Source organism: Haliotis rubra, unplaced genomic scaffold, assembly GCF_003918875.1.
Source record: "Haliotis rubra isolate DU_JTF1 unplaced genomic scaffold, ASM391887v1 Scf125, whole genome shotgun sequence".
Classification (NCBI taxonomy): domain Eukaryota; kingdom Metazoa; phylum Mollusca; class Gastropoda; order Lepetellida; family Haliotidae; genus Haliotis; species Haliotis rubra.
In genome coordinates, this window is record NW_025765170.1 from 1,863,526 (window position 1) to 1,935,614 (window position 72,089).

Consider the following 72,089-nt stretch of genomic DNA (forward strand, 5'->3'; position numbering starts at 1 on the left):
CAAAGGCCTTTTGAAATGAGATTGACCAGGAAGATAAATGCAAATGCATGTGTCTGTAAATTTGTTACAGGTGACTAGGTTTTAGATAACAAAGCCGGTCTTTGATGTATATATTTAGCACCAGCACAGAAAGTCTATCGGTCCAGTGAATCCAGTAAATGTATAATGGGGAGTATGAAGTTCAGTCCACACATTCACAAACTGCACGTACACACATACAGATACACACACACACACACACACGCACGCACGCACACGCACGCACACACTCTCACATATAACCCATGAAGATCCGGGTTAGAACTAATCTTCAGTAACCCATGCTTGTAGCAAGAGGCGACTAACGGGATCGGGGGGTCAGGCTGGCTGACTTGGTTGACACACGTCACCGTATCCCAATTGCGCAGATCGATGCTCATGCTGTTGATCACTGGATTGTCTGGTCCAGACTCAATTATTTACAGACCGCAGCCATATAGCTGGAATACTGCTGAGTGCGGCGTAAAACTAAACTCACTCACTCCCACACACGCACTCGCGTCATGAAGTAGTATTTAACCAGTAAATATTACTAAACAAATGTCCGACGAAGAATATTAGTATTTTCAGACCTGACATGTAAATGTTTAACGTGTTCTGTTGAGCTGGTTCGTTGAAAACAAATCTGTTTAATGATCAGTTTTTGCTAAATACCATTAAGAGGTATGAAAGAGTTTAAACAACATCTGAAACAGCAGTTTTTAGCCTTTTAAAACCTTGATGACTTACCAGTTGTTGTACAAGAATCCAGCCACACCGCTCTTGGCTGTCATGATATTTCCGGTTTGAACAAACTAAACCACAGGTTTTATATTTGGTTTGTTGTTTGATGCAGTATTCCAGTTCCATGACGGTGGTAGTCGAGTCTGGACTCTGGACCTTTATCCTGACCAAACAGAGCTCAGACTGAACACACTGTATGTAAGTAAGTTAGTGATGGTTTTACCGCTCCGAGTAGAAGTTCGTTTTTTATTTATCACAGGATTTCAGCTTCATGCAGGAGGAATTCCTGAAGAGACGCATGTAACAGACGTTTACCATTTTGGTGGAACCAACGAGTATGGTGCCGACAAACCTGGAAATAATTAGGGCAAGTTGTTGGAAGCCACGATTATTGGTTTCTGTCACGCCAAAGGTAGACAACTCTGTCTGGGGAAACTGACTGTTTCAGAGAACGAGTTTGGTTTAACGCCACTTGAACAGAATATCCGTTATATCAAGCAGCTTTATGTGGGAGTAATACAGGTGTTTTACGAAGGTGTTTGATATTTGACGCTGAAACCCACGACCAAGGGTACGGAGCCGACAAACCTAGGTCCGAACTGTACAGCTACCTACGGCCTTAGGTGACTGGCCCGAGATATTGTTAAGTTGCTATTGTTTAACCTCGCACTCAGATATGGTCCAGCTGTATGGCGGCGGTGTGTAAATAATCCAGTCTTGACCAGCAAATTCAGTGGTCAACAGCATGAGCATCTATCTACTTAATTGGGATACGAAGACAGTTAACCAAGTCAGCGATCCTGACCACCCGATCCCGTTTGTCGTCTCTTACGACAAGCATGGATTGTTTAAGACCAATTCTGACCCGAATCTTCACGGGTGACTGACTGACTGACTGACTGACTTTTGGTTTTACGCCGCTTTTAGCAATATTCCAGCAACATCACGGCTGGGGACAATAGAAATGGACCTCACACATTGTACCCATTTGGGGATTCGAACCCGGGTCTTCGGCGTGACGAGCCAACGCTTTAACCACTAGGCTACCCCACCGCCCCCTCACGGGTGACACTGTAAAGACATGCATCCATACATACGCTGAGTAAACAGACCAAAATAGTCCCTGGAGTGGGAGGGGGGAGTCTGCGAGGCGGGAAGGGGGAGCGATATCATCCGTGCTGGATAAGGAAAGTTGACACACACCCGGAAAACTACAACAGATGCTTCATAGGGGCAAAGTGCCTATTCCTAACCGTCTCGTGATGTTATCGTGTCAAAACACACAATCACGACATGATCTCGGGGTGAGGTGCCGCACAACTCACAATGGGGTCTGGTGACTCGACGCGTGCTGGTTTTCCCCCGTCTCAGTTTGAGTCACACACAAAGCACCCACCAACCCTTCTTGACCTCGAGTCTTCTGGCACGTGAGTTCACAGTGCAGAATTTTTCAGACACAATGCAGCCATTTATATTTCTTCTTTAACAACAAAAACGTTATTTTGATGCAATACAAATATACCCTTTATTCATCATTAAAAGTATATTCTTCAATGTGAAATAACGAAATTTGTTCTCGACCTTTGTGGGTATCAGTTGCTGTTGTAACACTTGGGGTAGGGGTTTATTCCTGTTTCAGCAACACACCAGTTACATCAGGTCGTGTGAGCTTAATATGGGAATGATGCAGGTCAACGTACGTTCGTCCGTCCATGCATCCATCCACCCATGCATGCATCCATCCATCCACACACACACACACACACACACACCATCCATACATACACACATCCATCCATCCATCCATCCATACAGACATCCATCCATCCATCCATCCATACACACACACACATCCATCCATACACACACACATCCATCCATCCACACACACACATCCATCCATCCATAAAGACATTCATCCATCCATCCATACACACACACACACACACACATCCATCCATACATCAACATCCATCCATCCATACACACACATCCATCCATCCATACATTCACAAATCCATCCACACACACACCACACACAGAAATCCATCCATCCATACACACAAACACACACACACACATCCATATACACAAAGAACTTAATTAAGCACCCTCTGTATTATTGCAATGGTAGGTTTTCAACACGTACATTTAACTTCTCGTGGTGACCACGGTGGAAAACATGAGTTTTTCTGACCCGTATGATAATAAAATCGACCAAATGATTGGAATCCATGTTGATTGTATTATGATAATTGCCCAATTTACATAAAAAACAACTGATTTTAATACAAAACCATGTCTGTACAAGTATGGTCCTGGAATGTTTAATGTTTATTGGTGAATGTGAACATTCAAAATGTCATTTTGCGTGTCAAGGTCAATACAGAGTGTAACCTCCATGTGACTGTATGACAGCCAGCACTCTCCTCCTCATACCCCCTGTCAGCCTCCTGATGCTCTGAAGGGACAGTCTACGCCATTCCTCGTGTAAAGCAGCTTCCATCTGGGCCAGGTTCTGTACAGGAGGATCCCTTTGTTGCACACGACGACCAATCATATTCCAGATATGCTCCAAATGGTTAAGATCGGGGCTCATTCAATTGTGAGATACGTCAGGGTGTGCTTAACTAAGTTATTTGTGTATACATATATACATACTAGAATCGATCTTCAGTACTCGTCGTAAGAAGCGACTAATGGGATCGGTGGTCAGACTCGTTGACTTTGTTGACACATGTGATCACATCCCAAATGCGTAGATCGATGCTCATGGTGTTGATCACGTTCCAGAGAGTGACTGAAGGAACGCCGACTGAAACATCAAAGCATGTAGTCAAAGGGATATATGTATCAATAACATTAATTAAAAAAGAATGAGGTTTGATTTGAGCTCGTTTACTTACTTTATTGTTTAACGCAAACTTTCTAATATTCCACCAAAATGATTACTGCGTGATGGAACCGGTGAATGATCCACTCCGTTGGGGTACCAGGACATGCTATCAGCCACGTCACCGAGCCTGACCAACGTATATAGCTGTGATCTATGGGACCCGGAATGCGTGTAGGGTTCACGGAAACTGATTACGTACCCCAGGCGGTGTCGATCGTTGCTCATGATATCAATCACCGGTTTGCCTCCTCTTGTTGTGATGCTGGAATATTGTCCAGCTGTGCGTTAAACGAACAAACAAACAAACAAACAAACAAATAAATAAATAAATTACACTTTTCCAGAGTCCTAAAAGAGAAGGCAGTCTGTATTTCAAGGAATGAGAGTGTTTGGTTTCGTCTGTGATTATGGAAAGAACTAGTGTAGGTACGAGTGTAACTTGTATTGATATTATCTCAGAACAACACGTTCGGGAAACAAGATCAATGAGACCAGTGGTGATGTTAGTAACGTTGGTTGCGGAGAGTTCTTGGATGGGTGACCATCTTGGCAGCTTGACTCCTGGGGGTTTCTTGGACTTTAGTCCTGCCCCAGAATGAAGCACATGTGACACATGTGTTCTCACCGTAAATAAGTAACTTTGTTCAGAATTGCCTCTGTTGACCTAGCAGTGAATGGGTACCCGGTGGAATTTAGATGATCATATGATTGTTAACTTTCTAAGGGCATAAACACAGCTTTGGTGGTAGTGTACACTGGTCCAGTGTCCGTGTTTATAATGTTATACTTTCGAACTTACACTTTGTGTATTGAAGTTAGCTCAATAATAATTACACACAGAATTATATCTATTTGATCTTTATGACTTTGGTGAAACGCACAAGCATGGTATGGCACTGAGAGATCATAACCATAACCGTTGCAATCTTGAATTCGAAAATAAGATCAACGAATTGCGATGCTTGATACATGGACTACCCACTTGCACAGACAATTCAATATGTACAGATGAGAATTATTCAAGCACCACCCACCTTCATGTCGTAAATGCTTTGTAAACAAAATTCCCCGTATTAAAATGGTAACTGCAACTTATCTCACTCTGAAAAACAACTGAAATTGAAGCTTCAGAAAGAGAAATTACTTCCAATCTGAGAGGAATAAAAAAAACCAGCCGACATTATGGTCACCATGACTACTCCACCAAATTGAGGGGGGCGTGGTGGGCGAACTGGCTAAAGCGCCAGGCTAGTGATCCAGCGAGCTTAAGGTGTCGGGATCGAGCCCACCTGTGACCGGATGTAAAAACCTTGGAGTCAACTTTGTGTGCAGACTCTTTCACTGTTGTCACACCCCCTAGTGTACAGTACACAACCCTGTGCACTTAAAAGAACCCACGAATCCGTTGGTACATGACCAGATGGTGGCCACATGAATACCCTGCAAACACCTAGTTGCGGGTACAGCAACGTGCAGTAAACTTGGACAAAGTACTGTGACTATGTGTCCCAGTCCACCCAGCAGTGAATGGGTACCTCGTAAGGATGGGAAAGCCACACTAACTCGGTACGCCTAGTGGCTGCAAGAGATGTATGATCCCCAGGGAGTTGAGATTGATAATACGACGTGCCGTTGAGATTGACATCCAGCGATCGAGGGAAAAGAACAAAGCGCCTTTGAGCAGCTGAGCTGGATATCGGCGGTATACAAATGTTAGTATGTATGTATGATTGTAACACGGGGAGGTTGGCTGGTCTAGTCGTTAAACCGATCGCTCGTCACGTCGAAGACCCGAGTTCGATTCCCCAGATAGGTACAACGTCTGAAGCCCATTTCTGGTGCCCCCCACCGTAATATTGCTCAATATTGTTTAATACTCACTCAAATAATGGCACCATCCTCCTCCTCTTACTGGCAATCAAGCATTGCATTCCGAGCACTGGAGTCCTCTTTTATTCCTCATGGAGTACTTGCTTCCGTCCTGCAGATTCTGAACAGTTTTGTTTGATGCTCGAACTTGCGTCCATGCAAGATAGTCGTAGTTTTACGCCGCACTTAGCAATATTTCAGCTACATGGCGGAGGTCTGTATAATCGAGTCTGGGCCAAACAATCAAGTGATCAACAACATGAGCATCGATCTACGCAATTGGGACACGATGACATGTGTCAACCAAGTCGTGAGCCTGACCACCTGATCCTGTTAGTCGCCACTTACGACAAGCGTGGGTTACTGAAAAACAATTCCAAAGAGGATATAAAACGGGTTCCTTGAGGGTCATTATAATTTTTCGAAGGCGCTGTTTCGTAAATGAAATAAGAAGTCGGCTCTAGAATGGTGAGGCCGAGCGTTGACATCTATGAAGGGGATGGTTATCCAAATGTGGCTCTACGGCAGTATCCAGTAGTTCCTGTTGATGACGTTGACCATTGATTGTCCCAGGTACTTTAACGAAAACCTGCAGTCATACTTAACGCACGGTATGGTGTAGACGAGCCTAGAAACATAAATCAGGGCTAACCAGGATTCGAACCTTCCCATATAGGTTTCCGGCACACCCAAGGGAAGCAACTCTGCACAATGAATAGATACGCCTTACCCGACAGAGCCACCCGTATCTTTCTTTCGAATTAAATATTAGCCGTATATGATTTGTGTAAGATACCAAGATGGGGAAGGTTTGAGAATGAGCTTAGCCATATACCCCATGGCAGGAATCGACCAAGATCATTTACCTGACGAGCGAACACATCAACAACTGGGCCACTCCACTGGTCCTGTGAAAGGTACGTTCCCAGGAGGTAACAATGATATGTTTGTTTGTTGTTTAAAGCCGAACTCAGCGATATTCCAGCTACATGGCGGTGGTCTCTACATAATAGAGTCCAGACACTCCAGTGATCAACGGCATGGGCATCGACCTACGCAATTGGGATACGATTACATGTGTCAACCAAGTCAGCGATCCTGACCACCCGATCCCGTTAGTCGTCTCTTACGACAAGCATGGGTTTTCTGAAAACCAATTCTAATCCGGAAACAATGATATGAAGATGTAGGCTAACTATTATACAGAAGACACACTTCGTTTCTGTTTTATCTGCCCAGCACTCAACAAAATAAGACACAAAATATGCTAAGAGGTGTGACCTTTTTCGATGTTCTCTATGATCGCACTGGTTCAACAGAAAACATATATATATATTGAAATTTTTCAGTTTTATCACGCAGACTCCTAGAACAAATAAACAACAGCTTCAGAAACATCAAAAACCTATTCTTTATGACAATTCCCCCTGTAACAATAACTCAAATATTAAGCGTTAATGTCATCAACCTCATTAACGTTGATTGTTATTCGTTATGTCATCATCCAAGTGAACGTCACCGGGCATGGTATGGGACAGACATTCAAAAGTGGTTATTCGCTTGTTTGCCCATTTTTTTGTATAAATAGATATCTTTAGAACCAACTATTACCCTATTGTAGAACATAACAAACGCTGAAAATGCAGTTCCCCGATAGGTCATTGGAGTAACATTTCCAAAGAAACGGAAGTTAGTGCGGATGAAGGTGACAGCATAGAAATATTTGTTTCCTTCTCGATTATCAGCAGCTATTCATCGATTCTCACACATAAGGGAAGAATACCGGCCTCTAATCTAATAATCTAATTATTTATAACCATTTCGTTTATTAACTGTTATTGTGGCTGTGCTTCAACCCACGGCTTGAAAAGGCGACGCTGAATCACCTGTGTAAACTAGCGAGCATCCCACTTCACCTGAAGCTACAGATTATGGAGGAAGGAAGACTTCCGATGTTCTCAAAGGAAATCAGTTGTCATATATACTATTCATCAATAATGTCTCGAGAATGTGGTGCCAGGTTCGAATTTTATTTCCCAACAATGTATGTATGATCAACCAGTTGATCGTCATAAACCTTTGATCAACAGAGATCAAGAGTATTAGGTCCGGTCTGCCTATGAAGTTCTAATCAAGCAATGGACAGTTTTTTTTTTATTAGTATCCAATCAGCCAATTCTTAATCCTAATCCTCACTGCACGATGGCTTCATTGCCTGTGTGGCATGTACTATTACTGTACAGCTGGCTTCATCCTATTATCTTTGTGCAATATATTCTCTATCGCATGCTGTCTGATGCTAATCCGTTGTTTATTACAACGTGTCGTGTTCACATACCTCCCATAGTTTGGTTGGTGTCACCTAGATAAAGTGGTTTTAATCAGCATCGAACCGTTGTCACAGGACATAAACGAAGCGTTGATGTACGTTTTCTTTCTCAAGAATGCACTTGTCAGAATAGTGCAATGTTCCAGCAATATCACGGCGGGGTACACCAGAAATGGGCTTCACACACTGTACCCATGTCGGGTGTCAGAATATCCTCACAAATTATTTCTATATTTATGACCCGTGAAGGTCTGGATTAGAGTGAGTGAGTTTAGTTTTACGCCGCACTCAGCAATATTCCAGCTATATGGCGGCGGTCTGTAAATAATCGAGTCTGGACCAGACGATCCAGGGATCAACAGCATGAGCATCGATCTGCGCAAATGGGATACGATGACGTGTGTCAACCAAGTCAGCGAGCCTGACCACCCGATCCCGTTAGTCGCCTCTTACGACAAGCATGGGTTACTGAAGATCAATATTCTAACCTGGATCTTCACGGGTAGTCCGGATTATAACTGATCTTAGCAGTTCAGCTATGTCGCAACACGTGGCCAAAGGGATTGGGGGCCAGGCTCGCTGGTTTTTGCATATCAGCGCATCCCAACTGCGCAGATGGATACACATGATGTCAAACACTGGATTGATAGGTCCAGATTCGATTATTCACAGTTCCCCGTCAGGTAGATGGAACAGCAACTTCAATACACCATTTACTTTGAAAAGGACAGCTTCCGGTCAAATATTTTGGTGTGACTAGTTTTCAGCGTGTTTTCATGGAGGTGGAACAGCAATTCAAACACAGCAAAAATTTCCAAAAATACACCAAAACATTGAGAACAGCTTCCGGACAAATATTTTGTGTGACTAGTTTTCAGCGTGTTTTCATGTAGGTGCAACAAAACTTGAAGTACACCAAATACCTTGAGAATTCAAGCTTCAGAAATTCACCAAAAACATTGAGGCCAGCTTCCGGCCAAATATTGTGGTGTGATTAGTTCTTAGCGTGCTTTTGTTCTTTTCATTTCAATTATTTAAAACATATATTCATGATGATACAGTATCGATGCAAGGAATGAATATGAGTTTGTGTCTGCTTCCTCTGACAAAGACACGTGTATCTGCTCAGAGGTAAATATTTTCAGAAAATGTTTTGTCCCCGATATGTCTTCCCATTGACATATTTGGGGACACGGCTGGCTAGTAGTCCAAAACGCCGCTTTGAAGAGTATTCTAGTTCTACCACTCGTATCAGGAAAACAGGGATTAGAACCCGCATACATAGGTTTCTGGCGTGTGCAAGGGAAGAAACTGTGCATAGCGAAATGCGATGTCACAGACGGCTTGACCAAGGGTGTCAGCGAAAAGAGCTTGATGGCTGTCTGTTGTTAGGGATTGAATTTTGTCCTCAATCTTGCTTAAAAAACATCATCTCAAAGTGAGTGAGTGTCAGGATAATATGTAAGAAAGCCCAAAGTGATGACGGATTTGGGCATCTTACTTTGGTGAAACCACGAACATGAACATGATACTTATATACCAAGAAACGTATTTACGTCGAACCGAGAATCGATCAACAAAAATTGGTTCTTGCACGTCAAAGGGATGCAACTCTCCATCGCAAATTCTAACGTAAATACTGAAGAGTAAGTGAATTGGTGAGGTATATTGGTGAGCGGACGAGGAACCATGATGTCAGTTATGCTTTAATGCCCTTACTACCTTGAGTACTCATAATACTTAAAGATTAATACACTTCAGGGGCGGTGAGGTAGCCTAGTGGTAAAGACGTTCTCCCGGGTTCAAATTCCTACATGGGTACAACGTCAGAAGCCCATTCCTGGTGTTCCTACTGGAATATAGCTAAAGGGGAAGTAAATGGGTTCTCACTCACGCACCCAAATAAGGTGAGGTGAGGTGAGGTGAGGTGAGGTGAGGTGAAATTGGATTAACGTCGTGCTTGAGAATATTTCGCTCATATGACGACGTGAAGGCGTGTGTATGTGTATGTGCGGCTGTTTGTACTAGCCCAGACTGAAGCTGGTTTTATAGTGCTAGCTCACTGAGATACCATGCCGCAGTGAAGCATGAATACCCCACTCAAACACATTATACTGACTCCGAGCCGACCAATCCTTGTTGTACCCATTAATGCCGAGCGCCAGGCAGGGACCAACAAGTACCATATTTTAACGTCTTTTGGTATGACGCGATCGGGGATCGAACCCGCGACCTTCCGCTCTCCGGGCGGACGCTCTAACCACTACACCACGGAGGCGTTCCGAAAATAAGCGTCAAGACAGGTAGAACATCTTATGTTTCAGTATCTGTTCAGCTGCTGTAGTTATCAGGGCTCCAGATAATTTTTTCATGATCAGGAGTACGTACTCCTTATTTATTCAATAAAGGAGTACTAGAAAACCTTAAGAGTACATTTAGAGTACTGAATGGAAATTAATGGCGTATCAGTAATCTTGTGTTTCGTTTCATATATGCACCACAACATTGCCACTACAATAAAACAATACTGTTTCAGATAAATACGTCTGTAAATGATTTTAAGACCGTACACCATTGCTGTGGTGCGTATCTGCTACGCTTTCTAAACTATTTCCTACCGTATCTTGCATATTTTTTTATCCGTAAATACGCCGATACGACCCTTATCTGGAGCCCTGATAGTTACACTCTCTCGAAGAATTGAAATGCTTATTCCTGACGTGCCCTTGATCCCGGGGCAGGCCAGTATGCGTGGACAGATTTCCCAGAAATACAACGAGGACTTACCTAACCCAACGTCCGGCTTCACGCGGAAACCGAAGTAGAGAGCTTGCATACATTATTCTCGTTGCCGTGTGGAAGACTAGCGGACGCTGCTATGCAGATACTATCTATTGACATTGTAACATTTGAGCATTAATTCGTATAATTCATCTTGATTTGAAAATATGCATTTAATAATCAGGGAGGTAGATTGTGGGCGTAATACCGATTCAGGAATACACAGATTTGCAATTGATGATGTGAGAGGGAAACTTTTAGGCATGAACATCGACAGAGAAAGTTTTCCAATATGGCTGACAGGAACTTCCGGTATGAAGTTTTTGGTCAGACTCCCGCGCGGTGATGACTTAGCATAACATCACTGCCACAGGCTAATTTGCATATCAGAAGTGACTGACCTTATGCAAGTGTTTGGGTGCGCTCTTCATACTGTCTTACATTGTTCTATAGATATTCTTTTGTAACTGAGACAGGTTTACGGCAATACAAATTTATACATCAAAGTTACTGCATCGCTTGCTCTCCATAGAGCTCAGATGACGTGGAACCGCATAACCTATATAAACAAAGGATCGCTACTCAAATCGAAATAGTGTTATAAAAGAAGTGTAAATAGATGTGTATACTCGTCAAAAATAAAAGCGTCAAGAAATATATACAATATATTGAATGGAATGTGAAGTTGTACCCCCCTCTTGCCTGTGGCAAAGGTACTATGCTGGTCGCATGGAACTCTGCGGTAGGAGAAGAGTTTTTAGTCTGTCGCCCAGCCCTTCTGCAATGCGGGAACATGAAGTTAGAGACTCGATTATTTATCAACCACCGCCATATAGCTGGAATATTGCTGAGTGCGGCGTAAAACTAAACTCACGCACTCACTCTCCAAATGTGTTAATGAAATGCATGATAAGAGTTCAAATACCAAATACCGAATGCCCAATGGCGAGTGCCGAATGTGCAAAGGAAAAAACTGAATGCGAACAAAATGCAGATTCGGGATTCGAATCCCGAATATGAAAAAATAATTGAGATTCATCTTTCGAATCCCGAATGTGAAAAATATTCAGATTTGGGATTCAAATCCTGAAACCCGAATGTTGAGAAAACTGAGATCGAATCCCGAATATGGAAAAAATATTCAGATTCGGGATTCAAATCCCAAAACCCGAATGTTGAGAAAATTCAGATTTGAGGTTGAAATATCGGAAACTGTAGTTACCCAAGTATACAACGAGCACCTAGTATTTTAGAAGGGGGATGAAATATAAGAGTTCAAATACCGAATGCCGAGTGTCGAATGTGCAAAAATACCGAATCTGAAACAAATTCAGATTCGGGATTCGAATCCCGAATACGGAAAAAATATTCAGATTCGGGATTCGAATACCGAATGTGAAAAAAATATTCAGATTCGGGATTCGAATCCCCAATCCACCAATGCTAAAGCCCTAAATGAAGCGAGTCTAGATTTCTTCAGGTTCAGGAAACCTCCCATCTCACTGGGGCTCCTTTTCATTTTACAATGACTTGTTTGTTTCTATCACACACACACACACACACGTGCACACACGTATATATTCGGAGACTAGGCGTTAGTCTAAGTGTTGGCACGAAAGTGCACGATAATGGTATCTGTAGGCATTACTCTGTTACAGACAATAGTCAGTCCGTCCAAGCTCGATTTACTTATTTTAAATCGACAACTCTTGTATTCTGGAAAACTTTGACCATCATTAATTGCCTGACTATTGAGTTACGTCCAGGGAAAGCAGCGCGGTGTAAAAACTATTTTAATCAAATACACTGGGACAGCTAATTTGCTGCATCACAATCCCTCTTTAACTGACTCGGTTTCACCCATGGATTCGTTTTGGAAGATTTGTGGATGTCCGCCATATTGTAGGTCTGATCTGTGCTTCTCAATCGGGTGTTCTATAACTTCTTTCCTTTCATACAGCAACAGTTAATACTCATAGCTGGTGGTTATTGCATCACAAACATTGTTGATGTTCTTTAACGTACTTGAGAATGTATATAAATATGATGGCATGGCATCAGATGACAACTGTCAGTTACCCACAAACATATCACTTGCAGAGTTGTTTCCATTTACAGCCAAAGACTCTCTCTCTATATATATATATGCTCAAAAATGTTATATCTGGCACTAAGCCTCCAGTTGTTCGAACCAGTGTGTTATATTTACTGTTGAACTGTTACTGTTTATAGCAATGATGCATTTATATCGGATTTTCCACTTCGGCTTCATCCTGATGGCCTCTTTACTCAGTCAAGGCTGCAGGAAAACACTGGAAAATGCCACTTCGTTAGAGATTGGGCGCTCTCACGGATATCACGGTAAAATTTAGCTCCATGTCATATTGCAACACCGGCAGATAGTGAGTGAGAATTGATTTAGGCCGCTTTTAACAACGGGGGCGGGGGTAGAAGACAAATACGATTCTGGGACTTAGAAACAGACTGATATGTGCGAAGTCACTTTAAACCTATCATATGGAGAGTTTGACCTTTGTAACACCAAATGACCTGCTGGCGGGTCATTTAAGTAGCGCGTTATTTGAGCGGAGACCAGATATTGTAATTTTAAGCTTGCGATACTTAATCTACCAGATCTCTGAAATAACATCTGAAATAAAAGAAAACTAAAAAACAAACAACTTGTAACAATGTAAATATATGCGCAGACAATTTCTTTTTCATCAGTCTGAACCATATTGTCTACGACAATTCAGGTTTTAAACGTCCACGGTAAATTTGACTCAAAATTAATCTGTACAAACTGACATCGTTTTGCTCATTTTATTAAGTTGCAAAGTTTCTTCAAACCCGAGCGAGTTGGATTTTCACTAGTTTATGATGTTTTGCGGCATCACAGTGAAGGTACAAGGGTGTTTATAACTTTTGTCAAACTAATCTGGGCTTAAATTAAATCCCACGGATTACCGTTCATCAACTACAGGCCCGAATGAGGACCTTCTTAAACAAAATACTTGCAATACTAGATAACGGCATACAGAAATATTGACATGTCAAGCGGACCATTAATGCTGCACGATATGAATACAGTGACACTGTAAGTTATACTAGCTTAAAGGCTCTTCTGCTGTTGAAGATGGGTTGCTCATCTACCAGATATTCAAACTCTGAATGAGTGAGTATGGTTTTACGTCACTTTTGGCAATATTTCAGCAACAGCACGGCGGTGGACACCAGAACTGGGTTCACACATTGTACCCATGTGGGGTATCAAACCATTGTCCTGGCATGACGAGAAAACCACTAGGCTACCACAACCCCCCAACTCTGAAAGAAAGACATTCATCGTAAAATATTTACGTAAAATTCCTACAATTAACAAATTTATTCCTGCAGAGTTAGAGAACTGATATCAGACATGTCTATTGCCATACCATACACATGGAAATACAGAATCAGAGAGACGCAAACCTGGCATTATGTTCATCTATGACTTTGGCCCGGACGCCTTTCTCTGATTGAAACGGTTTGTCATTCCGCATGGCACAAACGAATATATAGACATTTCTGATACTAATTCAGATAATAGTCGTAGCTTCTTTTAAAATATAGTATTCATTCTGTATGAGAACCTCCGTACAATGAGCAAACCTGCGATTCGTGTGTTGGGACATATTCAAATCATCGCAGCAAGCAAATGAAGATTTTGCGTGTGACGTGATGAATTATGAATGAATGAGCTTCTTTACATGACTTCAGGTTTTATCCAGCCATATCACGACGGCCTTGGTACATTGTGTATTGAAAGCGAACCCGGATTTGGGGGAGCCGAGGACAAGTCTACCATCCTACCGTCGTTCAGCACAGAAATGTTGATTGATGTTCTTGAATGATTTCATGACTGTTCTATCGAGACGCATCCAGTCGATGGTGCCAAATATGCATCACCTCAAACGGTCTACTCGCCTTCCAGCCAGTGTTAGGTGTTTGCGTTTTTACCACTAGCTACCGACAGAGAAGATGAAACGCTATTACAGTGACATCGAAGACGTCTTGTATCACTGGATAATTTATAGTACAGATTGTTCCTGAGCGTCAGTGCAAAAGGAAGTCGTGGGCAATATTAAAACCATTGTTTGAAAGACATATCTTAGAATTTGACAGGTTGTCAATGGTGAGTACATTAATAAAGTTAAGCTTATCAGAAACGTACATAACTAATTTCAAAGGAGTACTTTACCATCAGTATCGTTGCCACATTCACTTGGTCGAGGAAATCATCAAGATGGTAGCATGTTAGGTGCAATATTAGTTAACACAAGATTACACGCCCCACTAGTCACAATTCTTCCATGAACGGGCACCTCTTCACCCAAAGAGGGCTTTTAAGATAGCTCTGATCACAATCCAAGAGGTAACTGCACAAGAGGTAAATTTGTGTCCCCTTTTGAGTTCTGTTCAGTCCCAGTTGGCAATGCACGAGGTTTCTGGAGAGACTCGGCAGAGGTATCGGACTTGTGTGAGGATAAATTGCTCCAGTCATGTGTTCTTAAAACGGGAGTTTGTTTTAAAAATGCAGCATCTCCGGTGTTAGGACATAGGTCTCGAAATTTCGATGATTACACAGCAAACGTGCACATATAAATTCGGAAAAGCAGTCTTTAGCCAGAAACACAGTGCGATGTTGCTTCTGAATACACATTGTCTATAATAACACTTTAAAATAACTCGCACATCGCTTACATATAGCAAATGCCTCTAGCTATCAATGAAAGTCCATGTTCGGGTGATTATGATGAACGAATCATTTTTTAAATTTAAACTTTACTTTAAAATGTTCGATATTCTATTATCTTTAGAATTAGAAATATAGGCTATACGTAAGTATGCACATTATTCTTTTCTAAAGCCGTACCACACATTTCGCAAATTTCTGTTCCTGGTGAGTTTTCGAAAGTGCACTTCTTGCATTCAGTGATGCTGTCGCCACATTTGGGGCCGTCAATTTCTGGACCTCTGCTTTTTCCGCAGACTTGGCAAATGGCTCTCTGGTTATGGTTCATCCCCGAACAAAAGTGACAGGGCCACTTTCCTGTATCAGGAACCCCAAGGTCATTCATTCGACGAGCCATTGAAGCCCCCACATCCCCACTGGAGGTATAGGTCTGAGGTCTGTAACCACCATCCCTCTGGATTATGTTGGGTTTTCGCGCCATTGTATCAATATTTAGATGGCCAGTGTTAGGGGTGACCCCTCTCGCTACGATAGGCTGTGATCGAGCTGCACTGTTGTAGGATGCTTGGGAACCGTACGATGCAGGGCCCACAGATGTAGCTACTGGTGACAGGCCGGGTCCTGACAGATGGTTACTTGGTGGGTAGATGACATGTGAAGACCCAGTCCGATAACCCGAAGACCCAGTCCGATAACCCGAAGATTCTCTCGCCAAAGTCCTGTCCTGAGAGACAACTGTTTGGGACCTGGGAGAAGAAATCCGTACTGGAGGATGCACAATATTGACCGCGGGTGGTTCTTCTTCAATGTCAATACCTTCGTCCGACTGTTCATCTCGAGCTTGAAACCTAACATTTTCCCTGGAATTCCGGATCACATCTCCTCTTGCTCCATCGTAATATTTTGTTCCATATTTGGTCTCCAGGCCTTCGCGAACAAACGCCCAGTCTTCAGAGCCACTCTGAGGGGCTGGTTGACGTTGAGGGGATCTGACTCAACCTCTGCATACGCCATTAAATGCTCATCTATTGTTCCTTCCACATATCCAGTATCGTCCACAAAATGATCATCCTCATCAATGAATGGCAGATTCCTGGGAACTCCTCCCGTTGCCCCCACAACAGTCTTGTTCCTGACACTACCGGGAGCCCCTGATACATATGCAGAGTCCGTTCTGCTTTCACCATAGCTGCTTCTCAAATCCTTCCTTTCTTCGTCTTCAATGTTCTTGACTGCAGGAAGTACTCCTGTGTCTCGCCACCTCACGACATCTGAAACATTAGCTCCTCCCTCCTTCATTTTCCTGTGAAACTCTGAAAGCATTTCACATTCCACTGTTGCTACCACGCACTCAAATGCTACAGTTATGATAAGCTGAAGGTCGGGTTCACCTTTCAACACGAGTGTGTTTGCAGTGTCTGGTTGAAATCCAACGAGGCATAAAATTGATTCAGGGTCTTCAAGATGGGACCTTATTTTCGACTGGAAGTACCCACAGTAGGTCTGAAACAAGAAACAGTATTAGTTGAATTTAATAACCGGTCGAGTGAATCTTGCCATGTTTCACCCACATTATGACTCTCTACGTGAGTGGGCACTTCATTTGGGACAAACGCCGCTTTGAATGTTATTTCAATCATTTCACGGTGTGTCAGTATGATGTTGGGTAACATTTTGATAGGGTGAGTGAATTTTTACGCCGCACTCAGCAATATTCCAGCTATATGGCGGCGGGCTGTAAATAATCGAGTTTGGACCAGATAATTCAGGGATCAAGAGTATGAACATCGATCTACTCAATTGGGATACGATGAAATGTGTCAACCCAGACAGCGAGCCTGACCACCCGATCCCGTTAGTCGCCTCGTACGGCAAGCATGGGTAACTGAAGATCAATTCTTACCCGGACCTTCACGGGTCACATTTTGATAGGAAATGATACCCGTGCACTTTGTATTTGTTTGTTGTTTAACGCCGCACTCAGCAATATTCCAACTTTATGGCGGCGGTATGCCACCCGCTCCCGTTAGTCGCTTCCTACGACATGTATGGGCTGCTGAAGACAATTCTAACCCTGATAGTCACGGGTATAGGTTGGTGCTGATAAACCTAGAAAACTAATAAAGGCGAATCTGGGTAGGACGACATATAATGAAGGATCTGGTATGTGACTGAACACTGGAGCGACAATGAGAACCTATTCCCGACCCGGAATCCGTGCTGGTATCGTTATTTGAGGTCAACTGCAAACCGCTACGCAATCTCACAACCCAAGAATGATGCACCACATATTTTTTTTAAATATTCCCTTAGAAAACCTAACAAGATCAACCACCATACATAACCGCCATGTAGCTGGAACATTGCTGAGTGCGGCGTACAACTAAACTCACTCACCCAATACATAAAAGTGACTCGACTCTAAATAATTATTTGCAGATTATCTGTAGAGAATTAGAACGCAGGAAGTAATGTAAACAGATACGTTATCGTGGATATTGAGTACTTATATTCAAACCCGGAAGTTGAACACGCACCGAGTAATCACAAAAGCCGTGGAATGTCAGGTAATGAAATGCCCTTTGTGTGATGTGTATCTGACTGTTGTCTGTGTCCCACAATTAGGACAAACCACTGTTCCAGTGGCCCGGACACAAAAATACTCGAACTTATTGCAGACTTAAAATATTTTGAGACGCGCTTTGAGTATTAACATATTCAGAATCACCACCACCATTATCATCACCACAATCAATACAATCTATTCAACACTGCACCAAAAAACATAACTGTACTTAAGACAATACTTAACAGAAGGAAATCAAATCAAATCAGTTTACGGTATTTCCACCATAAATATAATCCATTTCCGCATGGGAATTTCTTACAGTAATGCATTTAAACTTCCTAACCACTATTTCCTCAAACTGACAAAGTGAATGAGTTTGGTTTTACGCCGGTTTTAGCAATATTCCAGCAATATCACGGCGAACCCGGGTCTTCGACGTGACGAGGGAACGCTTTAACCACCAGCCTACCCCACCGCCCTCGAGGGGCATTGAGAAGTTGGTGTAATGAACAAGGGACACAGTTCTATGGACATACAGCTTCTTTATCACAATAGTGAGTGAGTGAGTTTAGTTTTACGCCGCACTCAGCAATATCCCAGCTATATGGCGGCGGTCTGTAAATAATCGAGTTTGGACCAGACAATCCAGTGATCAACAGCATGAGCATCGATCTGCGCAATTGGGAACCGATGACATGTGTCAACCAAGTCAGCGAAACTGACGACCCGATCCCGTTAGTCGCCTCTTACGACAAGCACAGTCGCCTTTTATGGCAAGCACATGGGTTGCTGAAGACCTATTCTACCCCGGATCTTCACGGGTCTTTATCACAATATATATGATGCTTAGTTCTAGATGTTAACAGCGTTATCAAACAAGCACGGAAGAGGCTGGTGAAACAGGTTCTATAAAGTAAATTTGGTCACGAAATAAAAGCTCCACGTGTTTCAGCAAGTTCCTGAGTGAGTATCTGAACACAAACACATGAATCTATTATCTAATCGTAGGAGGGCAGTGGGGTTGCCTAGTGGTTAAAGCGTTCGCTCGTCACACCAAGTACCCGGGTTTTGAGGTACAATGAGTGCAGCCCATGTCTGGTGTCCTACGATATTGCTGGAATATCGCTAAAACGGCGTAAAAACATACCCACTCACACCGCGTAGAAATGAACACGTTCTCAGGTGCCTTGCTTTATTGCTTCAGGCACCTTGGACACGATTTAATGTCAGTCTTTGATACCAATATATCTCAGCTTATGGAGCATTTAGCTGAACCATAATAAGCTGCACATGATGTACCAATCGGGTGATTCGAACCTATAGTCTGTTTGCAGTGAAAACGTACCGATGAATTTCACTTTAAACAAAAAAGTAAATCAAATTAAGTTAAATTAAGATTGCGAATCCTCATAATTTTACCTTGCCAATTGAACATTTAAATCTCAGAATTTTATTCAACTTAGGATAAAGTTGTTTAACAAACGATCATAGTTTCAAATCGCTATTGTTGGTTTGTATTACAAGGGGGTATGCACATTAAAAGAAACCCCGAGAACAAGAAGGGTTCGTTTCTACGGTAGTCTAAGTTAACGCTCATCACGTACCGCACGTACATTTGTTTCACTGTTCCAACTACTGCGCGTACCCCCTTGTAATACAAAGCAATAATAGCGATTTCAAACTATGATCGTTTGTTAAACAACTTTTATCCTAAGTTGAATAAAATTCTGAGATTTAAATGTTCAATTGGCAAGGTATGGTCATGCCTTGATTGATGGTTACGTGATTTCCGGTCTGTCTGATCCAGATTCGATATTTTACTGACCTGACACAGCTGGAATATAGCTTTTTGCGTCGTTAAACAACAACAAACAAACACTGACCACGTTCCATGAATTAGACTTGAACAATGCCGCAATTACGATTATCATATTATCGGGAAACTGGAATAATATTTTTCACATTCCTAAATATCAAACTTCAGCTGATTCGTTAAAACGTAATAAGAAGTGAGTGAGTTCAGTCTTACGCCGCACTCAGCAATATTCCAGCTATATGGCGGCGGTCTGTACATAACCGAGTCTGGACCAGACAATCCAGTGATCAACAGCATGAGCATCGATCTGCGCAATTGGGAACCGATGACATGTGTCAACCAATTCTAAAACGTAATAAGAAACAAGCCATACAATATTTATGCAAAAATTGTATAAAGCCTGTAGTGTTAGGTTCTCGTATATCGAACAATTAACACACTTCCTGGTGTGTGGTATCCATTGAGTGGCTGTGCATATTTAGGGAAATTCCCTTGAAGGTCACACTGGCCTACTCGAAGTAATCGCTATGATTGACAGGTTTATTTATGGTGCATTCATATGAATCTGATCTTTGTAATTCCGGGTCATAACGGGTGATCTGGGCTTGTTCGGTTACGGTTCATTCATTCATTGATAATAATTCGAGTGAGTTTAGTTTCACGCCACACACCGCCATATTCCAGCTACAAGCGGCGGTCTGATAATAATCGAGTCAGGACCAGACAATCCAGTGATCAACATCATGCGCATCGATCTAAACAATTGTAATACGATGACATTTGTCAACCAAGTCAGCGAGTCTGACCACCTGATCCCGTTAGTCGAATCTTACGACAAGCATGGGTTGCTGAAGATCAATTCTAACCCGGATCTTTAAGGTGACCAGGATCCATGACAAAGCTAATTGCGTCATCATAACCAGATGTTGCGGGTTGACTTGCAGTATCACCAACTGTTTTATTCCGGTTAAATAAAGTCAGTCATACAAGAGCTGTAATTTGGATGAAAATGCCGAAGTAAACTAACCAACAATCAAAGCATTTGATCACTTTTATACGAGTGGGTGATTATAGTTTTACGCAGCTTTTAGCAACATTCCTGAAATATCACAGCGGGGGACACCAGAATGCTCTTCACACGTTGTATTGTGGGGAATCGAACCCGACGCCTTAAACGACAGAAATGTGTAAGAATAACACACAGTGCCCAGGTGTACTATGTCTGTGCTTCGTAGCGTTTCAGATTATTCATGACCATTATGTAACTGAGGGCTTAACTGTTTTGAGTAGAAACACACTCAAGTCATGGCACGTGAGAAAAGTGTCGCAATAAGAGGCCAATAACTGCATTACCTCAGCAGAAGAAATGTTTGTCTACAAAACGCACGGAAACACGAGCCGTCTGTACTGACGGCAAGGCACTTTAATTGCATAATGGCTGATAAGGCACCATGCAGGGTCATAGTATATGATTGGTACTATCAGCTACGTCAACAACTATTACGTCTGGGAAAAAACAACCCTATGCGCTTAGTAGCCTTGGTGAACCCTTTTGTGAAGAGACGGGGTTTCAGCTCACCAAGGTTAATTTGGGGGGACAGCGGATCCTGGCATGTTGAAAGGAAACAACTCTTCAGAGTTTCTACCGCCACTGAAATCCATTCTGACCTCAAAGCAATATAGCTTGTTGCGAATGTATGCATGCTCTACTGATGTTACCCCTGGCTGCTCGAATACAGGAAGTTATTCATATTGCAAAACCAGCCCTCGTATAACATTTAAATGTAAGGCTTCTATTATGCCAGACATGTGAGGTTCATATGTCAGGACGTGGATTAGAATGCGGATTAGACTTAATGCGTATTAGCAAACTTTGCATTGGTGTATAATGTATGGTGGGACCTGATTCAGTTGTTGTTACTCTATATACATTTTTGTTTGTTTGTTTGTTTGATGATTGACGCCGCAATATTCCAGATATATACTACAAACAAAAACTTTGAGTATGGGAACGCCCGAAAATTTGATAGTCATATGTAAAGTTAAACGTGGTGAGATCATTTATACTCTAAGGTAAATGCAACGTTTTGTGTTCTTAATGGGCACTTTAAACGTACAAATGACCTCACCACGTTTAAGTTTATATATGACTATGAAATTTTAAGGTGTTTCCATACTTTTTGTTTGTAGTATCTGAGAGCGGTGTGTAAAATATTCGACTATGGATCAGACGATCCAGTGATAAGCAGCATGAGCATCGATCTACGCAGTTGGGATACGATGACGTGTGTCAACTAAGTCAGCGAATCTATCACCCGATCCTGTCATTCGACTCCTAGATAAGCATGGGTTGCTGAAGACCAATTCTAACCCGGATCGTCGTATGTGTCTAAGGGGAGAAAAGCTAGTGGTATTTTGTAGGCAAAGGAACGAATATGTAACTATACCAATTCCGTCTTCCAACACGCACACACGCGATACAACAATTATACTATTTACGTCTTCTCACACGTAAATACGGGATGAACCATCAAATGACGTGTTTTCTCACCCAAACGCGCAATACACCAACAATTACACAAATGACGGTGTTGTTTTTCAAACCAACATACGCAGTATACCATCAAGGACAATAGCTAGGTTGCCAACGCTGAAAGTACACAGTCTCTCTGGCATACCTATATAATTGCTGGCATATACATGTCACAATAATATGTTTGACAAGTGTTGGATCACAGCAAGTAAATCCCATCTAGCAACAACTTTATGTTACAGGGGCGGTGGGGTAGCCTAGTGGTTAAATCGTTCCCTCCTCACGCTGAAGACCCGGGTTCGAATCAGCACGTGTACAATGTGTGAAGCCCATTTCTGGTGTCCCCGCCGTGATATTGCTGGAATATTGCTAAAAGCGGCGTAAAACTAAACTCGCTCACTCACTTCATGCTACGGTCAGTGTATGTGCCACGTTCCAGCCAGAATTCAGTCATTCAGTTCCTGGGTCCAAATGTCCGTAAGTGACGAGTGCCCTATCTGGGACTCTCCATTACGTGTCCTCTGGACATCCAGATATAGATGACTTCTCACTGCCATGAATCACACATAGTTCCTTGAACAAATCTGGCTCTCTGCCAGACTATCTGCTGTGTCATTTACCTTTTAGGTCTCTAAATTTGTTTCTTTGTGTATTGATAGACGCCGCACTTGGCAATATTTCAGCTATATGGCAGCGGTCTGTAAATAATCGAGTCTGGACCAGAAAATCCAGTGGTCAACAGCATGAGCATCGATCTAAGCAACTGAGATACGGTGACATGTGTCAACCAAGTCAGCGAGTCCCGTTAGTCGCTTCTTACAAGCATGGATTACTGAAGACCAATTCTAACCCAGCCGTGCACATTGTTAAGTTCCATGCTGCCACACTTTAAATTTGTAAACGATAGGACATATTATTGTGACCATCAAAAAACCATTAGTATGCCATTGATTTTGCATAAACACTGGTTGTTTATCGTGGTATTTTTCACCTTACGATCCCAACTTTCAATCATGAATTATTTGCTTTTTTTCTTGCAAAATGATGTCACTGATAATCCTATGTTTTCAACCAGGAAGTGTATATATACCACACACAACACATACCACAGTCGCCATATACATGTACTGCAATATGTATTGATAAAGGTGAATGCGCTGTCACCTATAAATCACTCGATGTACCTCCTTCAGATCATGTGGAACAGGCTTTCTTGGTGTAAAACACATTATTGAATTTTTTTATGATGATATGATAAGTATTCCCATGTTTTCAACCAGGAAGTGTATATATACCACACACAACACATACCACAGTCGCCATATACTGCAACATGTATTGATAAGGTAAATGCGCAGTCACCTATAAATCACTTGATTTACCTCCTTCAGATCATGTGGAACAGGCTATCTTGGTGTAAAACACATTATTGATTTTTTTTATGATATCAGAAGTATTCCTTTAAGGTGAAACATTTTACCTACATGTAAATCTTAAGTATTATGTTTCTGCACCTTAAATAATACAAGTAATTTTTTGACCCGTAATGTATATGTACTTCTTGGCAATTCAGATCAAATAAACTGGAGAAACCCTTCATCATTACAATCTAATTGATTTTTTTAAAAGCATGACAAAGGTCAAGCAAACAAACCTTTGCAGAGACTCAGGTTTCCCAAACTTTAGCAATATTTCACCTGTATCAGGGTGGGAACACAAGTAACAAGCTTCTCAAAATGTCTTCATGAGGAGAATCAAACCTGGGTCCGATCCACAAAGCATTCGTAGGGCTTTGACATTCATAAGAATATGGTAAACTACAGAGTTACAACAGGTCGTAACTTTCCGAACGCTTTGTGGATCGGAACCCTTGATAAAAGTTAACTTTTTAATCCACAGCATCCCTAAAACATGGTTCAAAAGCAATTTTAATTCTTGTATCTATTTCCTATTCAAAGACCCTATTGCCTATCCAAAAGCCTCTATTTCCTATCCAATTGTATCTATTTCCTATCCAAAGGCCTTACTTTCTGTCCAAAGGCATTTGTTTCCTATACAAAGTCTACAATTCCCATCCAAAAGTTTCTTTTTCTACACCAAAGACCATACTGCGAATTCAAAGTCAATATGTCCTACACAAACATTCCTATTTCCTGTACAAAGGCCTCTTTTTCCTTCCAAAAGACCTCCACTTCCTATCAAAGGCTATCTCCAAATCATGTGAGCCAATATGGACATAAATCATCAACAAAAATACTTTCATCAGAACTCACCTTCAGTTTCCTAAATTCACGTTTCCATGGCATCTTGTATAACAGAATAAAATATTTTTCAAGATTTTGGAAGGCCTCTGCTGCTTTGTCGGGAATCAACTTCCCTCTCTCTGTAGTTTTTTCTATGACAGCCCAAAACTCCTGGTATTGGAACCGATACTGCCTTTCGATCCGCGATAGGGAATCTCGAACGAGCTTTTTAACAGACTTTGACACCTGCCCCATGGCTTGAGACCCCAGCACTGTTTCAGTTTTTAAGGACTTTATGTAGAGCCGTCTGGCTTGATCCTTTTCTTCCATGACTCAATCCGGCCTATTTCAAATCCATACAAAACTGACCGTGTTCATTGATTTGAGGTTCCTCCTTCTGGTGTCAGTTGGGTTGTCCATGCTTTGTCTGAAACAGTCAAGACAAATCAGTGAATGAGGGATCTGCATAAATATAACTGCACGACCAACAATATTTGAATCATGATGATTAAGTGGTGGAGCTCACATGAAGGACAAGCCATTGTTCTGTCGAAATAATATAGCTTAGTAGTTCATAGGGGTGAAACCGTAAATTGCGGTATTAGAAGAACCGCGGTAATTTGCCTTCTGTTCAGTATAAGTATATCGTAATGCCAATGTATAAACTAGTTTTGAAATATGGCCTGTCCAAGGACTGTCTGCCCTAAAAAGTCACCAGTCCTGAACAAACACAGCCAGTCCCAAAAACTAAAGCAATGAAAAATAATAGATAAGCTGAAGTTCAAACCAAGATAAATATATTTTTTTCAAATATTTCCCCCGACCAAAGGATGGCCTTATTTATTAGACTGTCCTTCCAAAAAATAGACTGTCAAGGATTATGTATGTTTTATACACTGGTAAGGCCAGACCAATTATATTTCTTGTTTTACGGATCCTCCGGTCGTATTTTTTCAAGAGTAAGAAAAAAAAAACCACTTAAATTTCCCTGCTCAAAAAATAAAATCCTAATGTATTTATTGGCCAAAAGTGTAAAATTACAAAAGAATTTGGGTGTATTGGGTGTGTGTGTTTTCGCCCCATATACACTGTTTGCATTGCATCTCTGAACTCATCAAGACCAGCACCACCAATGAAGTCTAAAGACCTAGACTTCACATAATGAAGTCAATTCATGGGACAATGCTAAGCTGATGACTACATGAAGTGAGTGAGTGAGTGAGTTTAGTTTTACGCCGCACTCAGCAATATTCCAGCTATATGGCGGCGGTCTGTAAATAATCGAGTTTGGACCAGACAATCAAATGATCAACAGCATGAGCATCGATCTGCGCAATTGGGAACCGATGACATGTGCCAACCAAGTCAGCGAGCCTGACGACCCGATCCTGTTAGTCAGCCTCTTACGACAAGCATAGTCGCCTTTTGTGGCAAGCATGGGTTGCTGAAGACCTATTCTACCCCGGATCTTCACGGGTAGATGACCACATGGACCAATCAATGGCTGTTTGATAGCACAAACCTCCTCATCAGCATTCAAGTTCATCAGTATCAACAGCAGTGTCCACAGGAGACACTAGACCTCTGTCACAAATATATCACACATACATTGCTTATTTTGGTGAGATACAGTTATCATATGTTATCATGACATTAAATAGTTCAGGTGCTTTGTGATAACATCTGTGTTAGAAATAACAGGGGGGTCTTCTGAGAGATACTTGTTATCAGTTCAAGTTCCTGTTTTGGTGAATTGTAACATGGTCCGTTTTAGAAATCGTTGAAGTGGAATGAGTTGAAGTGGAATTTTGTGATGAAGATTAGTGCACTTACAAAGTGAGTGAGTGAGTGAGTTTAGTTTTACGCCGATCTAACCATCCAACTTCCACTCTCTATGCAGACACTTTGCTCCAGATCATGGAAGCTATGTCTTAGAAATCGGCATGTGGTCTGTGAGCTTTTTGGTTTGAGTATCTAATCTGTGGACCCCTTAAATCTTTCCATTCTAATGAGGTTCATGTCAAGACCATATTTCCTTTCATTTCCCAATTCTAAACTTTCATTTCCCAATTCTAAACTTTCATTCGTACTAAGGTTCATGAGAGAAAGCTGTTTCATTTCCCAATTCTAAACTTGCTTTCACTTTCACTTTTACACGAATATGAATCAGAGTTAAAAATAGTGATGATCTTCTCTGTTTGAAATAAATGTAGATTCCTAGTCTGTGGGTCTGGGCAATCTTAATTTTGACTCCTATGCAGACAACTAGGTAAAACTCACTAAAAGTTTTATAATCTTTATTGCAGAAATACAGGTGTCTACTTTTCCATTTGGTTTGTTTGAGCTAATTACACCTGCAAGTGCTACACCTGAGGACAAGCAGAGACACACATGGAAAAAAGACACAGAAAAGATAAAACAAAATCATAAATATAAAATACGGAATTTAAGAGTTTTTCAGCAAATAGGTGAGTTTAGTTTGAAACCCTTGAACAATACTTCAGTCACAACAGAACAGTTATCACAGTGATTCATTTTAAGATATCTTCAGCTTGACAAAGATCTAAGATCCCAGGATATTAGAGCATACTTGGTAGGTAAAAAAAAACTGATAGATTCAAATCCACATTGAACATATCCTGGCATGGGTAAGGGCCACAACTCTGCATGTTGGGTCCCATCTAGAAGATGCCAAAAGTCAAATAATAACCACTCAACACATAAATATTAGTCATTGCCAGTTAATTCACAAACAGGGAAGGTGGATTAGCCTGGTGGTTAAAGTATTTGCTCGCCATGCGATAGACCCTTGTTCCATTTCCCATATGGGTACAATTTTTAAAGCTGATTTCCAATGTTCCCTGCCCAGATATTGCCGAAATATTTGCTGAAAGTGGAAAAAAACATACTCACTCATGAATATCAAGATCTTATTTTGTGTTTTGTTCAGTCAATATCAACAAAACATAAGGGCCTCTCTTTAAGGGGGGCCAGAATCAAATCTTGCAATAAGAGACAATTAGACTCCATACATCCAATGTTAACCGACAGTATGTATGACCCCTTAACCTTGAGACAGAAACCATTGCTCTTGCTATCAACCCTGATTGTTCGTGCTATCAACCCTGATTATCCTGGCCAACACCAGACCCACACCACCATCATTAACCTCTGCCATGGCTTACTGCTGCATGAAAGGTTGGATACTCTGCCACCACACAGAAATGTTTTGGTCTCTGGTCAAAGTAACCTTGCAGTGTATGCACCAAGTAATGCAGAGCCTGCACCGGTGCAATGCATATCTGTGTGCATGTAAACACTCTCTCTCCAACATAAGTCGTAGATCAATGGAGAAACTGTCCTTCATGACCTTCCGTGAAGGTTGACAGGTTTACGATGCTGACGACAGCTGTGAACTTAAGGTGATCAGGACATGCCTCCTTGTTACACAATAAAGGCCAAGGGATAGGCACAAGGTGAGTCTAGGGCACAGTTTATTTTGGTCCACTGGTTTATGTAATGAAAACATGAGGCTAACATTTTGTCTCTGAATTGGAAACTGATTAAGAATTTGTTTGTCATACAGTATTTAATATAAAATAGAAATATAATCTCATTTTCACAAAATGAAGACATCTAGACTTATCAAAGAGCAGCAGACATGCTTGGGACTTTGTCATGATTTTGTTTCAAGGTCTGGATGAGAGACAACAAAAATAATAACTGTCTGCAACTTCAACCTCTAAGTAAATATATAGTTAATCTCCCATCAGCATTCTAAGCTCACATATCTTATCTAAGCTAACATATCTTATTGTAAAGCGATAAAGTAAATTAGCAAGTTTGGGGCAGTTCATGTAAAAGAATCTGGCACAAACAGGTAATGTAACCAGTAACCATGTTGTCCTTGCAGATTTTAGTTCTTTGGTACTAAAAGAGGAAGGACAGTGTCTAAATGTAAAATATTTCATTTGTGGACAAATGTGCAAAGTCCATCCTTGAATACTGTATGAATTACTAGTTTATCAAAACCCCACTGACCACCTTCGTACAGACTTGTATTGTCCAAGCATGGCTTAATTAAGTGTCAAGTGCAAGTTACATCTGTTCTGTCATGCAACTTGATGCTGGCTCCAAAGTTACAAAAAAGTTCAAACTGAAATGATACCACTGAAGACATGAAAGACTATTTTGACTAACAACAAAACAATTTAGACAAGGATTATGGTTGTGATCGTGTCAGATTCAGAAGTAGGCAAATGTACTTTGGATACAGTAGAAAAGCATTTTGATTATCATGATTATAGTAAAACATTATATTACCTACAGTAAAACAGTATTATGGTGACAAGAGAAAGTAAGTAATTTCATGGCAAATATAGGATTTGATGATAAAAGCAGATCCTGGCAATGCTAAGAGACATAACTATGTTTAGTTTATTTAGTAAATTGCAGATTGCTGATTCTAATCACCACCTCTACAGTTCGAAGGAATAGTAACATACATACCCTCCCCATATCATGCTGCTGGTCTCACAGCATTCCCAGACCAGGAAATAACTTATTGAAGTACGGGTTTCCCAGTAGTAGAAAGAGCATACACTAACATATTTATCACTTTGGCATCGCCCACAACTCACACGATTGGGTCTTTTCAGACTAGCATATCCTGCTTTGGCAACCACTTATAAATGAATAATTATGTCAATACTCTGTCACTCTGAATACATACAAGTAGAAAACCTGCTGTGTCAAGCAGTAGTACAGCCCAAAGCCAGCCCCACCCCTCAAGACACACAAATACACATCCTTATTCATAAATCATTCGGTTACTTCTTCTCTGGAAGCATCCTAACTCTGTAATTGAAGCCAACAGTACAAAGTGATTCAGTACAGTGAATAACTGTACTATTTCTATTCTGTGAATATTAATAACTATTTATAATACTCACAGATATTACGTAGGCAACATTACATGTCTAAAGGTCTATTTTTCGCTTTGAGCTGTGAACCTGTAGCAACGAGATGGTCTACAAGTTGTATCGATGCTTACTGTACGTGTATGTTTGTTAATGTCTGAGTAGGCAGTTCATGTGATACTGATAACATCTAGGCGTATGCAACGTATTAAACGATAGCACCAATCCCACATAATTCTTGAATATGACACAGCAGTATGGACTGTGGAACACCGAGGTCACTGCGTCCTAATCGAATGTCCGTTCTTTCGGAATATTTTGAAACCCAAACACCTTCTGATGATTTGATAAGTGGCAAACTGACACTAAGTTTCTGTAGGAATAACATTCACAGACAAAACACAGTATATATGAAGCTGGCGACGAAATAGTCTCACCTCGTATTCTGGAATGTTACAATGGCGTCGTGGCGGACGAAACCGGGGATTCCCCTAAAACCTGAATCATCAACGATAGCAAGTTCTGAAAGTCTGATACCAGTTATCTCCCTTGTTATCGGGTTCGTTTAAAACTGGCAGTACTAATGCGGATTGGGTCAAGGGAGCGTTTATTTCGGTCTATCGTTTTCACTCTGTCAAAGATTTCAACTGCCTTTGTCTTATTGGCTCGGGTGACACCGCTACAAACAGGCGTACATCAGACCGTATTACCCTCGAAAGAAGCATACAACTTATATTGTCGCTGCAACACATGGCCTCAATTATTTCATATCGCCAATTGCGAGGTTGATTTTTATATCAATCGTAAATTATATCAGGGACAATAAGATACATTCATTTCACGGTCTCTGACCACGTTATGGCAATTTGAGGAATGGCATTCAGGCAAATAATAAATTCAGTTGTGCGTTCAATTATTACTTTATACCGAGAAGCGACAACATTCAAACATTGCTTCTAATATTTCATGGGGACGGTGGGGTAGCCTAATGGTTAAAGCGTTGGCTCGTCACGCCGAAGACCCGGGTTCGATTCCCCACATGGGCACAATGTGTGAAGCCCATTTCTGGTGTCCCCCGCCGTGATGTTGCTGGAATATTGCTCAAAGCGACGTAAAACCAAACTCAGTCAGTCAGTCAGTCTAATATTTCAGCATGGCTAGTTTGTAGTCTGCTATCTTGTTCAATTATGAAATCAGGTATAGATGTGTAAAGTTTGCTTATTTTCTTGTTGGTTGTAGGAATATAACGCCGCACTCAGCAATATTCCTTTGGTCTATAAATACCGAGTCTGTCCAGTGATTGATAGCGTGAGCAACATGGAAGGGGAATATTGACAAGAGCCACATGAACTGACTCATTAAGTCGCCTCTTACGACGACCAATGGTTGCCGGGGGCTTCACTTCTATCCCACAGTCTCCACGGGGTTAAGGATTCGAACCTGGACTAGGCTCAAAAGTCGCTGTTATTTTCAGACAATGTACCAGAACAGATCTTGAGCATAATGAGTCAACCAGTGCTACCTCACCATGCTCAAAATAAATCGAAAAAGTTTTGACTGCACGCAGTATCAACCTCTTAATTGGTTGACGTTTCTTCTGAAATCTGGAACATGCCGTGTTCATCTTATATATAGGGACACCGGGAATATGTTTCACACAATGTACCCGTGTTTGGAATAGAACCCGGACCTACGGTGTTTACCACTTGGCTACTCCACCCCCCTACCCCCACCCTGGTGAGAATGCGCAGCCCTCGTGTACTTGAACTGAATTCTTATGCCATCGGCTATGATGTTATAAGATAACATGTGTGTGTATTAACGTATATCGAGAAAACTAAACGATGCCCCGCGTGATACCATATTTATGAAACGAGTGAATGACCCAGTTGGTATACGAAGCGACAGCGAGTTAGATACCAGTACCATTCACGAAATTCATAAATATGGTATTGCACGGGACACCGATTAGTAATTAATTTATTACTCACCCAACATTAACAAAATAATATCTCAGAATTCAACTACATGTAACAGAACGAGTGCATTACGCCGTCATAACAGGGGTCAGGCGTATGAATACATTTCATTTATGACTGTCAACATTAGCCTATTTAATTTGATTTGTTAACAATAAACAAAGAGTGCATTACGCCGTCATAACAGAGGTCACGCGTATGAATACATTTCAATTATGACTGTCATCATTAGCCTATTTAATTTGATTTGTTAACAATAAACAAAGTCTTTTTGTTATATAAAAATATGTCAAACCATATACTTTAAACATTACGACAAATGTTTCAGGATGTTACAATTTCACTTTAACTGTTATGTCCTTTTACCGAGAAAGACTAGACAGCCGCACTATCTAAGTCAGTTCATGAGCCTCAAACGACAGAGGACATCATGACTACGCATAAAGTTTAGATGTGGATGTTTTTCCTCAGGTGTAACCTCCAGAAAGTCATGTTGGTAGTATGACATGACAAACAAGGACTGGGTCACCGTGACCCGATCATGGTAGTTGCTCATGCCTTCACTCACTGGGTTGTCTTGTTTAGATTTAATTGTTTATAGCCTCAAGAAAAATAAAATTAAAATATCATGATAAAAATTTGTACTGTTCCTCTCCTTCAGACAAAGAAGGTGGTCCCTAAATTTGAATTCAACAAACCAATAGTTTTCAGTTAATTGGTTGAATAATACATCTCTCCGGGCAGACGGATGGCCAGACACATAATTCTTTGGTATAACTGTATAACACCTACCATTATAAATAAATAAATAATCCAACCAATAGTTTTGAAGGTATTGGGTGAACAAACATGTCTTCGGACTGACGGACGGGCGGATGGACAGATATACTCTTCATGAATGTCAACTAGTTATGACTATGTCAATGTGCGGTTTGATGTACCTAGGTAATGTTGATATAGAGTGGTACTGTTGTTTTATGTCATTAGGTTCTTGGATACCCCCAAAGTGGAAAGAGAGTACTGAAAGGTTTTAAACTTCTGCTCTCAGAAAAGATCACTACCACCAATTTTAGTCGAAGTCAAACTTGTTGCCATAGAAATGCAAAAATGGTTTTACTCAGAAATCCAAAACTATAACAAAAACCACAGTTCACCACCAGACTTTTTAAAGTTCTGCTCCATAAAAGAGCAGCAAGACCAATTTCAGTCGAAGTCAAACTTGTTGCCATGCATAGAAATGCAAATATGAAAAAACAGTTCACCACCAGACCTATCTATGTGCCAAGTTTGGTGAAAAAATAATAAATGGTTTTAAAGTTCTGCTCCGGAAAAGACGAATTTGCACGGGCGCACGGACGGACGGACGGAGTCCATTTAGATAACGCGTTGCGGGGTATAATATTTAAGATGCATATCTCATCAGAGTAGGTGTCCGGTTCATGTCGGAGGAAAACCCGAAGTGATGCAGGTATTTGACATTTACCACTTTTGGGGGAAACCACGAGCTCGGAATGGTGCTGACCAACCTTGAAACACAATAGGAGCGATCCGGGATCACATCGTGAGTGAGTGAGTGAGTTTGGTTTTATGCCGCTTTTAGCACAATTGCAGCAATATCACGGCGGGGAACACCAATAATGGGCTTCACACATCACCCATGTGGGGAATCGAACCCGGGTCTTCGGCGTGACGAGCGAACGCCTTAACCACTATAGGCTCCCCCATCGACGGACGTGACCATATGCCATACGTTATGACAAAGTGATCTTTATGACGTTAGCCTGTGACAAATATACATTTTATCGAGATAAATATAGCGTTCCATTTCCAAATACATAACAGTCTGCTTTTTTTCCTTACGTGTGTCATATGAAATTCTGCTGACAGATTCAGTTAACAATAACAATTCACGTGATGGTGTGGTAGATTTTATTTACTCTTCAGTCAGTTATGTTATCGTATTATAATGTACTTTCAAACTGGCGTCAAATCGCTGGGGGGGGGGGGGGTAGAGCTGAAGCTCGACGCTAAACTAAGTGAGTGAGTTTAGTTTTACGCCGCACTCAGCAATATTCCAGCTATATGGCGGCGGTCTGTAAATAATCGAGCCTGCACCAGACAATCCAGTGATCAACAGCATGAGCATCGATCTGCGCAATTGGGATACGATGACATGTGTCAACCAGGTCAGCGAGTCTGACCACCCGATCCTGTTAGTCGCCTCTTACAACATGGTTTACTGAAGATGAATATTTTAACCCGCACATTCACGGGTACGTTAAACTAAAAATGAATTTAGTTAAGAAATTCATTCACTAAGAATGACATTAAAGAAGATTATAGTAAGGTCTTTGTTGGTGTTCTTTTGCGCGTCATTAAAAGATTCCCTCACCCGCGCACACGCATATAAAAAGATCAGCTAAACAAATATCTTTTTTTTCATCATCTATATTTACTATAAAATGTATTCCAAAGTACAGAGTCGATCAACGATCAACGATCAACGATCAACGCCTTCAGTGAAAAACATCTTTTAGTGATTGTATCATGTTTCCGCCTGCCTCCTCTCTTGTCGATTGAGGGGCAGTGGGGTAGCATAGCGGTTAAAGCGTTCGCTCGTCACGCCGAAGACCTGGGTTCGATTCCCACATGGTTACAATATGTGAAGCCCATTTCTGATGTCCCCCTCCGTGACCTTTCTGGAATATTGCTGAAAGCGGCGTAAAACAATACTCACCCACTCACTCTCGTAAATTGAGTTTGGGTGTAACAAATAACAGATACGGATTGCCAACCCTCCTAAAAGCGATACAAGTCTAAGTTACAGTAATCGACATGTATAACACATCCGTTACATTTTTCACTGCAGTAGAGGGATGAGCAGGTGCTCCACACCCGTACGCTTCTGGATCTGCCTTGCAATGCACTGATAGATTACTTCAGCAACACTCCCGACTTGCCTTAAGAGTATGGAGGAGAGGTGTGATTACCCACGGCGCCATTCAAATCACTCACCACAGCGGAAAACACAAGGGATGGTCTATTGGACCCAGGTCCACGCCTCGAACAGCCAAAGCTTTGAAGAAGAACACCACATAAAGAGTTCTTAATATACTTCATCTTCCACTTGATATGTTGCTGCGATAAAAATACCCCAAAATACCGAATCGCATTCGCGACATTACGGAAACACTCGACAGTAATTAACATTTCCGGTAACGGGCACTGACGATGATGACGTTGCCTTTCTTGCAAAATATGATTCACGTCGTTCTACTTGCTTACAACTAAAGTTATATATACGACACAAGGTCGGTACGAATCATGGGCCCTGATAACATTACTTCATCGTAGTCTTCAGCTGATGACAATAACCTGGCATTTCAATATGGCTGACCTGTCGGCCATTAACAGTTCCGTAGCTGTAGTTATTGGTGAGTTCTAACATTGACCTTAGCTGCAATACCCCCGCCAAGAAGATAAATGCTAGCAGCCTAGAGACCAAATGCTCTGGTGGCAATTTTGAAAATCAGAAAGGGATCATTAGGATATATTTCCGCCGTACATTTCCAGGTCAAAATGGTTGGTTGGTTGGCTGGTTGTTGTTTAATGCCGCACTCAGCAGTATCCCAGCTATATGTCGGCGGTCTTTAAAGAATCGATTCTGGACCAGACAATCCAGTGATCAACAGCATGAGCATCAAACTACGCAACTGCCAACCAAGTCAGCGAGCCTGACCACGCAATCCCGTTAGTCGCCTCTTATGACACGTATGGATAGCTGAATACCAAGTCTAACCCGGAACCGATGAAAGAAGCCGTCGGCCCTGTCAGCCAAAACTATAGTTTGTGGGCCTTGAATACACACTTTGGAGATCCTGGTTAAAACTGGTCTTCACCAACATTTGACTTATTAACACAGCTGGAATCTTGCTGAGTACGGTGTTAAACAACCAACAAACAAACAAATCCGAACACGTGGAAAATTTTGGATGTGTTTTAGTGATTTACATTATAAAACCATCAACGCTATTGTATAGCATGTTTGTCGTCATCAAATATTTGAACTGACATTAATTATTACTAATAACATTTTCATTTTAATATATTTACATTCATTACATTGTTCAGATTTTGTATTGACATTCATATTTCATTATACCCAACAATTTAGGAACAAATATGAATAATATCTATATTTATTCACTTCTGTTCGAGCCTTACCTTGATTGACAGCAGAATACAGAGGATCGAATGTCTTTCAGCATCCCATTGTCCAGTATCACCGTATAGATGATGACAGTTGCAAAACGTAGGCGTTGTTTGACGTTGCTGAAACATGAAGTCATCATAATTAAAATGACAAACATTTGAGACAACAGTGGCCGACTCTCCAGCCGGAAACAGCATCAAATGATGTGTCAGGATGGAAAGTATTACATCAATTATACAACAATCTTCCAGTCACTTTTTAATAAATATTTATTTTTCAATTGATTTGAGATGAACAGTTATTTGGAAATCACACTCTGCCTAGTCACTACGTCACCACACTGGGTTTGGAAAGTCGGACCTTATTCGCTTTTGAAGAGAGCACTAAAATGAATCTGGTGCGTGACATCGAGGTCAAGGTCATCATTCAAGACTGCAAAGACCTTAACACCGAGTCTGGTGGAGTTTACACAGCTGATGTTGGTACCAGTGTTATCATACTTAACAGCCTTCATCAGTGTTTAGTTACTCTCACCTGAGAAGACACAAAGGTACAAAAACGTCCTGGGCCCTTATTCTGGAAACGTTCGTAGAGCTAAGAATTCTTAACTTTGATCGTAGATAATGTGTTAAGAATGGGCTTAAGAAGTTCGTAGGGCTACGAACGTTTCGAGAATAGCTAGCCTGGTTCTCCGCAGACCGCCTCATTTGGAGGATACTTCCCTAACTCTAGAAGTCGTTTAGAGTATGATGGCTGCAATACTTTGGACATTGCAATACTTTGGACCCCCGAATCTCAGAGGTATACAATAATATGAGGGCCAATGTACTGTCGAAGAATAATATACTGAGTCAAAAAAGAAACTTCACAAAATGTAATTTGAAAAATGATGAAGAATTTTTTCTCTAATGATACATCTATGTATCCGAAATGGGATCCCTATCTTTCGACTCTAGAAAAACGTTAGCAAAACCCACTCAAACCCATCCATTCGTCGTGCAAATGACGTTAGTGGCAAATCAGGTTTTGCACGTGCAGTCGATCACGTGATCTTCGCATCGAAGTTTTCTTCATATGCACGTGTTTGCATTGGCCTCAAGAATTGAAAAACACTTTTAAACCACAGTTCTAACGGTACTTGAATGCCACGATTGTCAAAAGTGCAACGTGAACGTGCCGTTGGCATGTTGCAAGCGGGAAGATCAGTTATTGACGTCGCAAGAGCAATGGGATGCAGCCGTCGTACTGTGTATGACTTGCGAGGTCGTCTACAACAAACTGGCACCACTTCTGATCGCCCAAGGTCGGGTCGTCCACGTGTGACGTCACGAGCAGAAGACCGTCAAATCGTCCTACGTCACCTACGTGACAGATTTCTGCCGGCTACACGAATCAGGGCTGAGATGTTTAGAGGTCGACTGTCCTCACAGACCATTCGAAATCGGTTGCGGGCTGCCAATCTCCATTCTCGACGTCCATATCGTGGGCCAATATTGACGCCGCTTCATCAACGTCAACGTCTGCTGTGGGCCCAACGTCACCTCCGATGGACCCAGAGAGACTGGAATCGAGTCGTCTTTAGCGATGAATCCAGGTTTACCCTCAGATTCGCGGACGGCAGGCATAGAGTCTGAAGACGACGTCGTGAACGGTATGCCCAATGTTGTGTAGAGGAAGTCGACAGATTCGGGGGCGGAAGTTGCATGGTGTGGGGTGCTTTCTGTGGGAACTACCGTTCCCGACTTCTGGTCATCCGTGGAAACCTCACAGCTGCTGCTTACCGCGACCAGGTGCTCACCCCTGAACTCGTTCCTTTCATGGCGGCACATGGCCCAGGTCTACAGTTCCAGCATGATAATGCTCGGCCGCATACCGCGATGTTGACACGAAATTCCTTCAAAACGCTGGAATCAACGTCATGGACTGGCCATCGAGGTCCCCTGACCTTAATCCAATAGAGCACGTTTGGGATGCACTTGGGAGAAGGCTTCGTGGTCTTAGGAACCAACCTCAGAATTTGCAGGAACTTGGCGCTGCCTTGCAAGAGCAATGGCGCAGAATCCCCAACCACCTGTTCACAAGCATCAGGCATTCGATGAGGAGACGGTGTTTGGCAGTGGTGAATGCGCGGGGCGGCCATACACGATATTGAACTGAGAAATTTCGCATTTTTATTCTTGTAACTTGATATTCTGTATACCCATGTTTTGGAACGGCGGTGTAGCCTAATGGAACTGAATATGGCACTGTCAGTGTATGGAGTACATCACACAGATCTCAGCAATGAAATAATAACAATTTAACCATCTTACCATCTCTTGTTCTTTTATAGTGCCCTGAAGAAAGAATGTGAAGTTTCTTTTTTGACTCAGTATACTTTAGACATGGGGCCATTTTATTGTCGAAAAGTAATACTCTGGATCCCGAATCTCAGAGGCATACAATAATGTGGGGGCTATTTTACCTATTTTCGAAACGTCTTTGTTCTTCTCAAAATATTACTGGTATAGGTGGGCATAACATCTCTAATACCAGTGCAGCAACATTTTGACAAATCTTTGACAAATAATATATTTAAAACATTCACAATAAGTAACATAAAGTTTCTGTTCTGGCACACTGAATTTCAATACAGGCTTTTACAGGCATAAATAGTTTGAGAACATTGAACATTTTACTTTGCAATTTTGACCCAGAAGGGAAATTTAAACGTCTTTCTATGGACGCAACTAAAAGACTTTTACAAACTAATGAAAAAACGCAATAAAACCACCTTCTGATTTACTTTAAAACTTGGTACACAATGGTAGAGTAAGAGTCAAGAATAGCATCTTCTTATTCAGAAGTTGATTCAGTATGTCGATCCATATTTGACTTTTAGTTCATATTTGACTTAAAGAAACTGCAGTGAACGGTTGTCAAGTAGCATTAAGTAAGCATATTCCCATACAATGAATAGGATCTGATGTTTATCAAATTGAGTTAATGAATGGATACCACTGTTAAATGAATGGATATCACCGTCTACTCGTCGGTTGACAAGACCAGTGGACAGATAGACAGATAGATAGATAATCGAGTCTGGACCAGACAATCCAGCATAATTATCAATCCACGCAATTTAGACATGTGTCAACCAAGTCAGCGAGCCTGACCAATGAATCCTGTGAGTCGCCTCTTACGACAAGCATTGGTTGCGGAAGACCAATTCCAACCCGAATCTTCACGGGTTACGGTGGTGAGGGACACAAGCCCTAGTGTGAAGCGGAAACAAACACTCGCACACGCATAGAGACAGGTACAGCCTACCTATTTCCAGTTTGACGCGGTGTGACCTCCAGATACCACCAACGCATGTGGAGATGAGTATATTGGCTACACTTGGCCGTTGAACAACTCTGAACGGAGATATTTCAAGACTTTGCGTCTTTTTAAGCTAAGTGTTCTTATTGTAGCCTTCCAAATGGGTATTCCTCTTTACTATTTTAAAATGCTGACATGCCAACATCCGCTCTCGCCTCACATTGCAATGTGAAGCATGTAATAATAGTAACATACAATTTAAGAAGAGGAAACGGCTACGTTTCTAACTTTTGTTCTATATCCTTATAAGGATAATTACAAATGCTATAACAATGTGCAGAAGAGAGATAAAGTAATGTCCTTCCTGTCTGTATAATTAACGTCATTGTAAGTTACTGTGGGTTTTCCCTTGCTAGTTTCTGAAGCCATCTTGAAATAGGCCATGAGGGCCTTCGGAAACGGCTTATAATTTATAGCTCCACAGCTACCTATGTTTGTCTCTCCTGGGGCTACCAGGTTACAAAAGGTCCCCAGCAACCTATGTTTGTCTCTCCGTGGGGCTACCAGGTTACAGTAGGTCCCCAGCAACCTATGTTTGTCTCTCCGTGGGGCTACCAGGTTACAGTAGGTCCCCAACAACCTATGTGTGTCTCTCCGTGGGGCTACCAGGTTACAGTAGGTCCCCAACAACCTATGTGAGTCTCTCCGTGGGGCTACCAGGTTACAGTAGGTCCCCAACAACCTATGTGTGTCTCTCCGTGGGGCTACCAGGTTACAGTAGGTCCCCAACAACCTATGTGTGTCTCTCCGTGGGGCTACCAAGTTACAGTATGTCCCCATCAACCTATGTTTGTCTCTCCGTGGGGCTACCAGGTTACAGTAGGTCCCCAAAAACCTATGTTTGTCTCTCCGTGGGGCTACCAGGTTACAGTAGGTCCCCAGCAACCTATGTTTGTCTCTCCGTGGGGCTACCAGGTTACAGTAGGTCCCCAACAACCTATGTTTGTCTCTCCGTGGGGCTACCAGGTTACAGTAGGTCCCCAGCAACCTATGTAGGTCCCCAACAACCTATGTTTGTCTCTCCGTGGGGCTACTAGGTTACAGTAGGTCCCCAGCAACCTATGTTTGTCTCTCCGTGGGGCTACCAGGTTACAGTATATGTCCCCAGCAACCTATGTTTGTCTCTCCTAGGGGCTACTAAGTTACAGTAGGTCCCAAGCAACCTATGTGTGTCTCTCCGTGGGGCTACCAGGTTACAGTAGGTCCCCAGCAACCTATGTTTGTCTCTCCGTGGGGCTACCAGGTTACAGTAGGTCCCCAAAACAACCTATGTGTGTCTCTCTCCGTGGGGGCTACCAGGTTACAGTAGGTCCCCAGCAACCTATGTTGTCTCTCCGTGGGGCTACCAGGTTACAGTAGGTCCCCAACAACCTATGTCTGTCTCTCCGTGGGGCTACCAGGTTACAGTAGGTCCCCAACAACCTATGTGTGTCTCTCCGTGGGGCTACCAGGTTACAGTATGTCCCCAGCAACCTATGTTTGTCTCTCCGTGGGGCTACCAGGTTACAGTAGGTCCCCAACAACCTATGTTTGTCTCTCCGTGGGGCTACCAGGTTACAGTATGTCCCCAGCAACCTATGTTTGTCTCTCCGTGGGGCTACCAGGTTACAGTAGGTCCCCAGCAACCTATGTTTGTCTCTCCGTGCGGCTACCAGGTTACAGTAGGTCCCCAACAACCTATGTCTGTCTGTCCGTGGGGCTACCAGGTTACAGTAGGTCCCCAACAACCTATGTGTGTCTCTCCGTGGGGCTACCAGGTTACAGTAGGTCCCCAGCAACCTATGTTTGTCTCTCCTACCAGTGGGGTCCTACCAGGTTACAGTAGGTCCCCAACAACCTATGTTTGTCTCTCCGTGGGGCTACCAGGTTACAGTAGGTCCCCAACAACCTATGTTTGTCTCTCCGTGGGGCTACCAGGTTACAGTAGGTCCCCAGCAACCTATGTGTGTGTCTCTCCGTGGGGCTACCAGGTTACAGTAGGTCCCCAACAACCTATGTGTGTCTCTCCGTGGGCTACCAGGTTACAGTAGGTCCCCAACAACCTATGTTGTGTCTCTCCGTGGGGCTACCAGGTTACAGTAGGTCCCCAGCAACCTATGTTTGTCTCTCCGTGGGGCTACCAGGTTACAGTAGGTCCCCAGCAACCTATGTGTGTCTCTCCGTTGGTTACAGTAGGTCCTCAGCAACCTATGTGTGTCTCTCCGTGGGGCTACCAGGTTACAGTAGGTCCCCAGCAACCTATGTGTGTCTCTCCGTGGGGCTACCAGGTTACAGTAGGTCCCCAGCAACCTATGTTTGTCCCTCCGTGGGGCTACCAGGTTACAGTAGGTCCCCAGCAACCTATGTGTGTCTCCGTGGGGCTACTACCAGGTTACAGTAGGTCCCCAGCAACCTATGTTTGTCTCTCCGTGGGGCTACCAGGTTACAGTAGGTCCCCAGCAACCTATGTGTGTCTCTCCGTGGGGCTACCAGGTTACAGTAGGTCCCCAACAACCTATGTGTGTCTCTCCGTGGGGCTACCAGGTTACAGTAGGTCCCCAGCAACCTATGTTGTCTCTCCGTGGGGCTACCAGGTTACAGTAGGTCCCCAACAACCTATGTTTGTCTCTCCGTGGGGCTACCAGGTTACAGTAGGTCCCCAACAACCTATGTGTGTCTCTCCGTGGGGCTACCAGGTTACAGTAGGTCCCCAGCAACCTATGTTTGTCTCTCCGTGGGGCTACCAGGTTACAGTAGGTCCCCAACAACCTATGTGTGTGTCTCTCCGTGGGGCTACCAGGTTACAGTAGGTCCCCAGCAACCTATGTTGTCTCTCCGTGGGGCTACCAGGTTACAGTAGGTCCCCAAAAACCTATGTGTGTCTCTCCGTGGGGCTACCAGGTTACAGTATGTCCCCAGCAACCTATGTTTGTCTCTCCGTGGGGCTACCAGGTTACAGTAGGTCCCCAGCAACCTATGTTTGTCTCTCCGTGGGGCTACCAGGTTACAGTAGGTCCCCAACAACCTATGTGTGTCTCCGTGGGCTACCCAGGTTACAGTAGGTCCCCAGCAACCTATGTTTGTTCCTCCGTGGGGCTACCAGGTTACAGTAGGTCCCCAGCAACCTATGTCTGTGTCCTCCGTGGGGCTACCAGGTTACAGTAGGTCCCCAAAACCTATGTGTGTCTCTCCGTGGGGCTACCAGGTTACAGTATGTCCCCAGCAACCTATGTTTGTCTCTCCGTGGGGCTACCAGGTTACAGTAGGTCCCCAACAACCTATGTTTGTCTCTCCGTGGGGCTACCAGGTTACAGTAGGTCCCCAGCAACCTATGTTTGTCTCTCCGTGGGGCTACCAGGTTACAGTAGGTCCCCAGCAACCTATGTTTGTCTCTCCGTGGGGCTACCAGGTTACAGTAGGTCCCCAGCAACCTATGTGTGTCTCTCCGTGGGGCTACCAGGTTACAGTAGGTCCCCAGCAACCTATGTTTGTCTCTCCGTGGGGCTACCAGGTTACAGTAGGTCCCCAACAACCTATGTGTGTCTCTCCGTGGGGCTACCAGGTTACAGTAGGTCCCCAGCAACCTATGTTTGTCCCTCCGTGGGGCTACCAGGTTACAGTAGGTCCCCAACAACCTATGTGTGTCTCTCCGTGGGGCTACCAGGTTACAGTAGGTCCCCAACAACCTATGTGTGTCCCTCCGTGGGGCTACCAGGTTACAGTAGGTCCCCAGCAACCTATGTTTGTCTCTCCGTGGGGCTACCAGGTTACAGTAGGTCCCCAACAACCTATGTTTGTCTCTCCTCCGTGGGGCTACCAGGTTACAGTAGGTCCCCAGCAACCTATGTGTGTCTCTCCGTGGGGCTACCAGGTTACAGTAGGTCCCCAGCAACCTATGTTTGTCTCTCCGTGGGGCTACCAGGTTACAGTAGGTCCCCAACAACCTATGTGTGTCTCTCCGTGGGGCTACCAGGTTACAGTAGGTCCCCAGCAACCTATGTGTGTCTCTCCGTGGGGCTACCAGGTTACAGTAGGTCCCCAACAACCTATGTTTGTCTGTCTCTCCGTGGGGCTACCAGGTTACAGTAGGTCCCCAACAACCTATGTGTGTCTCTCCGTGGGGCTACCAGGTTACAGTAGGTCCCCAGCAACCTATGTTTGTCTCTCCGTGGGGCTACCAGGTTACAGTAGGTCCCCAACAACCTATGTTTGTCTCTCCGTGGGGCTACCAGGTTACAGTAGGTCCCCAACAACCTATGTTTGTCTCTCCGTTACAGGGTCCCCAACAACCTATGTGTCTCTCCGTGGGGCTACCAGGTTACAGTAGGTCCCCCAACAACCTATGTGTGTCTCTCCGTGGGGCTACCAGGTTACAGTAGGTCCCCAACAACCTATGTTTGTGTCTCTCCGTGGGGCTACCAGGTTACAGTAGGTCCCCAGGAACCTATGTTTGTCTCTCCGTGGGGCTACCAGGTTACAGTAGGTCCCCAACAACCTATGTTTGTCTCTCCGTGGGGCTACCAGGTTACAGTAGGTCCCCAACAACCTATGTTTGTCTCTCCGTGGGGCTACCAGGTTACAGTAGGTCCCCAACAACCTATGTTTGTCTCTCCGTGGGGCTACCAGGTTACAGTAGGTCCCCAGCAACCTATGTTTGTCTCTCCGTGGGGCTACCAGGTTACAGTAGGTCCCCAACAACCTATGTTTGTCTCTCCGTGGGGCTACCAGGTTACAGTAGGTCCCCAGCAACCTATGTTTGTCTCTCCGTGGGGCTACCAGGTTACAGTAGGTCCCCAGCAACCTATGTTTGTCTCTCCGTGGGGCTACCAGGTTACAGTAGGTCCCCAGCAACCTATGTTTGTCTCTCCGTGGGGCTACCAGGTTACAGTAGGTCCCCAGCAACCTATGTGTGTCTCTCCGTGGGGCTACCAGGTTACAGTAGGTCCCCAGCAACCTATGTGTGTCTCTCCGTGGGGCTACCAGGTTACAGTAGGTCCCCAACAACCTATGTGAGTCTCTCCGTGGGGCTACCAGGTTACAGTAGGTCCCCAACAACCTATGTGTGTCTCTCCGTGGGGCTACCAGGTTACAGTAGGTCCCCAACAACCTATGTGTGTCTCTCCGTGGGGCTACCAGGTTACAGTAGGTCCCCAGCAACCTATGTTTGTCTTCCCGTGGGGCTACCAGGTTACAGTAGGTCCCCAGCAACCTGTTTGTCTCTCCGTGGGGCTACCAGGTTACAATATGTCGCCAGGAACCTATGTTTGTCTTCCCCTGGGGCTACAAGATTCGTCCCGTCCGTTTGTTTCGCAATCTTTTTAACCCATGCTAGCTTGTCTCATGGTGCGGATTTCCCGTACAACTCTTCTATGTCCACATGAGGCTAATAGAACTACAGTTATTTGGTAGTCGCAAAACGATCTGTGATGTTGTCACTGAATGCACAGTGAAAGAACTATCCACATTCCACATTCAGTCAAACTTTCGAGTGTCGAACTTCGAGGTATCGAATGCCCGGTTGTACATTGTGACATATGTGCGACTTCAACACAAAACCACCAGGGTAGTTCACTTTCTGATCATCATGTAACATACATTATATTTGGGATAACACTTTCGTAGTAAAATACAGAATTTAGTAGGGGAGACCGGAGTCAATTGTAACGTGGGGCAATTGTAACAAGGGCGATTACTCTAAAAGTTTTCGCTCAAGCATAATGTAGGTGAGTAGAGTTATTTGCCTTTGCTTTCCTGCGGTACACATCCGGGCGTTTTTCAGCTGCTCGCTCATTGCGAGATACAGTAGATGAAAAATCCTTTTTTACATAAGAAAGTAAATTTTTCACAAAACGTAATAAAACGTTCTTAATGCAGTAAATGTTGCTTGATATGAAATTAACTTTTCAAGTGTAAAATTGTGGTATTACGACTTATTTTGAAGTAGAAATATTTGAGAAGCCCAAAGTTGTTAACATGTGACGTGACATGAAACATGGCTACTAGCATCGGGGGCAATTGTAACACTGTGTTACAATTGCCCCCATGTAATTTTCCCTTATGTTATGATAATGAAGCAAATTATGATGTCGGTTTTATGTTAGTTCTTTACTAGTTTCATCATAATAGAACATTTTCAGTCTTATGTGGATAGTATCAGCCCTCGGGTGAAAGTTTTTGGTGTTAGTCTTTGTATTATATTTTGTGCATACGAAAACAAGAATTTTAAGCTAAAAACATTTTAAATGTCGATGGTGACAAAGGTTTAATGTTAATCTATTTCCACCTCAATTGATCATGGTAACATCTTTCCACATTTCATTTTGATTTCATTAGGAAAATAAACAGATTCTCGGGGTCAATTGTAACACTTGCAGTCATTGCAATTGATACGTAATAACTTTGTAACGACATGATCGTGAACTTTAAATGACTCCGAGGTTTAAACCAAGAAGCCAATGTTTTAGTTAGTACCGATAGACTTTGTGAGCGGTCGACTAATATCGAATTACATGAACTTAAGTAAAAAGTGTTACAATTAACCCCGGTCTCCCCTACTTTTGTTGGGGTAATTGAGTCCCATCCGGCTTATGATCATTATAAACATGGTTTATCTAGGATTATAATTTTTATATTATTGACGAATTATTTGCATACATTGATATGTTCTTGGATAAAACAGTATGCACTAAAAACGTACTATTACCTATGTATGTTACGTCATACTTTCTCGTCGACGAAGACGTCTGTGAACAATCTGAATAGCCGAGGCAGGCGCAGATGACAAAAGAAAGTAACTCCTGCGCGCATGCGTTAATTGGGGGATATCGAAAGAAATATACATTTACTCGAACACTGTTGCATTGATTTATCACTTGCATTGGTTTAAAAACAGGATATACTCACACACACCCACTCGGATCCTGTGCAGGCGATAGTCAGAGTGCCTTGCAATGACATGGTTCTATTTTTAGACCGCACGGGAAAACCGTGAATGATTCAGCCAACAAATATCAACAAAGACGAGTGGCTTTCCCGTGTGCTTTCGCTATGCTCAGGTCACCCTGTCGACATTTAATGGCCGAAACATTGTCCCTTTTGTATTGTTATCTGAGTGAAACATGTTTTAATATATATCGATCACAGATACATCGCATACGAAGCTCCTGAAGGGACATTTTGCGTAACCAAAAATAGAAAAATAATCTCGTAATAACGACTTTAAAACTCGTTATAACGACTTTTAGATCTCGTTATAACAACTTTCCAAACACTCGTAATAACGACTTTTTAATCTCGTTATATCGACTTTTAGATCTCGTTATAACAACTTTTCAAACACTCGCAATAACGACTTTAAAACTCGTTATAACGACTTTTAGATCTCGTTATAACAACTTTTCAAACACTCGCAATAACGACTTTTAAATCTCGTTATAACGACTTTTAGATCTCGTTATAACAACTTTCCAGACATTCGTAATAACGACTTTTTAATCTCGTTATAACGACTTTTAGATCTCGTTATAACAACTTTTCAAACACTCGTAATAACGACTTTTAAATCTCGTTATAACGACTTTTAGATCTCGTTATAACAACTTTCCAGACATTCGTAATAACGACTTTTAATCTCGTTATAACGACTTTTAGATCTCGTTATAACAACTTTTCAAACACTCGTAATAACGACTTTTAAATCTCGTTATAACGACTTTTAGATCTCGTTATAACAACTTTCCAAACACTCGTAATAACGACTTAAAACTCGTTATAACGACTTGTAGATCTCGTGTATCTCATCATGATTAATAAAAGACCGGTATAGTTATGTGTACTGACTTTAGCAAATCCTGAGTATATTTAGGTGTGAAGGTTAGTGCTCTGTATAAGAGGCCATATTATTTCATTATCACAATGGCCAAGTTATAGCAAGCAGTCACTGCGCATGTTTTACCTGGTACTTCAGCTTAAATGTTGACCGCTTGAAGTCATATGGCTGCTATGGCAACTAGGGTCACTCACTCGCCCACCCACACTTTCACACACTCGCTGTCATCCACTCACTCACTCATGGGCAGTGGGGGTAGTCTAATGGTTAAAGCATCCCCCCATCACGCTGAAGACCCGGGTTCGATTACCCAAATGGGGACTATATGTGAAGCCCATTTCTGGTGTCTCCCGCGTGATATTGCTGGGATATTGCTAAAAGCAGCGTAAAACCATACTCTCCTCTCTTCCTGACAATGGTTGGATTTATACACCAAGCCTCTGCTGCGCAAACCTTGGGATGCGACTACCATGGAGGCATCAGAAAGGCAAGCAGGGATGCTACGCAGGATAAGACCAGATGCTCATCAAGTCGTTCCAAACCATGAGCTCTATGTTCAAGCAGTCCGTGCAGAAGACCCAATTCAGAAGTAGATGAAGGCCACCAAACTTTTTTAACGAGATTTAAAAGTCGTTATAACGAGATCTAAAAAATCGTTATTACGAGATTATAAGTCGTTATTACGAGATTATAAGTCGTTATAACGAGATTTGAAGGCGTTATTACGAGATTATAAGTCGTTATTACGAGATTGTAAGTCGTTATTACGAAATTATTATTTTTATTTTGGGTTACGAAAATGTCCCTTCAGGAGCTTCGTAATCGCATGTTTGTCGGTGAGGTTTCGTTTTGATAACATTCATTTTGCACACATCACCTAATGCTGATGAGGGATAGGTGGTGGGGGTGGGGTTGTGATATGATGATTTTTTTTATGGACAAGCATCTGCAATGTGAATGACCACCCTTCCCCTAAATTTATGTAAAAAGTAAGTGACCCCCCTGTATGTCATGTACAGAAATTAATGACGAAACATTGATGCACAATCAGAACAGAAAAACTATATTTGAGTGAGTGAGTTTAGTTTTACGCCGCACTCAGCAATATTCCAGCTATATGGCGGCGGTCCGTAAATAATCGAGTCTAGACTAGGCAATCCAGTGATCAGACGAGTGAGTGAGTGAGTATGGTTTTACTCCGCTTTTAGCAATATTCCAGCAGCATTATTGCGGGGGACACCAGAAATGGGCTTCACACATTGTACCCATATGGGGAGTCGAACCCGGGCCTTCGGCGTGACGAGCGAACGCTTTAACCACTAGGCTATCCCGCCTCCCTTTAACAGACGAATTAAAGGTTACATGCAGCGCAAAACACAAAATTGAAGATTCTGATACCTTTCGTATGGACTTACAGCAACAAATTATCAAAAATTGAAAAATAACGCGATGAAACCCCACCCCCACCCCCACCCCCAAGAAATCGGAGTTCAAACCATTCACTAAATTCACCCCAGCTGGGGTGAAAAGTGGTTTCAACAGCTGTGCTGCGCTGCGCTCACAGCGCATGCGCAGTGAATAGGTTCGCGCAGTTTGAAGCGGGATGCCCGAGGCAGGAGTAGTCTAATCTCGGTTGTGTACACAAACAACAAATAGTAAATAATCTAATCGTTACGTAAAAGAACCTTGTTAAAGCTTAGATGCAACCCAAAAAATAAACATAATTATAACACAACCAAGGAATAAACAATCCGAAACATTTTTGACACATGTCATCGTACCCCAATTGCGTAAATTGATGCTCATGATGTTGATCCCTGGATTGTCTGGTCCAGACTCGAATATTTACAGATCGCCGCCATATAGATGGAATATTGCTGAGTGTGTCGTTAAGCAAAAGAAAACAACAAAAAAGAAGAAAAAAAACCCCACACAAACAAAAATTCATATCCAAGAACACTTCCAGCCGTTAAACGGTTCAAGTAACCTAGCGAGAATGTGAGTGTCTGGGGCTAGAGGTGAGAGGCAGATCACGTAGATAATAAAAATCAACAACATAAAAAACAACAACATAACATCAGTCAAGGACTGGTTCTGGTGTAATTATTTACAGACCGAATAAATAGTGTTGACATATTGATGGGTGTAACACATTAGGTACTCACTTTTCCAGTCTACGCCTCAAAGCAATGTTCAGCAATGTTCTATCCAGCCTTAAGGCATAGCAGCAGCCTGTATCTCTTTGTGAGGTTCTTGTTGAACTCCTACAGGAAAATGTCGGACAAATCAAGAATAATGTACCCGTGACAGTGTGAGATACACACATCGTGGATAATAGCATCAACAACCTAAACCAATCCCATAACATCAGTCAAGGACTGATCCTGATGCAATTATTTACAGACCGAATAAATAGCGTCGACATATTGATGGGTGTAACACCTTAAGTACTCACTTTTCCTGTCTAAGCCTTATATCAATGTTTCAGTAACATGTTCCATCCGACCTTAAGGCATGGGAGCATAGGGTTTTTTCCGATTCTTGTTTAACTCTTACCCAGTCACGTACAGAAAAATGTCGGCCAAATCAAGAATAATGTACCCGTGACAGTGTGACATACACACATCGTGGTTGAATGTTCTTCGTCACGTAGATACCGATGATGAAACTCAACGTTCGAATTTCAAAGCCTTTGACAAAACTGCAGTTTTAATTCTGTACCATGAGTGAGAGGCACAAGTGTTTCTTACAAACATAAATGTTAAAGCATAACTCACAGATTAATGTGTTATTCGGATAGATATATGGCTTACACTTTTAGATACTTATCGTCATAAAATTTTATTTCCTTTTCGTCAAAGATACATGATTGTCATGTCCATGTATGGTAGTGAGTGAGTAAGTGAGTTTAGTTTTACGCACCACTCAGCAATATTCCAGCTGTACGGCGGCGGTCTGTAAATAATCGAGTCTGGACCAGACAATCCAGTGATCAACATCATGAGCATCGATCTTTGCAATTGGGAACCGATGACATGTGTCAACCAAATCAGCGAGTCTGACCACCCGATCCCGTTAGTCACCTCTTACGACAAGCATGGGTTACTGAAGGCCAATTCTAACCCGGATCTTTACAGGTACCACATATGGTAGTGCGACAATGAAAATTCATGATCTCCAAAAATATCAATATTGTTGGTATTACGATTTTATTCTAAGGATAACAGCGATTTCTTTCAATTCATTAATATAAAACGCCTGTCATAGAACACGTGCTCTTATGTTTACAACTAGGGATTTTCCGATTTTGCCACTGCGCAGTTTAACATTATAAATGCACAATGCAAGTGTTCACAGTAATGGTGACAAATCTGTATCCACAAAGCACTGAACTGTTTATTTTGTCAGAGATTAAATTAAATTTACTCACATCCGCCGTAGCATAAAGAACCTTTGTATCTGACACTCAGCGGAAAACATTCAAACATGTCCCCTCGTGTTACAACATGGAGTATTTCTATAGCTGTGTTAGAGACGCTGTATGTATCCTGGTGGCTAAAATCCCTGCATGCCTAGACGTTGTAATTAAATCCCTGTAATCAATATCTTAGAGATCGATACAGATCGAATGCGCACAGAAAGTGATTGATTTGAATAACTTGAATCAGTATCGACAGGGGCATCCTCGTTAATTATAACATGTAAAAGTGTCTTAAAATACTTTAATCAAATAGAAACACAAAATGCAACACAAATTTAAATTTTGAACATGAATTTTCGAACATTGTTTTAAACAATGTATCAGTTTTGTACATTTTTAAAATAAATGTGTTAAACGGGGTCAATATGTGTTGTTACAGATCAAGATAAAGTTCTTCCAGTTTAGAACATACCGCTTAAAGGGAGTGTCAGACGAGTTTCTTTTGTTTGTTTTAAAAATAAACACAAAGGGTTGGAGGTTTTTCAAGGTGTTGACTTGCCATGAATTTTAATTCGTCACTGATGGCAGGCAAATAACAACGAAACGTTACCCGTGAAGATCCGGGTTAGAATTGGTCTTCATCAACCCATGGATGTCGTAAGAGGTGACTAAAGGGATCGGGTGGTCAGTCTCGCTGACTTGGTTGACAAATGTCATCGTTTCCCAGTTGCGTAGATCGATGCGTATTGATCACTGGATTGTCTGGTCCAGACTCTATTATTTACAGACCGCCGCCATACAGCTGGAATATTGCTGAGTGTGGCGTAAAACTAAACTCGCTCATAGAAACGTCTCATCTTTATTCTAGTTAAAGGTCACATAAACCCTAGGGGGTACAAATACATAAATCACTAACTGGCATCGTTATAAATGAAACCCCGTCATTAAAACTACTCATTTCGACCTTTAATTGACTTAAATCGACCTTTTGACAACAGTGCACAATTCTCACCCGCGAACGAAATTTCAACCAATCAGAGCTGCGCGCCTCTGTGACGTCATATGAGGAATAGCTTTGAGGGCCGATGCAGAATTCATCTACATTTTAGGGGTTAAATTATCTTGTTTACAGGCTTGTATAAACCTGAAATCGTGACAATTGTTGTGGAAAAATGAAAGCTATATGTTCTCACAATCTACTGTCATTTAATTTTGTCTCCTGCTTTGCCTAGTTTCCGAGTTACAACTTGTTTTCATAGACGATTCTGTCAAAATTCGATTGGTGTCGTTAGGCCCTATTTGTATAATGACTGATCCAAATTGATCCCATTTCTGTGTTTTTTTACCTCGATATTTAACATGTCATGTAAAAATCTGTTTGTATTCTCAAAACAGTGTCGGCCCATAAGTTTTCACATGCAATACAGCAATTAATACTCCCTTGTTGTAACCCGTGTTAGGTGGTATAAACCTACACATGTTATTTGTCATCGTTCACTTGATGGTCAGTTAATGAATTTATAACAGGTATAATTAGTGGTAACACACTTAGATTACCCGACAAAGGTTCCCTTTTGGCATTTCTTGTGTCTGGAGTAAATATTCAACATTATAAACATCGATCAAAGGATTAACCGATAACACGCTGATTGATTAATTACTTTTATCTTACACAGCGGAATTGTCAAAAGGTAGTGTTTATGTATGTATATTTACTAATCTATACTGAATACACTCTCTGTCGGGTCGGTGTCTGCGTAAAAACAACGTCCTTCTTTCAAAGGATTAACCGGCAATACATTCATTGATTGCCCATTATTGGCTAACTAAATTACTGTTTTTAAAGAAAGGCGGACATTATGCAATTAGTTGCCAGGTGTGCTATCTTGGGTGACCAATGAGACTATACACCAATACCTGAAAAGATTTATCACTTTTTCGTATATTAAACTGTTAAAAGACACATCATTTGGAACAGTTTTGTGGATATTGATGGATACATTCCTCGAACAAGGTAATGGCCTGATATTGTTCCTATAACTTTAATCTGTTTTAATTTTAATATTTGCATTTTGTTTTTATTCATTTGTCGTAGCATTCAACAGAATCATTGTTTTCGCCGTGAAGTGTAATGAGACAGACAACATGCACTAGGGTGTGTGTGCGAATTATGATTCACATTGGCAAACTATAAAATGTCTAGATATTACAGTTCTGTTATAAATTCACTATAAGTATCAGCAGATCGTCTGCTTTTTATTTAGTTTCAAAATGCATACAAGTGTGATAATAAACTAATTAGGATTATAAGACCAAATATAAAGACGCACATTGACTAGTATCTACATACTGGTGAGTGGACATTAACCATGGGAATGTAGCAAGAAATTTATCGCGCAGTATTGTGACTTCGACCCCACCTCGCTTCCGCGGAAGAAATCGTTATGTTATAAGTTGTGTCATGCAAAATCCGTTTGGTTATGATTCCAATACATATTTAACTACGAGTAGAAAGTAGTCTTGATTTTTCTAACTCTGATGAAAACAAACTATAATCTCATTAATTCTAACAGATTTTTATTTTTAAAATGGCGGCACCTTCCTGTCGGGAACATCCGCCAGTCTGAGGATAAATGGTATTTAGGTTTGTTTTCACCGAAGTTAAAATCAAAACTACTTTCTACTGGTAGTAAAATATGTATTTTATTGATGGCCAATAGGATTTTGCATGACATAGCGTATATCATAACAATTTCTCTCGTGGCAGCGAGGTGGGTATCAATATAATACTACTTACAATATTATTGTTGCTTCGACCACAACCTCACTTCCCCGAGGAAGAATCGTTATGTTACAAGTTGTGTCATAGAAAATCTTTATGGTCATCAATCATATGCATATTTTACTACAACTAGTAAGTAGTTTTGATTCTTTAACTTGCGTGAAGCGATCTGAACACAAGTAAGATATCGTTTCAGGCTTCCACAACGCTCGCTTCGCACTCACAAACATAACCCATTTAGCACGAACTGCGGGGTCCTGGTGGAAATCTGTGCATGGGGACACCATCGCCCGACCCCTAGGAGCAATTGACGACAAAGCAACGATTCGTCATGTCGTCGTTCATGTCGAAAATCATCAAAATGATGGAGCGTGCTACACATTCTCTATACAAGTAACTGAAAATCGTTCCTCATATGACGTCACTGCAGTGCTCTGGCGACAGAGTTACGTAACCTCTGTCAGTAATGGTTTCGTTGGCGGGCGAGGGAAGCAGGCGACTTTTTGGCCACTTTTAATCGCTCGGTATTAATTAACCACACGTTTTTAAAGAATAAATTTGGTGTTCCGCATAAGACTAACCACAAATCTTTCATATGTAATGGTTAAAAGAGTAACAAAAACAAAGTTTAGTGGTTCTTTAACATCTGTGAAATCCGTTAACTAACCAGTAACCTAAATATTCGCTTCTATAAATTCTCTAGGAACCATGTCTATTTCTTAGCAAGATTGTTACATTCATCGTTGACACTTATTAGATGATGTGGGAGCGGCAACATGGTTCACGAAGTTGGAATGGTACATTTAACACAAAAGAAAGGGCATGTATATTTGTGATAAAAAGGCTATGTGCAATTCATATCGCCGTACGTATTCATCACATATTCTAATTATAAACATTGTATACGCGGACTTTATACAGTGAGCAATAGGTTGTTTTTAAAAAAAAAAAAATAGTACGCATAAACTGCCGGATACGATCACATTTTAACTAGGTGAAGCCTAACTTTGTGCGCAAGAACAATAACTGTGAGTGTAGCTTGACTTATCTCCCCTTGACTGAGCAAAAACATGAGAAACGTGTTTGTTCTTCGAGCGATATAAAATATTGAACTAACAGGAAAACTGCCACAAATGAGATGAACATATAAAATCAAACATAAAACATAATTTTAATTATCAAGCCCACTTTTTTCAATGAAATGGAAACAAGTGTATGAAATTTCTCTACGAATTTGTACCAGACCACAGGGCTGATACCTTTTAAGACCTACCAGCTCCACTGAAAACCAACCAGTCCTACTAACTTTACGTACATGTGTTCAATAATTAAATTCAATGATTAAATACAATTGAGAAAAGGTATGTTTGATAAACTTTAGTACCCTCGTTCAGTTTGATGGGCTGAAAGTTAAAAATTACTACAGAGAAGCGTGGATGAGACGAAAAACTAATTATCATCTTCGATACTATGTTATGTGAAAATTGTTTTAAACGATAACATAATATAAATTAATATTGTTGAAATATATACGTGTCCGTCGGTCAAGTAACTTATGATTTTCAACTCCCAGTTCATAGTTAAAGCGGGCGTTTAGGGAGAAAATAGACTTGCACAAGTCTCTAAGGTAATAATTAATAGTTTAAATGATAATTTATAAAAACATACATAACCCTCTAACAGACTGGCGTCCTTTCTAGACTTGCCTCTTTAAAGAATAGAATCAGTAAACACCCATGGACTTAGCCTTCAGTACAGCCATGGAGCAAAGCTTGGAGGAAAACTGTATGTATATATCTACACTTTATAATCAGTTAATCAGTGTCTAAAGTAAAACAGTGTTACTTTCTGAAGTTATCAAAAATTTACCTGAAGGAGTCACCAGTTCTGTGGAAACCCGTTCATTTGCGCGCCAGTCGTCCCAATGTGCGTCGCTACCCATGCATCATTACATCATGCCTCCAGTTGGAAACATTTCCGCTGTGTGGTCACTTTTGTTGTCGCTTGATCATGGATAAAAATAGAAGCAAATGAACTACCCATGAAGCCGCCCATTTATGTGGCACAAATGACACATTTAATTTCGGTACATATTGCACTGCTTTGACAATTTCAGTATAGATTTAGGTTTTAAAAATATATATCTAAATATATGATGATATATCTGCAAAGTTTAAGGAATAGAATAGAATAGAATAATACTTTAATGCCTTTTCAGGAATTTGTGTTACATCAGCAGAGCTACTGACACATTAGAGAAATACCAAACATATTTACATACATTCTTTGATTTAGGTATCTTCACATTTGTTTAAGAGAGATATGGTACTTGGAATAAAGGATGTACGGGCTCTCTTAGTTTTCACAATTGGAACTTTGTAGCGGCGGCCTGAAGGGAGGAGGTTGTATTCCGAATTTAAGTAGTGGGTACGGTCAGATATGATTTTGACAGCTTGATTCACGATTTGCCGCTCATATATTGATGATAAACATTCAAATCAGTTATCAAATAAGTTGATAGGTCAAGTAAATCAGTAGTTATCATGCTTATGATTCAACAAGTTTAAAAAACCCAAAATGAATCAATCCGGAAAAAATTATCAGCCACGATGCTATATTAATAGACATTTTACTCACATTCCTCCAGATGAATCAGCTTCGTTATAGACTTGGATTTGCTCTGTTGACTACCGCATACTCGAATGTGTTTCAGCGGTCGCGCTCTCAAAGATCGGGACTAGTTTCGTCCTGAGTTACGTCCCCTAGATAGCGCATTCGTGGAATAAAAAAGATATTTTATACTTTACTTAAAAATTTGCTATTTATTAAAAGTATAAAATATCAATAATAGTTATGTGTCTGGTTTCTTATGAAAGGGGCATTCTGTTTTGCGAGAATACATGCGAGACTTTACATCCGGGTTCTTGTTGCTGTGGACAACGGGAGGAAGCTCTATTGTTGTGTTGACTTTATTTCCTCCCCACAAACGTCAAAATGGTAGGTTCATCGATGGTTGTGGCCTTAAATCATAGCAGAAAACATACTTGACTGTTCAAACTGCACTAGCATAGTTGTAGTAGCGACGATAGGCTGCTTTGACTGATTTCTTTTAAACAGTTGAGAGTAACTGGGGGGAACGTGTCTCCTATTTTCGTGACATCTTATTGTTTATTATGGTATGAACATTGATTTTGCTTGTGAACAATCACTTTATTGCGATAGCTTGTTTGATGTGAAACATGTGTGTCCTTTGAATATACAAAACACTGTCAGCTGTTTGATTGTAATTCTTTGTTTCATGTTTGTGTCAAATATATGGTTTCATTTCTTTAGGATATTTAGTGATTTAGCATTCAATTAGGAATCAGTATTATTTTCTCTCTAGCCTCCCAAAAAGAAGAAGAGTGGGAAGAAAGGCAAGAAGGGGAAGAAGTCTGGCAAGGCAAAAACCCCAACCGTCATCGATGGAATCTCAACAGAGGAAATGACAAAAGAGCAGGTTTGTTTATTCTCTTGCATCAAGTACAATGTACATTATTTGTGTATTCTAACATTTCTACATGGATTTTTTGTGCGAGATAATGCAAAGCAGACTAGATTGTCAGTGATTACAGAATACATAAAACTGAAACTATATGTGTGTGTTCAAACATTTCAATTTTCATTCATTTTGTATGAGAATATGTATAGCAGGCTAGATTATATATGATTACTGAATAGATGAAACTAAAACTATATTTGATGTGCTATGGATGAGATATGATTATCAGTTTCATTAAATTGAATTGGAATAATAGGCAACACTTTCAACTTTGATCCAGGTATTTTCTTAGGTATAAGTTGCAATGACCGTGATGACATCTCTAGTACACTTTCATCTTGAAGAAAGGAACTTTAAACTCATAGCTTGTTTATGATTGTAATGGAATTTTATATACAATATTATGATACAATATAATAGCTGGAAGAGCACATAGTGCGGCTGTGAGATGAGTTGGATCGAGAGCGTGAGGAAAGGAACTACTTCCAGCTGGAGCGAGACAAAGTAAACACATTCTGGGAGATCACAAAACGTCAGCTTGAAGAGAAGAAGGCTGAACTCAGGAATAAGGATCGAGAGATGGAAGATGCAGAGGAGAGACATCAAGTGGAAATTAAGGTATTAGAAGAGACGATGGGATAGCCTAATAGTTAAAGCGTCCACTCATAACACTAAAGACCCGGGTTCGATTCCCCAAGTGGGTACAATGTGTGAAGCCCATTTCTGGTGTACCCTGCCATGATATTGCTGGAATATTGCTATAAATTATAAACTATAAGTATAAGGGGAGTAAAGCCATACTCACTCACTACGGTATGATAAACACCGTGTGCAGCTTTGTAGTGTTAAATAATTTGATTGATAAGTCATTGATGAAACTTTCATCATTGTGACGGCACATAATGTTGCTTATTATCAAGGCCATATTTTTAATCCATATCTAGTATAAATGCATTGTAAAGGGATAAAAGCTAGTTATAGATCTCAACAAGTGCATAGTTCCCTTATGTAATAGATCAACTCAAATTATCACAAAATGCATCAATATAATGTTAAGGAATACAATAATGAGGTTTCAATATAGCCAATCAAATTATCATGTTTTATACCAATGCATTGATTAAGTACTAGTATATAATAATGAAATGTTTGTATATCAGTTCAGATTATCACATATTTGGATAGAGAATATATTAGTTATTGTGTTTGAGTAAAGATGACATTCCTACTTGGAGATGCAGTTAGTCAGTTACTATGACTGTCAGTCTGAAGAAGGATAGAAATATTTATTGTTTTGGGCAAAATATGTGTAATTCACCCGCCAGGCTTATGTATTTTAATATCACAGGTAACTTTCAGAGCAATTGGTTCTCAAATGAAAAGTGTTTATTTCATATACTCGAGGCAATAACGAGGCCAATATGATAGTTCTACTTAAATTCATGCAAGTTCTGCTGTTCATTTCCAGGTGTACAAACAAAAGGTGAAGCACTTGTTGTATGAGCATCAGAACAACATCTCAGAACTGAAGGCACAGAGTGCAGTGTCTCTGAAGCTGGCCGAAGACACTCATCAGTACGAGGAGAAAGATCTCCGAAAGGACCGCCGTGCTCTCAAAGTGGAACTCAAAGAGCAAGAGATGGCTCATGAAGATGTTATTAAGAACCTGAAGAGGGTGAGTTGTCTTCAGATATAGTTTTCTCTGTGTGATAAATTTCCACAAACCTATTGTATTGCCGAGGTGATCGTAACTGTCATTGAGTTTCGATTGCTTTGTTGATCAGGGCCCAGAGCCTGTTTGTTATAGCACAGAGAGTAGATTTGAAATGGCAAAGGTGAAAACTAGTCTTTGATATAGGTTAGAAGATGTTCTTGTCACAGAAAGATGTAGTTATAATATAACTTATATATGAAATGAGGTCTATATCATGTACTAGATGCTGTATTTTGCTGGTATTTCTTGATGAGACCAATAGAACATGGAGGAGAGGATTGCAGGTTAGCTGTGACGTAAATATTCGTTTCACACCTGGAAACATTCAAACGATGTTAAGAGTTTCTTTCCAGAATAATACAATCTTATTGTAATGATTTTTAATAAAATGTGAAATTGATAGTTGAAATACTAAATGAAGTAAATGATATTTCTACTGTGTTTCCATGTTCTGAAAGAAAGTGTTTCTTGACTGCACACCAACAATATTCATTCAGTTGATTGTGAACAAATCATTCAACAGCGTCTCTGATAGTCATGTAACTCTGCTCCTACACTACCTGTGTCCCTTGAAAATATGTCTAAAATATGTCTCAGGTTGTTATGCAAGAGTAGGTTTAAAATGGTTAAGGGAGGGATCTACAACATACGTCACGTTTTAGACAGTGTCACACCAGGATAAGCATGATAAGTGTTTACATACTGCAATATAATGAAGATTATATTCATGCTTTCAAGTATCAGACATATTGTGTTGTTTTCGCTTCGGTCAAATACAATGAACTTTGAACCTGGATAAAGACATTGTTGTTTGATGAACTCATGTCTACTACCACAGAACAATTTAAGTTTTGTTATCGTGTTGCCAAATATTACAAAATTGAAAAATATGAATTAAAGTGTTTCGGTATAACTTATGAAATACACAGATCTCTGTGACTATGTTGTTTTTTCCTCCCAGAAAAATGATGAGCAGATCACAGAGTTGAGGCGGGATTTTGAGCGCCAAGCACGAGAAATCGAGTCGAAGTATGAGAAGAAGATGCGAGCACTGCGAGATGAGCTGGACCTGAGGAGGAAGACAGAGATCCATGAGATCGAGGAGAGGAAGAACGGTCAGATCAACACCTTGATGAAGAATCATGAGAAGGCCTTCAGTGATATCAAGAACTATTACAATGATATCACACTCAACAACCTTGCCCTCATCAACACACTCAAGGTAGGGAAAGAACATTAAGTATTAAGACCAAACAACATATAAGAACTGGCACTAGTTCTACTGTCTTAACCAAAATGATATTTATCATCTTGAGGACTGGAACCTAAAATGAGGTTGTTTTCATCAAGTTAGCATCTTTTATTTTCCTTAGAATATTGTAGGTGTTGTCACATTTTTACTAAGTTCATCTGAATCAGTTTTGTATGCGGTGTAGTAGTGGTGGTTTGATTAATTGAAATAATCGAAGATTGGTCGCAGTGACTAAACGACCAAGCAATCGATCATGTTTTCTCATAATCGAACACAAACAATTCTGGAACACTTGTTTTCATCAACAATATTTTTCACAAGGTTGGTTTTGTCTGTTTCTTTTCATAGGCACTACAAGCTTGTTCCAAGTCATCAATGAATTTATTTTAAAGACATCAAGAAATTTATGTTCCTAACATACTAGTTATCCTTTAATTGATGTGAAATTTTGCCCAAAAAATCTCCAAAATAAGTACATGTTTTTTCCTTATATTTTCATGCATTAACAAATTTCATAAATTACGCTAACCAATTATTTTCGATGATTGATCGGTGGTAATGAACCAATCATCAATTAGGACATTTTAACCAATTCCCAACACTACGGTGTAGGTTGTCAGGAGACTACTGGTAATCAACTTTCCTATGGTATAAATCAGTGACTGAAAGAAGATGTAAAGCTACAAAATGTATATGTTATGCGATAAGTGGAGACATGGTTTCAGTGGAAATGGTGTGGGATATTTTTGCCAACAATCTGGTATTTATGACAGGGAGTTATTCAACATTAATGTTCCAGTCTATTGTAACCATAAGATTTTATTGGAACTTTGTGTTATATTTGTTACCATGGTAATCTTTGGGTCCATATTTTGTTGCCTTGTTACCCCAAATGTTATTATCAAGTGTTCCTGGAACGCACAAATAGATAGAACCAAGCTCTCCCTTCCATTTTTCTTTTGATATTAAACACTAACAGAACTAGATTGGGGTGGCAGGGGTGCCCACCTGGATTTTTAATTCCAGGCACCTTATGCAAGCCCTTGATCATGTCACTTTGTGTCTTGGGTATTATGTACACTACACCATTTTCAAAATCCTGTACCCACCTCTGAAAAGCATTGGTTGTTTAAATAAGTCTGAAAATACTGATTCTTGTGACTGATAGTTGGCGTGGCATTTTGCAGGAACAAGTTGAGGACATGAAGAAGAAAGAGGAGAGGATGGAGAAGCAGATGGCGGAGGTGATCGCCGAGAACAAGCGGTTGACAGAACCACTGCAGAAGGCTCGTGAGGAAGTGGAAGATCTCCGCAAACAGCTGGCCAACTATGAGAAGGATAAAGAAACTCTCAGAGTAAGTATTCTTGTATCCATGAGGTAAAGAGGTGGGGTAGATTCTCTAGGTTCAGTCTTGGTGGGATTCTAATGGATATTGTTTTGGTTTATCAGGATGGGAGTAAGTAACTGCCTTCTCTTCTTAGATTCAGTATTAGAATGTCATTCTGTTGTGAATGTAAGCTGCAGTATCAATACCTTTATAAGGATAAAGATTCACAGATATCCTTTTCCAACATTATGATTGTGGAGGTGACATAATCAAGGGGAGGTAATTTGTGTAGGAGTTGTGTCCCTTTGAACAGAAACCATGTGAGTCATAAGATCATGATTGTTTAATTGTAAAACTCGTTGTTTGTTTCATGTTTAATTCATGTTTACTTTTAATCATGAACTACACATCTCTGTCTGCAGATGACCAAAGCCAGGTTACGAGTGACAGAGGATGATTTCCGTGCACTTAAATGGGAGCATGAAGTCTTAGAACAGAGATTCCAGAAGGTAAAGCCAAAGAAAATACATACTTAACTCTTAAGTGCAATAAAATGCCATATTTTGTAAAACCGGACTTGTCCATGACCATAGGTGTTTTAGTGAGTCTGGATAAACCACTTTTGTGAGTATTTTATGTATAATAAGGCATATCAACTTGATGTGGAAGAAAACCTGAATTAATGAAGAACATAGATGTGTGCCACTTTAGTGAATTCCATTTGTAAAACCTAGAAACTTTGAGAAACCTAGAACCTAATCAAGGCTAACTAGTATTCAAACCTACAATCTGGCTTGCCTAAGTGAAGAACATCTGCAAGTTGAATTACAGAATCTTTGATGACTATTTCTTCCTGTGATCATTTAAGAAAACAATTAAAAATGACCAGGGCCCTTATTCTCGAAACGTTCGTAGCCCTAACATTTCTTAACTTTGATCGTAGCCAATGTGTTAAGAATGGGCTTACGAAGTTCGTAGGGCTACGAACGTTTCGAGAATAGCTAGCCTGGTATCTTTCGTCTGGCTTGTGACTGTATGCTAAGGGTTGGATGCCTAGTGACTAGTTTAGAGATTGTGAGAGGAAGTCTACGTTGTTGTCTGATGTTGCAGACACAGGAGGAGAGAGATGATCTGTACCGCAAGTTCGTCAAAGCCATCCATGAGGTTCAACAGAAGAGTAACTTCAAGAATCTCCTTCTGGAGAAGAAGCTGAATGCCTTGGCCGACACCTTGGAGAAGAAGGAAGCCCAGCTGAACGAAGTCTTATCTGCATCTAACCTTGACCCCACGGCGCTCACCGTTGTCACACGAAAGTTAGAGGTATGTCGTACTGAGACAGCATTTGTGTTTTCAAAGTGTGGTTTCATGGGTGTCAATCCCTTTTTTTCTTAGTCATGCTCAACATTTATACCTTTGGAGTTTTATAGTTGATTTTGTATTCTGAAAGTAAATATATGATAGAACTATTATTACTATTTTGTTTGATAATATTTTCAATAAAATTATGTGATTGCAGTGGCATTGTGCAAATTTCCTTCTTTTCCAAACAGTGTTTCCATTTTTGCATAGGTACTTGATGAAGTAGTTTAATCCTTATGAAGATATATATGAAGTTCAAAGATCGATAAGTGTTTTTGTTTGTTTTTAAATTGTTGATTTGTATACTATCTTATCATTTGCCACAGTCATGCTGTCATACAATCAAATCTGAAATTTGTGTATTTTTCAAATTGAAAAAGATCTGCATGTCCAGTGTTTCATATTCTTGTTGATATTTCCAGGACGTGCTTGACTCCAAGAACAGTGCCATCAAGGATCTACAGTATGAACTGGCCAGAGTGTGCAAGGTAAAGTGAAGGCTAATGTGCTCTTATACAATTATATGCTCTTGGCCCATGAAGACCCAGCCTTGAATTGGTCAAAAACCCATGCTTGTTGCAAGAGGTAGCCGGCGGAATCAGGTGGTCAGTGTACTGACTGTCTGGTCCAAATTCAAATATATACAGACCATGTGATCAAACCTGAATATCGCTGAGAGCGTCTGTATATATCAAACAACAAATCTGACAGTTGCATCTTTGGAAGAGTTTGAAACTCCTTATATAACAACAGAAGTTGATGGGTCTCTTAAGGGCTTATTGTTCCTGGCCTAGATCAAGTTCACTTTCACATGCAATACAACAAAATAATTGCAGTGTGGGTATTGTATGAGTTATCTCCCTTTTGCTGTAAATCTGCAGAAATAAACTTGAGATCTTTATGAGAAAAACAACCGTCCTACATACATTGATTGTCTTTTACTTACAAATTTACAAAATGCATATTCATAGATATGAATTTAATTAATTTAAATCTTTGTAATGACACATTCTTTTCCTATTAGGCTCACAACGACCTCCTGAGGACTTACGAGTCCAAGCTGCGACAGTTCGGCATTCCAACAGAAGAACTTGGCTTCAAGCCTCTAGAGAGTACAGTCGGCGGTCAGACCCTTGGACATGGTCCAGCAGGACTTGTGTCTGCTCCATCCTAGCATGTTAGCATCCTCATCTGCCCATCTATTTATTGCCTGGAGCTAAGCATCAACTTTCAAAGTAAAAACGGTTTTATTTCATAAATGTCATATTAAGAGAACAATTTTAAAGATGTGCCTGTTTTTAAAGAAACTGAAATGTTTTGTTGTAAAGTTTTTATGCAGGGTGCATATTATTTTACCAAATTTGACCATTAGGATAACTACAAGCATTGAGAAGTTTATTTCTTTGATTAGTATTTTCATTGGACAAAACAAACTCATATGTAATTTTGACATGTTTTAGTAATATTGTTGGTCAGTATATTGTTAACTTTCTTCCGTCCAATATTTTAAAGTCCAAAGGCAGTATATTGTATGACATGTATTTTGCTATGTCTATCATGTTGAGTGAAATTGACAACTCCAGCTGTAAGAAAACATGTATATATCAATATGGCCGGCATATTGTACAGTCTGTGATATCTAGAGAAAATACATTTACTCACTGAAACTTGCATTTGTTCTTCTTTTTATCAGAAACTTGCAAGACTGCAAACAAAACTAAAACATATTGTCATCTGTGTTATTTATCTGATGTCTGTGGCTTGCAATGGAAGGAGTTTGGTGGTGACTTGGTTGATTGGGAACATCTTACCCTGCAGAGAATTGAGTTGCTCATTACATCAATCACTGGTTTGATCAAAGTCAGGGGCTAGTCAGCTGAAAAGATACATGTTTTTAGTTGAAATGATCTTGTATTTCTTCAGGGTTATACTTGTTTTGATGTGATGGAGAGACCCACACACCTATGAAATAATGACTAAGTAACGTGATTATTGGAATGTGGATTGGATGTCAGACGTTTTGATTAAAATGGGGATTAGGGGTGTCAGCCTCTGTGACTGAAATGGGGATTAGATGATAGCCCGTGACAAATGGGACTCTAGTGTCAGCCTCTGACTGAAATGGGGATTGGATGATAGCCAGTGACAAATGGGACTCTAGGGTCAACCTCTGACTGAAATGGGGATTGGATGATAGCCCGTGACAAATGGGACTCTAGGGTCAGCCTCTCTGACTGAAAAGTGAGATAGGGTGTCTGCCTATGGTGTGAGATACCCGTGAAGATCCGGGTTAGAACTGATCTTCAATAACCCCTGCTTGTCGTAAGAGGCGACTAACGGGATTGGGTGGTCAGGCTCGCCGACTTGGTTGACACACGTCATTGTATCCCAATTGCGTGATCAATGCTCATGCTGTTGATCACTGGATTGTAAGGTCCAGACTCGATTATTTACAGATTGCCACCATATAGCTGGAATATTGTTGAAAGCAGCGTAAAACAACTCACTCACACTCACTCACTCACTCTGGTATGATAATTGAGATTACATGTCAGCCTCCATTACTAATATGGGGATCTGTTGACAGCCTTTCTGACTAAAACAAGGATTTGGTGTCAGTCTCTATGACAAAAGGTATTGTCTATACCCTGTACGAAAAAGAGCCTCTTAGTTTTGATTTTTCATCTGTTTATAAGCTTTTAATCAGGTGGGTTGATGTTGATTTTAAATTTATAAGGTGGGTTTATGTTGATTATTAGCATGTGTATATTGCTGAGTGCCTGCTAAAAATACAAACAAACAAACACCACTGAACAGACTTAACAATATTTCGCACTCTTTGTGTGTAATAACACAAGAGAGGCACGGGATGGCCGGGGCTATTGATTGGGGGTCACTCTGAAGGGTTGCCTCCCTTGGACAAGCCAAAAAATATGACTGTGGGTTCGATTCCCAGTTAGCTCTGATTATATTTCTAGGTATATAGACCCTACCCTAGTACTATATAAAAGGAAAGGGATGTAACGACGGAACCACCCCTCCCTCAATCTAAGTTAGATTTCACCACATAAACTATCGAGGCCTACGGATCAAAAGCGATCAAAGGCATTTTCTCCAAAACCATTGGCAATCATACACACTTGTCGGCCATAGATGGCCTTGACATTCAAGTGATCTGAGCAGATCTGCAGAAACGAAATTGGGCCATCCGATTGGTGGAAAATATAATATACTGTAAGATTTTGACGGTTTGCTAATGGGCGCGAAATATGAACTTTGCAATAATCCTTTATTTTGGATGGTGTACGGAACAGTAAATTGTTAAGAATAGTTTTAGAGGTTGTAAAAATGCATTCGATATTGATTCATTTTAGGAAATTATATTTATAAATATTTAACCTCTAAAATTATTCTTAAAAATTACTGCTCAGGTCATTTAAATGTCAAGGCCATCTATGGCCGACAAGTGTAATATGATTGCCGATGTTTTTGGAGAAAATGCCTGCTTACTGTCGAGGAAATGATTTGTAGATGTTGCAATAAGTTTTAGACCCGTGGAATGCCGTTTCCGATCGAATCTAGCCCTACGTAGGTGCTGTCAACGTGGCTGGAATTAATAAACGAATTTAAAAGGTGAGTTTTCGCTGTCTTGGGTGATCCATGAGTTTGGCTTGCGGAGGTAGCTGTTTTCGGTGAGTCGTGGCGAATAACTTTTGAAATAATGATCCGATTGTGACCAGTTATAGCTCTTTTGTAGGGAAATCATCTCGCTTTTGATCCGTAGGTCTCGACGGGGCCTTAAAATAGTTTATGTGGTGAAATCTAACTTAGATTGAGGAGGGGTGGTTCCGTCGTTACATCCCTTTCCTTTTATATAGTACTAGGGTAGGGTCTATATACCTACCGGTATATGCCTTTCTAACGCTGTTTCTAAGCGTGACACGCCCCCTGTGTTTCTAGGTTTATCTGCACCATACCCATTTTACAAACGCTGACATCTGTGTCCCTCCAGGCTTCCCTCCCACATTAAGCTAACTCGCTATTATATGAATGGAATACTGTTCAAAAGCAGTCTCACACCAAAACCGACTGCTTCTGCTCAATCCCAACTAAATCTCTCTCGATCACTCGTGGCACAAACAAGGCACTATAAATTATGGCGATCTAAGCTGCGTCTTAATGAAGCTGGGAAGCCCCAAATGTGTGTAATGAAAACGAAAATACGATGACATCACGGAAATCCCTAGTAGGTTATTTTAAGTTCTTCATCATAAAAATTCAAATACCTAACCGATGTCGAATACTTTCCCCGGAATAGTTGGGAGTGATCCAGATCGATCGACGCACAAGACTGCCATTGTGTGTTTAAAGCAGTTGAAGGGTTTGATAACAGTTATGTAGTATTATGTCATGTATGTTTCTTTCTTTCTTTCTTTTAAATTTTAAAATGGGGCTATTATTGTTGTACATAATATAAAACTGTAATAGTTGAATAGCGCGGCTGAAAATATGTGAGCGACGAATAAAGTATAGGCTTAATGTTTGGTCATGAATGCACAGCGCCTTGAATACACAAAGCCGTTTTGAAGTTGTCTAACGTAACATATGTTACAGTTGAGATGACACTTTCTCAGGAAAGTACAGGTTCTTGTACTAGTCCCATTCAGGTCTCGCAACAACACTTGAATGTTTAACCGCCTCCGTGGTGTAGTGGTTAGAGCGTCCGCCCGGGAGAGCGTAAGGTCGCGGGTTCGATCCCCGACCACGTCATACCAAAATACGTTAAAATATGGTACTTGTATGTTCCCTGCCTGGCGCTCGGCATTATTGGGTACAACAAGGACTAGTCGGCTCGGAGTCAGTATAATGTGTCTGAGTGGGGGTACTCATACTTCACTGCGGCATGGTATCTCAGTGGGCTAGCACTATAAAACCAGCTTCAGTCTGGGCTAGTACAAGCAGCCGCACATACACATACTAGACTAAGGCTTAGTCTCTGAATATATATAATTTTGAAAGTAACAAACAAGCCCATTTAAATTGAAAAGGAGCCCTAGGTTGACCAGAGATTCTGAACCTGGGGAAATCTAGACTTGCTTTATTTAGGGCTTTAGCACTGCAGAGAGGGCTTGGCAGTGGGGAAAATAATGTGGTTCAGGGACTGTGAGACAGACTAATACACATACACACGCATGCACGCCGTCATATGAGCGAAATATTCTCAAGCACGACGTTAAACCCAATTTCACCTCACCTCACCTTGAATGTTTAGTTGCTCTTCCCGCCGCAAGTGTAGTAGTAGTAGTAGGTAGTAGTAGGTGGTGGTGGTGGTGGTGGTGGTGGTGGTGGTTAGTTGGTTGTTTAACGTTGCACTCAGCAATAGCTGGCTATATTGCGCGGTCTGTGTAGTAGTAGTAGTAGTAGTACTTGTAGTAGTAGTAGTAGTGGCAGTAGCTTTGATACAACACAAGGTCACAAAAAGTCGAACACTGTAATGTCGAGTTAGAAAAGGGATTTTTAGGGATTATTTAGATAATAACAATCTTATTAATGCACTTCACAACTAGTGCATATGGACCCCATACCCGCGTCATCGTCAGCTGGTCATCTGTTTGATTCAGGGTGGGGGTAGCCTAGTGGTTAAAGCGTTTGCTCGTCACGCCGAAGACCCGGGTTCGATTCCCCACATGGGTACAATGTGTGAAGCCTATTTCTGGTTTCCACCGCCGTGATATTGCTGGAATATTGCTAAAAGCGGCGTAAAACTAAACCCACTAACTATATGTGTTTATGTGTCCAGGGTGCTCTGTGAAGGAGTTACAGTACACTTGCCCTGTATCTGTCACAACGGTAAGACAGCTCGGTATGACACGTTTATAACGCAATCCAGACTCTATTGTCACAATGTTTGTCCAACACATGCTAGATGAATGGCGTTGTCACACTCAAGTACTGTACTACACCGTACTGCACAACCGTTGTGTAATTGTTGTTACGTGGAGCTCATACAAAGGTAGTTTTCCCGAGGAGCTGATAAGACTGAAGAGAAACTGGAACTCACTTAACACTTTTGTACTTTGCACTAGTCTTTTCAGAAAGTGTAGGATCAGTAAAACAAGACATGATATTTTGGTGGATCTGTTAGGAACGGCGATAGCTGTGGTGGTGATGGTTGATATTGTAGTAGTGGTAGTAGTAGTAGTAGTAGTAGTAGTAGTAGTAGTAGTAGTAGTAAAGTAGTGGTCGTTAAAGCTGTAGTTGTAGTATTAAAGCAGTAACAGCAGTAGTAATAGCTGATAGTAATATTGACAACAGCAGCAAGAGTTGTAATTAGCAGTGGTAGTAGTGGCAGAAGGAGTAGTAGTGGAAGTAAGCAGTAGATGCAGCCATGGTTGATTCGCGGCATTAAACAATATGCAACTTAATGGCCTGAAAGAACTCTGTTTTAATCTGCAGACAGTCTCTCGTTGTATACTACCTCCTGGTACCAAGTAGATACACACAGAATTTCTTTATGAATACTGAAACCTCCAGTTGGTATAGATCCGGGTTAGTAACCCATGCTTGTCGTACGAGGCGACTAACGGGATCGGGTGGTCAGTCTCGCGGACCTTCTTGACACGTCATCGTATCCAAATTGCGTAGATTGATGCTCATGCTGTTGATCATTGGATTGTCTGGTCCAAACGCAATAATTTACAGATCGCCGACATATAGCTGGAATATTGTTGAGTGCGTCGTTAAACAACAAGCGAAAAACCAGTTGGTATAGTTGAACCTGGTTATTCCAGACTCTTTGTCACTGTCAAAATTATATATATTCATAAACTTAGCGATTCTAACCCGGATCTTCACGGGCACCAAATATGGTAGTGCGACAATGAAAATTCATGTTCTCCAAAAATATCAATATTGCTGGTACTTTACGTTTTTTTCTAAGGACAACAGCGATTTCTTTCATTTCATTAATATAAAACGCCTGTCATAGAACACGTGCTCTTATGTTTACAACTAGGGATTTTCCGATTTTGCCACTGCGCAGTTTAACATTATAAATACACAATGCAAGTGTTCACAGTAATGGTGACAAATCTGTATCCACAAAGCACTGAACTGTTTATTTTGTCAGAGATTAAATTAAATTTACTCACATCCGCCGTAGCATAAAGAACCTTTGTACCTGACACTCCAGCGGTATCTGACACTCAGTGAAGTCCAATTCTGGAAATATATTGCTAAAAGCGGCGTAAAAGTAAACTCACTCGACAATATATAGACACATGTAAATACCAGGATGGTAATTACGTGCACTTTTACGTGTGACATCGTCTTGGTGCACATGGATCGCTGCACTGACGGTGCACTCAGTTCTGTCCTTTGACCAGTAGTAAGTACAACACGCATGCAATGATAAGTGAGAAGCACGGGCGAGTCACGTACAGGGAGATATACGGTCTAGATATGAGTGGTAAATCCCCCGACCTTCACCTTGGATTCAACATGTAGGCAGGGAATTGGAGGAGGATAAGACCTTGAAATAGGATTACTTCTTTGCTTAAATGCTCGTTTTTAACGTTTTGTCCGGATTTTTAACATAATCCGATTACCATAAGAAGGTAAATGAAAAATGATGATATTCTACGTGTTAGGTAGTTCTGCAAACATAGTTGTGGGTGGTAAATACTTATTAGTTTTTCGACCATAGTAAACTTCTAAAGTTACGATATAGTGCAGTTCAAGCTGTCGAGACGTTGAGTGTTGTTTTATGCCGTAGATAGTATATTCTAAACGTGTCGGCTGTCTTTAAGTTATAAGGAGCGTTGGATTAGCCTAGTGGTTAAATGGTTCGTCACGCCAAAGATCCGGGTTCGATTCCCACATGGATACAATGTGTGAAGCCCATTTCCGGTGTCCCGCCGTCATCTTGCTGGAGTATTTCTAAAAGCGGCGTAAAACCAAACTCACTCAATTTAAGCTGCAACGTAGCTGGGTCCTTTACATGAACGCTGATTTATCTGTTGCAAGCCTCCAAGAGTTGGAATTCCTTAACAGTGAATTGTTTATCCTACGGACATAGCATGAAGTCATGTAGACAGATCAAAAGAAAAACTGGAGTCAATGGACCAAATTATTTTCATGACAAAAACTCAATAACGTGTGCTGTGTGACCTCTGGAAAATAGATAAATTAGATAAACTTGAAGAATGTGCAGCGATTTAGTCCTGTGGTGGGTCGTTACATTCTTGGAAATGTTCCCAGCACGTGCAAACGTGTCATGGTCGGATGATGCAATTCGAACGAATGTGACCTACGTGATGTACGTCTGTTGGTCCCTACCCTGCCCTACCCTACCCGTTATGTTCATTCCTGACATCAAATTTGTAAGAAATGGCAATATTCTTCAGCTCGGAGGCTGAAATTTCGAGTTTTTCAATATCTTAATCATGTACAGTATTCACAACAGGTGACTGTAAATAATGTCTAAATCTTCAAAGACAATACAACCTTTTAATCATGAAAGAATAACATATTACATTGTTTAATCTATTAGTCACATGACCATAACGGTTCAGGGTATTGAGGCGGGTACCCGGGTGTCCGGGTTACCCGTCCCTGCCCTAACACACTGACACAGAGTCACATCCTGCAGGGTACCACAGACCTGCAATTCTTTAAAAAAAAATTAAAATGGTTATGCAACAGGATCCGCGAAACTTACCATTTTTAACAGACGGTCGGCACCAACGTGTTTTTGGCATAACCTGATTGAAATATGGGGAGCCAGTTCCAATCACGAATACTCAAATATCCGAACTTGCATAGAAAAGAACATAACATTCATGCATCGATAATGTCAATTCTTAAATAACACAAAGAAATATTGTACATTTAGTTATATTTCGTAAACGTGTGGTGTGCATGCTCATGTATTTTCGCATATGCTCTCAGCGGAATATTCCCAGCGTATACCAGTTTTAGATATACATGTGTTATCTAAGTGAACTTTGAGCCCCATCGATATGTTTTAACCAAAGTGTCCGCAATTGTGACACCCATTATCTCATCTCGACAAGGGCAGGTGAACGTCTTGGCTTGACCCTCCCTCCTGAATCAAGTCAAGGTCATGCCCCTCACTGCAAGTACCCAGGTCTGAGTTATGTATTGTACGGGGGTGGGGGTGTAGGCGGCGGCGATGGGTGGGGTGGGGTTTTGTGGGGTGAGGGTGTTATTGTAATGGAGGTGTGTGTGTGTGTGTGTGTGTGAGAGAGAGAGAGAGAGAGAGAGAGAGGTTGTAGCGGGGGAAGGAGGGTGATGCTGGGTGAAAGGGAGAGAGAGAGAGGGTGGGAGGGAGGGGTGGTGTTGGAAAGAGTGAGACTGGGTGTACAGATAATTTTTAAACTTACCTTTTTAACAATTTTTTAAAAAAAATATGATTTCATTCAATGTTTCTTCATATGGATCCTGATGAAGATTGCAATTCAGCAGTTTTGACGTATTGTGTCTGTTTGTACGTTCTTGGTCTTAATTAACGTTGATTTAACTAAAATCGCCCTATATGTGTTGATGGTTGAAATCTGAGAGAGATTCAGATATCTTCAGTTAACGTGTTAACAATCATGTCATGGTGAACACGGAACAGCTACTCCGCCGTTTAGCTGATGTGCTGGAAAGCCTTTGCTTGTCGAATGAGCAGACGGAAATACTGAATATGTAGCGCGACGTTTACAACAATTAAACAAATGGTATGCATACCTTGAACAAAGCGCCGGGCATTCTCACACCGGTCAACGGATCAGTATGAACTCCAAATTTTAATCTCAGCTCCCTGGGAATCATTCAACTGCACCTGGCAGTTTTGCATTTGTTGTATATGCAAC

The 72,089-nt window shown here is 41.2% G+C and overlaps 2 protein-coding genes across 2 annotated transcripts; one reads left to right on the forward strand and one right to left on the reverse strand.

Annotated features, from left to right (window-relative positions):
- Window positions 1-13,446: 13,446 nt before the first annotated feature.
- LOC124266341 lies at window positions 13,447-45,954 on the reverse strand. The gene is given in 6 exon segments (XM_046701144.1): window positions 13,447-16,341; window positions 16,344-16,875; window positions 24,564-24,960; window positions 29,890-29,950; window positions 35,656-35,763; window positions 45,890-45,954. Coding segments are annotated over 3 exon segments (1,662 nt in total). The 5' UTR covers window positions 24,864-24,960; window positions 29,890-29,950; window positions 35,656-35,763; window positions 45,890-45,954; the 3' UTR covers window positions 13,447-15,511.
- A 9,972-nt stretch (window positions 45,955-55,926) lies between these two features.
- LOC124266365 (dynein regulatory complex subunit 4-like) lies at window positions 55,927-63,878 on the forward strand. Its single transcript, XM_046701179.1, has 10 exons — window positions 55,927-56,014; window positions 56,403-56,516; window positions 56,979-57,176; window positions 58,027-58,233; window positions 59,234-59,494; window positions 60,712-60,879; window positions 61,275-61,361; window positions 61,963-62,172; window positions 62,634-62,699; window positions 63,236-63,878. Exons 3-10 carry the CDS (start codon window positions 57,138-57,140, stop codon window positions 63,383-63,385), a joined length of 1,188 nt encoding a protein of 395 aa, XP_046557135.1. The 5' UTR covers window positions 55,927-56,014; window positions 56,403-56,516; window positions 56,979-57,137; the 3' UTR covers window positions 63,386-63,878.
- The last annotated feature ends 8,211 nt before the right edge of the window (window positions 63,879-72,089 follow it).

Bases quoted from the DNA above. Each gene is read 5' to 3' on its own strand.
- LOC124266365 (XM_046701179.1), top strand. From the start codon at position 57,138: ATGGAAGATGCAGAGGAGAGACATCAAGTGGAAATTAAG. The intron at 58,234-59,233 runs GTGAGTTGTCTT...TTTTCCTCCCAG, and splicing joins TTATTAAGAACCTGAAGAGG to AAAAATGATGAGCAGATCAC. The intron at 59,495-60,711 runs GTAGGGAAAGAA...GGCATTTTGCAG, and splicing joins CCCTCATCAACACACTCAAG to GAACAAGTTGAGGACATGAA.